The 72,089-nt window shown below is 40.0% G+C and overlaps 2 protein-coding genes across 2 annotated transcripts; one reads left to right on the top strand and one right to left on the bottom strand.

Moving 5' to 3' along the window:
- Nucleotides 1–32,792: 32,792 nt before the first annotated feature.
- On the top strand, nucleotides 32,793–37,385 carry LOC143845665 (putative indole-3-pyruvate monooxygenase YUCCA4). The gene is made up of 4 exons (XM_077354060.1): nucleotides 32,793–33,553; nucleotides 34,598–34,846; nucleotides 35,222–35,344; nucleotides 36,896–37,385. Exons 1-4 carry the CDS (start codon nucleotides 32,921–32,923, stop codon nucleotides 37,127–37,129), a joined length of 1,239 nt encoding a protein of 412 aa, XP_077210175.1. The 5' UTR covers nucleotides 32,793–32,920; the 3' UTR covers nucleotides 37,130–37,385.
- A 1,896-nt stretch (nucleotides 37,386–39,281) lies between these two features.
- On the bottom strand, nucleotides 39,282–55,113 carry LOC143845473 (ribosome biogenesis regulatory protein homolog). The gene is made up of 8 exons (XM_077353834.1): nucleotides 54,954–55,113; nucleotides 48,194–48,344; nucleotides 45,817–45,868; nucleotides 45,551–45,679; nucleotides 40,790–40,907; nucleotides 39,960–40,143; nucleotides 39,735–39,848; nucleotides 39,282–39,629 (listed from the first exon to the last, which is right to left on the bottom strand). The coding sequence occupies exons 1-8, from the start codon at nucleotides 55,037–55,039 to the stop codon at nucleotides 39,498–39,500; spliced, it is 966 nt and encodes a 321-aa protein (XP_077209949.1). The 5' UTR covers nucleotides 55,040–55,113; the 3' UTR covers nucleotides 39,282–39,497.
- Nucleotides 55,114–72,089: the final 16,976 nt, after the last annotated feature.

Genomic DNA, 72,089 nt, shown 5'->3' with positions numbered 1-72,089 from the left:
CCGTGTTTATAACCCCTTGTATATTGAAAACTATTACAAGATTGAATCTAACCATTGGATTATAAACCATCAAATTTGACGGCTTCATCTAAACCCTCAAGAATTAAGATTTAGTTACTCATGGGTAATTCGAAACACACAAAATCAAAGAAATAACATGCCATAAGATCTTGAATATAAAAAAGAAAAAAATAATAACTTTATTAATTAAATTTGGAACTTAATTACACTGAATTGAAAACTAAAACTAAAGAACAAAAGTAAGAAACTTAGTCTTTTAATGGCAGTATCCTCTTCTTCTTCTTCTTACAATCTTCAATTTTCGCTCCTCCCTTCTCACCAGAGAAAAACGATTATTTTCTTCTTCTTTTTTTTTTTTTAGTACCAGAGTGCAAAATGAGAGAGAGAATTCAGAGAAAATCCCAACATCCTCAATTCGATCATCTCTTCCCCTTTTTATATTTTTTTTTTCAAAATTCGATCACTTTTTTTTTCTTTCTTGAATTTTCAGCCACGGATCACTTTTCCCTATAAGATGAATGGCTAAGATCGAGTGATAGGGAAGAGAGAGAACACAAAAGAGAGAAACTGATTCCCTCTTTACTTATCGCACAACTCCTATATTTTCTCATCTTGCTATCTATTCAAGAGTCCCCATCATAATTGAAAATTATCATCTCTCATTCTTGAATGATCCTAACCACTGGATTAGTGATGTAAGGTTGAGATGGAGTGAGAGATTATACCAAATAGTGAGGGAAGATCTCACAAAATAATACCACGCATTTTTATTCCTAATAAATAGGAAAAAACGGCAATAATCAAGGGGGAGGACGTTTTTGGATATGTGGGATTTGGTTTGGGTGGAAAAATACCAAATTCCGTCCCCTTTGCTTCTCGGTTACAAAATATAATAAAAGTTAGGTGTACAAATACCAATTTGTGTCCTCTTTTTCTCTCAACTCCAATTGTTTAAAACGCCCAAAAAATGGAAGAGAGAGAGAGAGAGAGTGGGATCTGGATTTTCTATGGAATGATCCAAACCATCCAATTGTTGGGCAAAAAGGGGGAGAGAGTGTGTGAGACATTTTAGGGGAGAGAGGGAGCTATTTCATTGGTTTTTCTCCTTGTTTTTCTCTTGCTTGTTTTGTGAACCGACCAAGTTACCCCACTTTTTGAATGAATTGCAATTGTGCCATATTATTTCGCAAAGGGCTAATCTACCCCTCCTTTGTATTGTATACAAAGACTTGATAATTCCCTTCTTTTGTCTTCAAGGAGCAATCCAAGCCATCCATTTTATGGTCCACTTGTAATTTAATTGCACCACTAAACCATTTTTGTGGCCTGATCTGAACCATTCAATCGATGGGCTGCAGTGAAAATAGGATTGTGCCCTTCACATTAATTTCGCTTGATGATCTTGACCGTCCATAGGTGTGATCATCCAAATCAGCCCTTTATTTCCCTCGTAGTCCGTAGATTTGCCAAAATTTTACACGAGATGAGAGTGTGTTGATACCGATTTCAATCCAAAGCTTGCACTCTACAAATCCGGTCAATTGGATCGCCCGTTTGATTTTCAGATGAGATCGTATCCTCACTTGATCTCGGCCGTTGGTTGCATTTCACACTTAATCAATTCACCCAAGGACTTTCCAAGCTTGGATTTTCCTTGTAATTTCACCTCCTTAGCACATTTTCCATGGGTTTCCCAAAAATAACCTGAAACATCAGAAACTAGGAAAATACCTAAGTAGTACCGCTCTAAATATAAAAAATATGCATACCTAACTACCTAAGATTCACACATAAATGTGCTCATCAGTGATCGAAGCAGCTTCTTCACAATCTCTTTCTTTGAATAGACTTTACATAATCCTTCCAACTCATTAACAATGTTAGGGAAGCGAGTGTACATTTCCGAAATGGTTTCTTCATTTTTCATTTTAAATGCTTCAAAGTCACTAACAAGAAGATTTACTTTGGTTTTTTTTACTTGAGTGGTTCCCTTGTGAGTAGTTTTGAGGGTTGTCCTAATTTCTTTGGCCGTCTTACAAGTGGAGACGCGATTGAACTCCTCGGGAGATAACGCACAAAAAATTGTATTTACTCCTTTGGCGTTTGAGGTGGCTCTCTTCTTTTGAGCGGCCATCCACTCACTCCTTTGGGTTGTAGGATGAATATATCCATCTTCGATTACTTCTCACATTTCATAATCATGTGATTAAAGAAAAATGTCATTCGGGTTTTCCAATATCCATAGTTAGAACCATTAAAATAGGTTGGTCTAGTCACGGATTGTCCTTCGACATTTCAGGGAGGGGTTGCCATGATCTTTTACTCTTTTAAGATTTTGAGAAACAAAAACTTATATTAGGACTCCTTGCTGTGATACCAAGTGAAATTCAACTAGGCAACCTAAATGGGGGGTGAATTAGGTATCATAAAAATTTTGTTGTTTTGCAAACCTGTTGTTATGGAATCCCCTTGTTCAAACTTTTTCTAATAATTATTCTAAAGCTAGTTACCTAGATATTGTAAGAAATAGAGTTAAAGATATTACCAGGTGTAGACACCCCCATTTTGACCGGACCTTAATTTCCTAAAATTAAATAAATTTTCAAAACCCGAACCTCAAATGCGTAATTTTTGAATAAATTTCTTTTAAATGTGTGTTCTAGAGTCCCAAATTTCATTTTAGCATAGTTTAGAACTCTAATAAAGTGTCCGTAAATTTTCATCAGAAGCCGATGGAAATTGCCCAATAAACAAGCCGGGTTTGTGTTAATGGTGTAATTTCACTATGCAGTAGGGGAGTGTGTCAACATAGCAGGGGTTGTCCATAGAAGAAATGGAGTTAAGGATATCATTTTCCCTTGGGCTTGGTTTTACCCTGGGCTACCCCGTTAAATATAAAAGAGAGTCATAAATACATTATAGGTGGCTGTCCATGGAGAATAGGGGAGGTGCAAATCTACCACTTCCCTCTATAAGACCCCCCATCGAATTAGGGTTTAGAGGAGGCGCCTCATTTCGGCAGAAAGGAGAAGAGCAGCTGCAGAGAGAGGGAGTGGAAGAGAGGCAGTTGCAGCCACCTCCCATCTCCACCTCCAAAGCCCCTATCTCATCTCAGCCACGGTCCCCACTCTTCAACCCCACTTTATTTTCTCCACCCTCCTCACCTAGCCACTAGCTACCAAAACCCTTCTCCCATCAGCCGCCGCTCACCACCACCGCCACCAACAATCAGCACCACCATTTTCTCCGAGCAGCTCAAGCTCCAACCGGCCATCATCTTCAAACCTTCGATCAGATTTTTGGCAAGTGGGAGCTGCAGAGAGGTAGTAAGGAGACAGAGGTAGGGTTTCTTTTTTTTTACATCCTTTAGCCGGAGCTCCGGCGAACTCCATCTCCCTCCGACCACCACTATCTGCTCCACCTCCACCAGCCATCTCCTCTACCCCCACCATCACCCACCTCTGCAAATCCGACTATCCATTATTTTCCCCTGCAAACCCACTCCTTCCATCTCCACCACCACCACTACCACAGCCACTTCCAAAACCATCTCCAAAACCCATTCTCATCTCTGCCATTCCTTCTCCACCGAACCCCCTTTTCTAACACCCACCTTCATCATCTTCTCCGACCGTTCGAGACTCCACCCCCAATCGGAAATCTGAAAGCCCAAAAAAAAAAAAAACCATTTCACCGCCACCATCAAACCCAAAACCCATTTCTGGAAAAACAGAGAGAAAGAGAGCTGAGAGAGAAAGGTAGAGGGGAAGAGGGAGCCGCCGGCCGCTTACTCTTCCTCCACCATCATCTTCTCCATTTAACCCACCAAACCTCCGGTCATTTTCTTCTTTCCTCTGCCTGAGCCACTTCTCCCCCATCTCCGGCAACCTCACCGAAATCCAGCCGTCCCTCCTCCATTAACATCCAAACCCCATTTCATCTTCTCCGGTGGCTCCTACCGGAATCCGACCCATCCCCATCCTCAAACCCATCTCCATCTACATCCTTCTCAGCCACACTCCCAAACCCATCTTCTCTATCCTCTGCCACCATCAACCTCCATTAAAATCTCCACCTTGCTCTGATTCATTTTTCTTATCCAAATCCCCTCAAATCCGATTCCATCATCTTCTCCACCCATTTTCACCGACCCTATCACCATCTTTTTCCTCTCTAAAACCCAATACCCAAACCCCTTTTACCACCATTAAAACCATTTCCCCCCATTTCTGCCCATTTCTCCCATCGCAGATCTATCCCTTTTCACCTTGTTTGGTCGTCATCTCCTTGAATCTTCATCACCAAATCGTTGCTAGAGCAAGAGGAGACTAAGAAGAGAAAAAGAGGACTAAGGTGTTATCAATTCAATTGCATATTTCAGGTAAAATCTTAATCTGCTCCTGTTTTGGTTTGGAATTCGTGTGGTTGTCCTTATTTTAGTCATCTCTATGATTAAATGATGCTGGTATATAGATTCGTAAGATGTTTGATGCTAGGTTATGGTTCTAATCTCATGTTCCCTGTACTTCTTGCTAATTCATAGCCAGAACATGGATTTGGCTGATGTGGTTAATATAGGGTATGCGATAGGCATTGAGTATTAATTAATTGTGGAAATTTCTTTGTAAATTGAATGGGCTCCATTTCATTCTCATGAAGGTTATAATCTCATTTTGATTTCATTAAAGTGTTAGCACTGTTTGTGAAGACAAACTCTTTGAGATATTTTCTTCTACTGTTCAGGTTTTTCCCTTTTATAAGGTTCTTTTGAACAATTTGTTTTAAACTTGAGTGGTAGTATTAGCTTGTAAACATTTTTCACCATCATCACATTCCAGCTTAAGATCAAAATTAATCTGTTGTATGGGTGATTAAGTAGCACTCCCCTCTTTTGTTTAGTAGGCCTACCCAACCTTTTGGATTTCTTTTAACCATTTTTTTTAAAAAAAGAACCCTTCTCTGGGCAATGATAAGGTTACTTGGAGCCTGTCTTTATGTTTTGTGGCTCACCGCTTCGCACTTGGATCTGCACAAGTTGACGTCCCCTGTATGCACTGAAATTTTTACTAATTGGGATTATCATAATCTTTTGATATTTCTAATACTCTTCTTATCTTAAACATTGAGTTAGGTTCTGAAGACAATAATGAATGGACTGTCCAGGTGAGATTATCTTGAAGCTTATCATATTTGTTTAATTTTATTTAAATAAATTGTTTTAGGAAAGAAGGAGATCAGATGACTACTCTATTCGATATTATCGACTTGAGTATTGTCTGATTTCAAGGCGGGATTAGAAATATTATCTTGTGTATTATGATATCAGATGATTACTTTAGCATCATCTGATTTCATCCCCATATTGGGGTGGTGTTTGTGGTTGGGCATAGAAGTGTTTGATATTGTTTTTGCTTTATTAGGCTATCCAGCGGCTGGTCTGACTAATTTATGTTGTTTATCATTTTATGATTGCTATAGGTTGTGTATTTTTTAATTGAAAATTCTTCTTTGCTTAACACTTGATTTATTTTTATAATAATTGAATGAAAATCTGAGTTTACTTGATAACCTTTTTCTTCACTTTGATTAGAGACTAACTCAGTCTTGTTAGAGCTTTGCTTGCTTGGGATCTTGGATCGTTTTCTCTCTTCTTGGGACGCTATCTTTCTTGTTGTGGTTCGTCTCTTTGAGGCGTTAGTTGCTTGTTTGGGGTTTCCCCTTTTTGCTTTAGGGCTTTGCCCTAGTTTATGGTTATGCTTGTTTATTCTCTGTAAGAGTGAATTCATCTAAAGGTCCTGAGCATTGGAAAAGCTTTAAAATTCAAAAACATTAGAAATTTAAAACTCAAAAACATTTGAAAACTTTAAAAATATCAAAAATATTTGAAAACATAAAAAACCTTTAAAAATCTAAAGTGTTGAGTGTTTCTTTTAGAAGCGTATTAGACGAGTTTGACTTTCGAACTACGTTGGCTTGATCCTCTCTCACGAGGTACGTAGTGCAGCTTGGGATTCTTATCCCAGGTCCAGCTAAACCTTTGTAAATAAATCATTCAAACTCTTTAAAAAAGTACAAAAAGATTTCATAAACCTGTTTTCAAAAAATCTTCCTCTAGAGTTAGGACTTTGTCCTAGAAGGAGCGTTTTAGAGTTAGGGGTTTGTCTTTGGTTTTAGTCTTTGATTTGTTGTGTGCTTGTTTGCGTTTGTTTTAGAGTTAAGAGTTTCGTCATCGGTGTGTTGTTTGATTGTTGTGTGTTTTGTTTGTGTTTGTGTTAGAGTTAGGAGTCTGTTTCGCCTCCGTCCGGTCAGTTGGCGATTCACATCACCGACTGATGACTAGGTCTAGGATGCGTTAGCGATCCCATTATTTTCCTTAGGACGAACAGCCTAGTTACACATAGGTTGTAAGAACCACCTGCATTAGCTTAGGGCTAACTTGCATTTAGTTAGGGCATATAGGGTGTCCTAAAATCTACAATTCACTGGAATTTAAATAATCGTTCAAGAAGCTTTAATAACTAGTCCGGTCTTTTAGATCGAGTCTAAGATAGAGGTCTAGGTGTCTTAGGCATCCTAGCTTAGAATAGGCGCGAAGAACTACGTTGCCTTGATTCTCGTGGAGGCGGGGATACGTAGGCTTCTTTGGATGAACATCAGACCATCCGAGGACTCGGGCTAAATCGTTTAGAGTCTTAAGGTTCGTTGTGTTGTTATGTTGTATATTGTGTTGTGTTTTCTTACTTTCTTGTGCAGACCCTATACCTGTAGCTGTAGCATGCATGTGTTTGTCCACCAGAACTTAGACACCAATTAGGTATGTCACTCATAACCTAGCAATAATTAGGTGGCACCTCTTTCATTTATTTTTTGTGTGCTTATTATTTCTATTCTCAGGAAATGCATGCTTAGATAGACAACTCTTGAGGATTGTTCCCATTTCACATGATTTTTGCTCAAAACTCTTCGAGGTTAATAATAAATGGCATAAGAGACCAAGTGTTCGCACTCGGGCGAATTGGGGGCGCTCTTCGGACCTTCCCCATTCGTCATCAGGCACGGGCCTTTTGTATCTCTGGTTATCCATTGCAAACAGAGCATTTGTTTTGGTTCCATGGCGCATCCATGGATGGCGACTCTGAGTTATTTTTCAGATATATCTTGGTTTCGAGCCCTGGCTCCGGATCAGGATGTATCTCTTTCTTGTTATATCGCCACTCATGCTATGTTGTGAGGGTGGCATCCGTTTCGAGAGTTCCTTGGCAGAACTCTCTTCCGTTGTGGAGATCTTAGAGGATTGCAGGAGGGATCTCGTGTCCCTCGGCACCGTCCTCGGATCGGGGTCCACACCAGCAGTAACAAGTAATGAGAGAAGTAGCGAGAGTCACACCACATTGAACACCGAGATTTCTAGTTATTCTGTCTTCTCAAAAGACCTACTCCACTCTTCCAAGTTGGTTGTCCTTGGGTTTCTTCACTATTCCGGACACCACACCACGGCCGGCTCCGAGGCCTCCTTACAATCAACGAGTCTTCAAACTCTCCAAGGGTTACAACCCTTCTTTACAATGGTGGAAGAAAGTATAAGCACTCTTGCCTCTTCTTTAAGCAAATACAAAGATATGAAATTGTAAATGAACTCTTATCTCACTCAATACACAAAGCCCTAATGAATCTCTCTTGAAAGAAATGAAAGTAATGGCACTCAAGAGAAGTTAATGTATATTGTTCTTTCAATCAATGGCAAAGGAAGAGTAGGTGAGAGTTAGGGCTTGATAATGGAGGCTCAAAACTTGCAAGAGTTAAAAGAGTTGGTTTTAGGGATTTCAAAAAGACATATATATATATATATATATATATATATATATATGTATATATATATATATGTATATATATATGTGTGTGTGTGTGTGTGTGTGAAGAAAACCCCTATCTTCACGGGCGTCGCGGACGAAGTCCGGACGTTTGGCAAATAGTACCGTTTGAAATTCCAAAAACGCGCCCAGTTCCGTCATGGACGTCCACCAAATTCCCAGACGCTCAGCATTTGCTCGGATAACTTTTTCTTTCAAAACAATGTTCAAACGGACTTCTGCCGGTTTCCCGAACGTCTGGCAAATGCTAAGGCTTTTTGTTTTAAAAGTCCAACTTTCAGATGGACATCTGCAGATTTTCTGGACGTTCACAATTCCCTCAGTTATCTAAAACTGAATATTCAGGTTTCAGAGGTTTCAGGCGGACGTCCGCCAAAATCTCGGACGTACGTGATTTCCATGAAGATTTAAACTTATATTTCTTGAGGGAATTCTCAATGGACTTTGAGCCTACTTTAGAGAGTGTTCTTTCTAGAGATATCTAAGGTTAATTAGTGACTCCCTAACTGCCAAAACTATTCAAGTCAAACAAGAGAGATTTTACAATCTAGATTACTTTAACTAATCTACTCTTCTTGATTTCTTGAATCTTCAAACTTCATTTGACTCCAAGTGTGTGTGCGTCAAGGTTCCGTGGGTGGCTTGTAGTGTCCGAGACGCCTTGCTTGAGTGCAATGTGTTATACCTGGTAACTTCATAGGCAAGCAGTATTAGGTGTGATCAATCAATGTGGGTTTGGTTCCAATCAAAACTTTGTAATCGATAGTCGTTCGTCTTACATAGTTATCTAGGGAAAAACCAACTCTTGATGTATATAAAAGGAAGTCGACGTGGGAGTCTAGAATAAGAGTGCTCTTACCGATTTTTGCAAAGAATATCCCTTCTTAGGTTTTTTGCAAAATAACTTCTCTCTCTCTCTTCAAATTCAATCTCAACGCTCTCCACGTGGAGATTCAAGGCAATTGGATTTTGTATTCCCAGATTCGCACGTCTAAAGCATGGCAGTGCTAATATTAGTAGCCTAAACAAATAGTGAAATACTATTTCCACCTTGTTTCCCAACTTTTCCAACCCTCTTGTTTGTTTTTTTTCCTTATATTTGAAGTTAAGGCCATGTTTGGATATTAGCTTAATAAGTGTTGGGAGAATTGAGAGGGCATAAGTGAGGACATAATGTGGAGTAGCTCAAAACTAAGGGAAACAAAAACCCTATCTTGAGTAGAGTTTCTTCTTTTCTCTTTTTTTCAGCCACATCTTACCCTCTCTTCACTCGTAGCCTAGGGCATAAGTGAGGACATAGTGTGAAGTAGATCAAAACTAAGGAAAACAAAAACCCTATCTTGAGTTGAGTTTCTTCTTTTCCCTGTTTTTCAGCCACATCTTACCCTCTCTTCAATCGCAGCCTATCAATTCTTTCATTCTCCCACCCTCCTTGTTCATCTCACACCAATTGATAAACTAACATTCCATGGAAAATCATGCCTGTCAAACATGGCTTAAAGGACTAATGCCACTCCACTTTTGATGCAAATGAAAATTACCAAGAACGTACGGCGTGGAACAAGTTTCATATTCGTCAATTTCTATTTTTGTCATCCTTTTTGTATCGTAATTTTTAGGCATCAAGTCGGGTCCGTTTAGCTTGATTTTGGTCTCATTAGAAAGGTTTTTCGATTACTTATCTAACGAGCCTAAGATTACGCAACGTGGATGTGATTTGAGGATGATATGAACATTTTTAAGATGTGGCACATGTTTATTACGGGATTTCTATTTTAGGATTATTTTAGTACGGATTCTATTTTAAGATAGCTTTTAGGGTTTCTTCTATTATAAATAGATATTATGAAAGCATTGTAATTGACTTCTTTGAATTATTGAATGAAAATTAGACTTTAGGCTTTTGAGTTCTTAGGCATTAAGATAGCTTTTAGGGTTTCTTCTATTATAAATACATATTATGAAAGCATTGTAATTGACTTCTTTGAATTATTAAATGAAAATTAGACTTTAGGCTTTTGAGTTCTTTGAGAACTTTTGAGTATTTTCTAGTTTCGCTCTGATAAATTCGACTTCGACGGGATCAAAGTAAATATCATCTCCTTCGACGGTGATCGAAGTATTCTATTCCTTACGACGATGATCTAAGGACCCTTTTTTATTTATTTTATCTACTTTTCCTTTGGTGCCAAAAAACGAGGTAGCTCCGAGTATCGGATTGCATTAGTGGGGCATGATGCAGAACGCGCGGCGTTGTACAAGTCTTTTATTCTTTATTTTCTATTTTGTTATTTTATTTGTAACATATTTTTTGGGCATCAACTATTAATCATTTGGATTGATTTTGTATCTTTAGAAAGGTTTTTCAATGACCTATCTAATGAGCCCAGGAACAAGCAATTTGAACTTGATTTGGTGAAGCTACAGACGTTTTACAGATGTCGTATAGGTCTATTATGGGATTTTTGTTTTAGGATTTAGAGGTTTCTAATTACTTTAAATCAAATATTGAAATTAATTATTTAGGCAAGGTAGAATTTATGGTTGCTATTTTTGGATTTTGGCCATCTATATAATGTAATTTTTTTTTCTTTAATTTTTGAGTCAGAGGAGTTCGAAACAAAGTGTACGTCAATAAAATAATTTATAACATTGGAGATAGTTGGAGACTACCAAAATGCAACTCAATATGATCTCAAGACATGTAGTGCCAATCTGAGATGGCTATGCAAAACTTTAGAAGTGAAACACAAAGATTCTATTTAAACAGTTTTTTTTTTTTTTTTACAAAAGTAAAATAGAACAGGGGAATTTATAAATTTCTCTCTATTAATTAATTAGAACACTTCTAGCAGGGACTCTTTTGCATGAAAAGCCAATCTCTAGCAAATTATCTAAGCTTATTTTACCATTTTTTTTAAAACACAAATAATTATATCAAGTTGTTTTCGTAGGTACACCCCTGTTCAATCGGTATCGATTTGAATCTAGACAATTTAGAGAACAATCAAAGTTCAAATTGGTTAGAACCCAATAATTAGTATTACGAGCTCACTCAAATTCGAGCTCAATTCTAGGTTTTATCTCTTAATGAGATTTTTTTTAACTGGAAATTTATTTAGATAGAACCCGGGGCAGCACATTGGATTTTATTGACATTCCCCCTTACCTCAAAACCCTAAGAAACACTCATTAAAACGGATGCTTGGAGTATCTAAAGCTTCACTTAAAGCATCACTTCTAATAGCACGCCTAATACTAATAGAAATATCCTTCCATTCACTAACTACATGCTTTATTGCCTTTTTTCTTTTGCAGGCATAATTTGCCATGGAGTCAGCAACTTGATCGACCTCTATAGGCATGGGATATCTTGCGTCTTAGCGAGATTGGAACGAAGATTTTCTGCATCCAAATATAGCCCAGTGATAGACTTACTTTCTATATACCATTGTTTTCATTGACAAATGCTTAGAAACTCTATGATTGACTTTGTAATTAACCAAGCAACTTTGAATGTCTTGAATCTCTAGAGAATATTCCAGATTTAACCCATGGATATTGATGGATGTCACGATCATGGATATGATCATGACTGGCACGACGAGAAGGAGATCAAGGTCTACTTTCATACAGCAATGTCCTAGCTTTTGGGAAGGTGGGATAAGATTATAGGGGTGCTTTTAGCTTTTGCTAAAAAATGAATCGGAATAAACTCGAATCCAACCCAATTTTATGGTAAATGCTTAACCCGATTTCCCCAAAACAGACGGAGTTGCACCCTACAAGATTCTAGCACCGACCCTAGGTTTGAGGAAGGTGAGGTGAGATCTCAATCCTGACCATCATGGATTCGTTTTACCATATTGAGCTATTTTCAACTAGCTTTAGGCCAATTGGGAGTTGAAGAGCAAGTGACATACGCCAAATTGCACTGGGGCTAGATAGAAAATGAACTAATCCGTACATTTGACAGAGAAGAGCAATAGCAAAGGAGGATATGAAAGGCACGCCATGGCAACTTGTGCTTCAAAGCTGACTTCCCACTGAAACTATTATTGACCCATAAAGGAAATAATTAAAAGGAAAGGAATAAGTAGTGCATAAAGATGGCAACACAGTAACATGATCCTACGAGATTCTCAATGCAATAAAGGAAAGGAAAAGCAATGCATGGACAAGAAAACAATAATATGATCACCAAAATGGCTAAGCCAGGTAGTACGGGAGAAAAGCCAAGGAGATTCACAATTCCATAACAAGAAAAAGTCATAGACTGTTCTCTTCAAAGTCAATTTCATATTTAACGTAACCCCACCACAAAGAGAGGCAGATGCTCTCTTTTTTAAGTGAGCAAAGAGAGACAGATTACCTACAAAAGTTTATAAAAAATGCATCCCTCTTCTTGAGCAATGGTGTGTGGGATGTTTTCTCCCACTTGTTATTAGAACTGGGATGATATTTTTTGGGAAATGAGACATTCGTCCCTCTTTTACTTGGGACACCCTGCTCCAGAGAAAAAGAGTAGTCATAACTCATAAATACACTAGAGTGGGCTGTCCCTAGTAGAAAAGGGTTGAACATATCACTTTCCTATGTTTCTTAGTTTTTAGATGGGCCCCATTTTCTATTTGTTTTGGTTGGCCCCATTGAAGAAAGAGACAATCAGAACAAATTTTGAGTCCAATCAGACTCAAATTAAATTGATTCTCCAAATCCAAAATGAACAGGGCCTAAGCACTTTACCTATCATTCCCATGTTATGATTTTTGTATGACATTTTCTTGTTTGTTTTAGGGGCGATAATAGAGACGAAGAACCATGGTGCGAGAATAAATCATGAGCCAGTTATATATTTGAACTATGGAGTGGAGATATCATTTCTCTTACATAATTTTGTTTGTATGGATTGTCTAGGCAATTTCCTAAAAGCACTTTTGCACCCCTCTTTTTTAGTAGAGCATATTAGAATTTAATGAATAAGGCATATTTATCTATAGTAAATGGTTTTTGAGCTCAAGCTCATATAGAATTTCTAAGGTAGAATTTTTAAATAGGGTGGCTGCTTAGATATTGATTCTATAGGACCTAACATAGATAGGGTGTGATGGGGTATAAAAACAGCAGCCTATTAGCTGTCGACACGTGGCCCGAGGATGGCCCACCGCAGATCCCGCGTCAGCAGGGGTAGTTTGGTAATTACCGCAGAGTAGGTGAACTCGAACCTATAGCTGGCTGACACCTGTCCTGGGATAATAACTCCCCAGCTACCCCAGGTTTCCCTCTATAAAAGGGCTTCCAAAGCTCATAAAAAAGGGTAATGACTTCTCACCCACCACTCTTAAACTAGCTCTGCACTCCTGCTCATACTGACTTGAGTGTCGAATGGCCTGTCCGGAGAAACACTCCGGGTTGGTCTTCTGACCTCGTTCGCTCCGTGTCCAAGACTCAGCTCCTTCACTTTTGTTCCTCAAGATTCAACTCATCCACTTCGGCTCCTCGGGTCCTCCAGCTCAGCTCTTACGTCACTGTCGCATCTGTTATTGATTTTAGGCCTAACAAATTGGCGTCATCCGTGAGACCACGAACTAAAAGCAATTCAGATCCCCTATAAACAAAATGGCAGGGCAGAAGAGTGCTCGAGTACCAACTGCACGGACAACTCGAGTCGCGCTACCGCGCAGGACTCGTAGTGAGCGAATCGCCTCGCAGGTGGTGGCTACTTCTACTACAGCCGAACAAAGCCCGGCTCGTTCGAACCACCTCAATCCTATGCCCACTCCGGATCAAGTGCAAGCTCTCTTTCAACAGATGACTGCTCTTGTCGGTCAATACCAGCAACTACTCCAAGCGCCTCCCCAACCTCCTCCAGAAGCTCCACGACCTATCCAGGAAAGGTCAAATATCCACAGGGGAGAGTCAGCGCGCCACGGTGAGGACCGAACTCACCACTCCACGAGACAAGTCCAGCACTCCAGAGCCAGGCACGCCCATACAGAACCTCACCACCGCCGGAGATCACGGTCCCGCTCTGCACGAAAGCATCGAGCCCAGGAAGATCGCGCGCCGCAGGAAAAACTTCGGTCTCATCGTAGGAGTCCGGAAAGCCAGTCCGGCTCCGCAACGAGCCAATCGGTGGAGAGAAATAGGTCACCAGACCGTAGAGCTGATCCGATGCTACAGAGGATGGAAGAAATGGACCACCGAATAGAAGAGCTGGCAAAGGATTAGAGCCGGCCCGCTTGGAGGGCGTTCTCAAGCAGAACGCTGTTCACCGACGATGTCATGGGTGCCCCAGCGCCCAGAGGATTTAAAATGCCAGCCGTCCCGCAATACGACGGGACCACTGACCCTGTGGACCACTTGGAGACATTCAGGACAATGATGCTCCTCCACGGCGGGTCAAACGGCTTCCTTTGTAGAGCATTCCCGACCACACTGACTGGTGCGGCCCGGGACTGGTACTCAAGGATCTGTAGACACCCCATTTTGACCGAACCCTAATAGAGTCGTTAGGGTAGAAACCCTATTAAACTAGTGTTTTAATGTCCCAAATTTGTTCCTAGAATAGGTTAGGGTCTCATTTAGGTCCCCGTAAATTCTCGTTCGGATCCGTCGCGGTTTGCCTAGCAAACGGACGGCATTTGTAGAGTAGTGTAGTGTGGGGATAAGGGTAGCGATTCAACCAGAAGCAGGGGTGCGGAGGAACCTAGAAAACCAGTTCAAATTTTCTGTAATGGGCTGTCCAGGGAAATATAGGGGTATGCGGATTAGTGTGTAACATAATTAGGGGGTGTATTATCCTGAACCAGGGCAATTTCGTAATTTGCAAAGATACTTTTCTTCCCCTCCAAGTCACCATTAAGGCCTAAGCTAGGTTAGTGAGAGCTTTAGGACTAGAATTAGCCAGAGGGGAATCCTATGTAGATTAGGCTTCCTTTGATCCCAGCCCTTAAACAAACGCTGATTTGAAGGGCTAGGATCAAGGGGAGGTAGATATTTTCCATAAAATTTTCTCCCTCCGCCATTGCCCGAGACCCCCCCTCCTGTAAGTTAGGAGATGTGCAAAATGCATTGATAGGGGCTGTCCAAAGGAGAGGAAGGGGGCAGAATATATATTTTTTTTTCTAGACCATTTCTTTCCTGGGCACCCTGTCGAGTAAAGAGTAGTCATAAATATCCATAGAGGGGGGTTGTCCTAGGGGAAAAGGGGTCGAATTTACCATTACCCTATATAAGTACCTCACGAATTAGGGTTTGGAGGGATTTTTCTTTTTTCTCTCGTTCGAAACAGAGAACAGAGGAAGGAAAGAGGGAGAAACACAGAGAGAGATTTTCTTTTACAAAAAGCAGAAAGAGAGAGAGGGAAGAGGAGAAGCAGATCCCTAACATCCAAATCCCACCCCATCTCCACCTTCTTCTCCACTTTTCCATTGGCCGGCCACCTCTTCTTCTTCCCCAACCACCATTTTCTCCGGCGGAAACCCACCTCCTCCATCTTCCTTTTCCTTCAACCTCTAAAACCCACCATCACTTAAACTCATTTCATTTTTTTTTATCCAAACCCATTCCATCTCCTTACACCACCATCACATCCCAACCTCTAACCACCACCACCATCTCCGGCAACCTCACTGAAATCCAGCTGTCCCTCCTCCATTAACATCCAAACCCATTTCCTCTTCCAATCTCCATTTCTCTCCAAACCCATCATCAAATCCCGGTCCAAACCCAAATCAAAACCCTCAACAAACTTTCCATTTCACCTCCCAAACCCCTTCTCATTTAAAACCCATTTTCTGAAAAAAAAAAAAAAAAAAAAAAAAGCAGAGAGAAAGAAAAAGAGAGAAGAAAACCAGTGAGGAGAGTAGGGGATTTTCGTAGAAAATTGCAGATAAAAAGAGAGAGAGAGAGAGAGAGAGAGAGATGTTGGGGTTTTCCTTTCTTCGTACGATCTTCTTCTCCGGTGGAGTGGCCGGACCTCCGGTCGGTATATTTTCTGATGGATCCTCCCTATCGTCTCTACATTAACCCTCTCTGATGGTGTGTAGTTAGGGATCTTAGTTTTGCACCTTATCTCTTTCATAAATCCCCTTTTCTTACTTTTGAAATCCTAGCTCCTCCACCACCTGCATCTCCATCTTCCATCTTCCCCATTTCACCTCCATCTTCCCCATTTCACCTCCATCTTCCACCACCGGCCATCTCCATCAAATCCAACCACCTCCTCTCACTTCCACCTCCAACACCATTATTCCTGGCACCCCGAGATCATCCCCGCCACCGCCACATACCTCTCTCAGCCACTAGCCCCTCTCTCATCTCCACCCATTTCTGCAATTCCGGTCGCATTTTCCCTTTCAAATCCGAGTAAATATAACCCAAATTCGAGCATTATCACCCAAACTCCTCCGGCAATTATTACTCTCGCCAAGTTCTGTGCGCCGAATAAGGGAGATCTGAGCAATTAGTATCATTTCAAGCAAATATCTTCGCCTCTGGAAATTGCAAGTAGATTTTGGTTCAATCCTCTAAAAGAAGAAGGGTTACTATTTCTGATTTTGACAACTGTATCAAATCACTTGTTTTGATTGCTGTGTGATTTGCCTGGTCTGGTTTACTTGAGTACCTCATATCATGTATTTGGATTTAGAGCTAAGTTTTGAGTATCAAATGAATGGATCTGTCAGCTTATATTGTGCAACAGGGAGGTAAAGGAAGCAGATAGATTTATAGGTTTCTATTTGCTTATTCCTGCAGCATATTTTGGAATCTGATTTTCCAAAAAGTTAGTCACTGATCTGGGAATCTAAGAATTTGATCTGTATCCAATTCGCAATGCAAGGGTTTCAAATACGAAAAGTCCATCTCTGTATTTTTCTTTTAGCAGTCATGCATTCACATTTTGTCACCTACACTTGCACTACGTTAGACTATCCTTTCTTTCTTCCCCAGCTATTCCAACTCACATTGAGGAGCTAGGAGGCAGAGGTAATCAGGTTCAATGGTAGATTCTTTTCTGACTCCCTCGTTGGAGGCAAGTTATGACTCGATAGAAGAGGCCATCCTTAGGGGACTTGCTCAGTCCGAGTAGAGCTCCCCTCCTTTGTATATAGGAGACTTGCCCAGTCTCATCAGAACCCTTGTTTACGTCATTTGTGTCTCAGAGACAAACCTTGTCTCATATAGAGAGTTTCCCCTTTAGGAGGCTTACCTAGCCTCATGTTAGAGTGGCCTCCTCTTTTAGAGCGAGTCTTTGACTTTGTAGTGTTATTAGAGAGTCTCTGACTCATTTGTACTCCCTCCCTAGTGTTATTAGTTAGGAGTATTTCCATTTGAGACTAACTCAGTCATATAGAGCCTTCCCTGCTTGAGATCTTAGATTGTTTTTTCTGTTCTTGGAGCGCTATCTTTCTTGTTGTGGTCCGTCTCTTTGAGACGCTAATTGCTTGTTGTTTGTTCGGGGTTTCCCCTTTAGATTTAGGGTTTTGCCCTAGTTTGTGGTGCTGCTTGCGTGTTCCCGTTAAGAGTGAAAACATTTTAAGGTCCAAAAGTATTGGAATATTTGAAAACTCAAAAAAAACATTAGAAATTTAAAACGTCAAAAACATTTGAAAGCATAAAAAACCTTTGAAAAATCTAAAGTGTTGAGTGTTTTTAGTAGCGTAGTTGGAAAGTTCGTTTCGAACTACGTTGGCTTGATCCTCTTCCACGAGGTACGTAGTGCAGCTTGGGATTCTTATCCCAGGTCCAGCCAAACTTTGTGAATAAAAATGCTTTAACCCTTTTTCTTTAAAACCGTGTTTTCAAAAGCTCTTCCTCTAGTGTTAGGAGTTTCTCCTAGATAGAGAGTTTTAGAGTTAGGAGTTTCTTTTGATAGGTTGTTTATTTGTTTGTTTGTTATATGCTTGTTTTAGAGTTAGGGTTTGTCCTAGAGTTATAGGAGCGCCTCCATCCGGTCAGTTGGCGATTCACATCGCCGACTGATGACTAGGTCTAAGATGCGTTAGTGATCCCATTGTTCTCCTTAGGACGCACAGCCTAGTTACACGTAGGTTGTAGGAACCACCTGTATTAGCTTAGGGCTAACCTGCATTTAGCTAGGGCATATAGGGTGTCCTAAAATCTACAATTCACTGGAATTTAAATAATCATACAATAAGCTTTAAGAACTAGTCCGGTCTTTTAGATCGAGTCTAAGATAGAGGTCTAGGTGTCTTAGGCATCATAGTTTAGAATAAGTACGAAGAACTACGTTGCCTTGATTCTCGTGGAGGCGGGGATACGTAGGCTTCTTTGGATGAATACCAGACCATCCGAGGACTCGGGCTAATCATTTAGAGTCTTAGGATTTGTCGTGTAATTATTGTATTTCTTTTGATATGTTTTCTTACTTTCTTGTACTGATCCTATACCTTTAGCTATAGCTTGCATGTGTTTGCACATCAAAACTTAGACACCTTTTAGGCATGTCACTCATAACCTAGCTATGCTTAGGCAACACATATTTCATTTTATTATCTTTATCCTCAGGAAATGCATGCTTAGGTAGACGACTCCTGAGGATTGTTCCCATTTCACATGATTTTTGCCCAAAACTCTTCGAGGTTAATAATAAATGGCATAAGAGACCAAGTGTTCGCACTCGGGCGAATTGGGGGCGCTCTTCGGACCTTCTCCATTCGTCATCAGGCACGGACCTTTTGTATCTCTGGTTATCCATTGCAAACAGAGCATTTGTTTTGGTTCCATGGCGCATCCATGGATGGCGACTCTGAGTTATTTTAGTTATATCTTGGTTTCGAGCCCTGGCTCCCATGTATCTCTTTCTTTTTTATATATCGCCACTCATGCTATGCTGTGAGGGTGGCAACAGTTTCGAGAGTTCCTTGGTAGAGCTCTCTTCCATTGTGGAGATTTCTAAGGATTGCAGGAGGGATCTCGCGTCCCTCGGCACCATCCTCGGATCGGGGTCCACAGGATCAAACCGAACTCCATCAGCAACTTTGAGGACTTTGGGGACGATCTGGTCCGCCACTTCATGAGCAGCCGTAGGCCAAGAAAAACAACAGCATCCTTGATGGCCTTGCGGCAGGAGGATAATGAACCTCTGAAGGCATTCGTCAGCCGCTTCAACAGGGAGGCACTCCAAGTGCCAAATCTAGATCCCTCAGCTGCCACAAACCCCTTCTCGCGGGTGCTAGATCTAACGATTTCCGCCAGTCAGTGGCTCGCCGAAACCCGCACTCACTGGCAGATCTGATGGCTGGAGCAGAAGAGTATATATCCGTGGAAGAGATACTAGCGGCCCTGGACTCAAATCGGAGGAGAACCTCTGAAGACAAGAACCCTACCAAGCAGCGTAGGGACGATAAGGCCGCCAGAAGAGAGAAGTCCCCCCAGAGGAGGGAAGAGAACTTCACCCCTCTCAACACCTCCCGGAGACACATACTGGCCGCTATCAGTAGAGAAGAGTTCGTAAGGTGGCTGGCCCGAATGATCTCCAAGGGAAATAGAAGAGACAAGTCGAAGTATTGTCGGTTCCACAGGGACCATGGCCACGACACAGACGAATGCTGGCAGCTCAAGGAAGAAATCGAGCTGCTAATTAGCCGGGGATACTTGAAGAAGTATGTCATAAGCGACAGCCACAGAAGTGAACGCAAGGAGAAAAGTCCCCAGGGCCGGAGCCCTCGGCGGTCACAGTCGACCCTGCCCGGGGTCAATCTCCTCCGCCATCCAGTCCACAACCAGAGGCACACCGATCCCAGCCAAGGGGAGTCATCGGCACAATTATTGGCGGACCGGCCGCTGGTGGCACATCATCTGCTTCTCGAAAAGCATACGCACGCCGAGTCGACGCCGTGCACACCTGCAGCAAGAAGATGAAGACGGACAATGAGATCTCATTTTCAGACGTGGACCTCGACAACCTGATACTGCCACACGACGATGCCCTGGTCTTAACTATGCTTGTCGCAAACTAGGAGTTGAAGAAAATCCTGGTCGACAATGGGAGTTCGGCCGATATTTTGTACTATCACGCTTTCGAGAGATTGATGATAGGTGACGACCGCTTAAGGCCGGCGAACTCAGATCTGTTCGGTTTCTCAGGAGAGGTCGTCAAAGTGGAGGGACAGATTGAACTCCCAGTCCTCGTCGGAGAGCCGCCCTGCCAAGCTTTCGCCATGGTCAACTTCCTGGTAGTGAGGGCCACTTCGGTCTATAACACTATCTTGGGACGGCCTAGCCAGAACCTGATCCGCGCCGTCGCTTCAGCGTATCACCAGAAGATGAAGTTTATTACGCCTAACGGCGTGGGAGAAGTCCGGGGAGACCAACCGCAATCCAGGGAGTGCTATGCAATGGCACTCAAGGGAAAAAATGCGGTGGCATCGCTGCCGATTGAGTTACTCGATCTGAGAGATGAAGCTCAGGGGACTTAGCCCGCTGAAGACCTCATCTCCATCCCTCTGTGCAAAAATAATAGTGAGAAAGTTGTTCAGATCGGCTCCTCTCTAAGCAGCAGCACCCGGCACAACATCACCCAATTTCTTCAGGACAATGCAGACGTCTTTGCGTGGGCTCCCGTTGACATGCCCGGCATAGACCCAGAGGTCAGTACGCACAGACTTGGTGTTGACCCAACCTGCAGGCCGGTGAAACAGAAAAGAAGACATTTCACCCTCGAAAGGCGGCAGGCGATAAAAGAAGAAGTGGAGAGGGTCTTAAAGGCCGACTTCATTCGAGAAATCCAATACCCGGACTGGTTGGCAAACGTGGTCCTGGTAAAGCAGACAAATGGAAAGTGGAGGACCTACGTTGATTTTACTGATCTGAACAAGGCATGTCCCAAGGACAGCTATCCGCTACCAAAAATCGATCAGCTCATTGACGCCACCGCAGGTCATGAACTACTGAGCTTCATGGACGCCTTCTCCGGATACAACCAAATCAGAATGTATGAGTTGGACATACCAAAGTCTTCCTTTGTGACGGATCAGGGTACTTACTGTTATCGTGTCATGCCCTTCGGCCTAAAAAACCCCGGGGCCACGTATCAGAGGCTCGTGAACAAACTCTTCAGGAACCAGATCGGCCGCAACATGGAAGTCTATGTCGACGATATGCTGGTCAAAAGCCGAAATGCACAGGATCATGTGTCCGATCTGAGGGAAACATTCCAAGTCCTTAGAGAGCACAGCATGAAGCTCAACCCCACCAAGTGCACTTTCAGCATCAGCTTGGGAAAATTCTTAGGGTTTATGGTAAGCCGAAGAGGGATAGAGGCCAATCCAGAGAAGATCAAGGCCGTGGTGGAGCTCACTCCACCGAAAACCATCAGAGAAGTGCAATGGCTAACCGAAATGGTGGCCGCACTGGGGCGCTTCATCTCAAAATCTGCAGAGAGGCGCCTGCCCTTCTTCAACGTAGTTAAAGGACTCAAGACTGCGCCCTGAGCAGAGGAGTACCAGGCCGCATTCGAGGACTTGAAGCAGTACTTGTCGTCTCCACCACTGTTGACAAAGCCAGAACCGGGTGAGGAGCTACTCATGTATCTGTCCGTGAGCCCCATGGCTCTAGCAGCTGTCCTAGTTCGTGAAGAGCACAGCCAATAAAAACCGGTCTACTATGTTAGCAAAGTCCTGCATGATGCCGAAATCAGGTACCAGCGGGTCGAGAAACTGGCCTACGCCCTGATCATGGCAGCCAGGAAGTTGAGGCCGTATTTTCAAGCCCACACAATAAAGGTCCTGAATGATCAGCCGCTCAGGCAAGTTCTCCATAAGCCGGACACCTCAGGACGACTCGTGAAATGGGCAGTGGAGCTGAGCGAATTCGATATCCGATACATACCGAGACCGGCAATCAAGGCTCAAGTGCTGGCAGACTTCGTAGCTGAATGTACCATCCCCCAGCAGATCACCGAATCTGAAATTGTCCAAACCCCAGCTGTAGAAAGGGTAATCACAGCTGAGGAGCGGACAGAAGATGGAACTGAAACAGAAATCATCCCCGTACCAGCAAGACAGGATCCATCAACCGTCGAACCGCTCTGGGAAGTGTACGTGGACGGATCTTCGAACAAGGGTGGATGTGGAGCCGTTCTGGTTCCTGACAACTTCACTTTAGATTATGCCATGAGATTCGGATTCCGTGCATCCAACAATGAGGCTGAGTATGAAGCCCTCCTCGCCGGAATGAACCTCGCAGTCCAGACCAGCGCCCAAAAGCTGAAAGCATACTGTGACTCCCAGCTAGTTGCAAACCAGATTCAAGGGATCTATGAGGCCCGCGACGAGCGTATGATCAAATACCTCTCCAAGGTCCGCCAATTATCCAGCAAGTTCAAAAGTTTTGAGGTTGTCAGAATCCCCAGAACCGAAAACACAAAAGCAGATGTGTTGTCTGAGCTAGCCGCATCCGGATACACAACTTTCGGGAATATATGTATGGAATTTCTCCAGAAATCCAGTATCAAAAATAAGGCCGCTGAAGTGATGCAGGTGGATCACGAATCCTGTTGGATGGACGAGATCATCGACTACCTGCGTAGTGGAAAACTGCTCGAAGCCAAGAAAGAAGCCCGCAAAGTGACACGGAGAGCAGCCTGGTTTTCCCTCGATGGTGAGAACCTGTACAAAAGGTCATATACCCTCCCGTACCTAAAGTGCCTCCCGCCCAGCAATGCTGCGTACGCCCTACAAGAGACCCACGAAGGTATTTGTGGGGAGCATCTAGGGGGCAAGGCCCTGGCGATCAAAGTGTTGCTGAGAGGTCTGTACTGGCCCACATTAAGACAAGACGCACTGAACTTGGTCAAGAAGTGCGAGAGATGCCAGAAGTTCTCTCCCACCATTCACCAGCCTGCTGTGTCTATGGACCCGGTCATCAGCCCACTACCCTTCGTAGTTTGGGGGATGGACATCTTGGGCCCCTTTCCACCGGCCTCCGGAAGGCGCGCGTTCGTAGTAGTGGCCATTGATTATTTTACCAAGTGGGTGGAGGCTGAACCTCTAGCCCAGATCACAGAGCAGAACGTGCAGAACCTCTTTTGGAAGTCAGTGGTTTGTAGATTCGAGATCCCACGCGTCTTGATAACAGATAACGGTAAACAGTTCGACTGCCAGAACTTTCGAAAGTTTTGCTCCGACTTGAAGATCGAGCAGAGATTTACTTCAGTGGCGCACCCTCAGACGAATGGGCAGACAGAAGTAACGAACAGAATCCTACTGCAGGGGATAAAGAAGAGGCTGGATGAAAAAGCTGGCCGGTGGGCAGATGAGCTTTATCACGTCTTGTGGGCGTATCGCACCACCCCGCGCACACCAACGGGAGAGTCACCATTCAACTTGTCCTTCGGGACGGAGGCAGTAATACCCGTCGATGTGGGAGCCCCGTCTCCTAGAGTCACCAACTTCAATGAACAGCTCAATGGTGACGGGCTCCGCGCAAATCTCCACTTATTGGAAGAAGCCAGGGAAGAATCCCGAATCAGGGTCGCCGCCTACAAACATAAAGTGTCCAACTATCATGATTCAAAGATACGCCCTAGAGAATTTTGAGCAGGTGATCTAGTCCTAAGGAAAGCTGCTATCTTCCAACCAAAGAAGGTCGAAAAACTCTCCACGACCTGGGAGTGGCCGTACCGAGTAAAAGAGGTGATTCGCCCGGGGAGTTATAAGCTGGAGACGCTGGAGGAGCACCTATTACCCCATGCCTGGAACTCAAAGAACCTTCGCAAATACTATCAGAAGTAGGCTACCCGGAGTGAAAGTGACTTTGTAAACATATAATGAATGTGAATGATAGAAGCTCTTTTGCAAAACTCTTCGTACTCCTCGAAAACCCAGTTCACTAAAACTAGGGTACTCGCTGCTTGGTTCACCACGGCTCGTCTCCGTAAAGACCGAGAGCGCACTCCTGGTCCAGAACAATCCCGGACGCAAAAACCAACATCACTTGGAAACCCAGTTCACTAAAACTAGGGTACTCACTGCTTGGTTCGCCACGGCTCGTCTCCGCAAAGACCGGGAGCGCACTCCTGGTCCAGAACAAGCCCGGACGCAAAAACCAACATCACTTGGAAACCCAGTTCACTAAAAGTAGGGTACTCACTGCTTGGTTCGCCATGGCTCATCTCCGCAAAGACCGGGAGCGTACTCCTGGTCCTGAACAAGCCCGGACGCAAAAACCAACATCACTTGGAAACCCAGTTGCTAAAGCTAGGGTACTCGCTGGATAGTTCACCACGGTTTGCCCCCGCAAGGACCAGGTTCAACCAAAGCTCGAAACGCCTGTCTAGAATATTATCGACACACGGTATAGAATCAAACAGTATTAGCCAGAAACAGACAAGTGGAGAAGGAGTGGGCAACCAAATTTAATTTCCATTCATGAAGTAGAGCCTCGAAGGGCCATTACAAAAATAAGGCCTCAAAAGGCTGTTACAAAAGTTGGGCCTCCAAAGGACCATTACAAAAAAAAATCAAAAGAAAAGAGAGAAGGGGGAGCTCAAGGCACCCCATGGCTGCCAGCCCGTGCTGGATCCGCCTCCGGGACCACGGGTGCAGCGGTGGTGGCCGGCTCGTCATCGTCAGGCGCCGGTGGGTCAGGGAGAACCAGTCCCGTCAAAGTCACGGCCGGGTTGTATTCCTTAACCTGCTCAAGGCAGTCAAAGAATCCAATCTTGTAGGACTCGCTGGACAAACTGAAGAGTTCATCCTCTTTTTTCTGAACAGCCGCTATCTGCCTCTCTCGGGCTCTCTCTCTCTTTGAGTGTTGAGGGCCTCGGCTGCCTTCTCCTTCTGAGCGGCCAACTCCTCTTTGAGCCGCTTGTTCTCCTCGACCGTCTTGCCAATGGTCCTTTGGAGCTCTTCTGCCTCCTTCATCAGCTGCCCGCTCTCCTCCTCGGACTTCGTTATTGCCTCAGAGAACTTCTTGCTCTTCTCTCGAAGATCGTTGTAGTACAATGAAATCTGCACGCGAGCAAGTGTCAACGAAGAAGCAAAACAAAAGACAAGATAAGCAGACGCACGGGCCATCTTACCTGGTAAAGGGAAGAGAATATGGCCTCATCCTCTGCAGCTGGAGGTTCGTTGAGAACCCGGAGCTTGTCTTTGCTGAGGAGAACTTTGGTGAGGAGCTCCTTAGCAACCCGGCTCTCACCAAGGCCGGTGTGATTCTTCTGAACGGTCCAATTGGGCCGAAAAACATTGTCTCCAGACCTTGCCGGAGGTGGACGGGCTCCGGTGGATGTTCCACCCGACTTTGAGGACCCCGTCTCCCGTCCATAGGCGCCGACCAGCTTCACCGTAGTCTTACTTTTGGGAGGCGGCGTCTCCTGGGTCGGAGCCGGACTCGATAGCTTAGCGGCTTTTCTTTTCTGGCCCTGCTGGGCCCTCCCGAATGCCCCCTGCCTCACTCTCTCTATCTTGGACTGCTGCTGCATCTCTGAAAGTCAACATAGACGAACAAAACCAGTCAGAAGCAAGAAAAAGAAGAAAATGAGCTTTAAAACAAGACTAGCCACATACGTGCCGGGGTCGCCGTACTAAGGCTAAGCCCAACCAGAACCTCTTCCCCAAAGAATTCTGAGCAATGAATGATGCCCCCTCGTTCCAACTCCTCACAGATTAGGGCGAACGTTCTCGCATCTTCGCCCTCAAGGAACGGCTTGCGGCTCATCGCATGTGTATCTGGGGTGTCCCATTTTAGAGGAACCGACCAAGGCTCGGTGGACTCCATGTCCTCGACGTAGAAGAACCTGTTCTTCCATAAGTGAATGGAAGAAGGAATGTCAGTGATCATTTTCACCTCCGGGCGCTGGCTAATGTAAATCCAGCCCCCGTCCTTATGCCTCTTCAAGTGCGCACAAGCGCGGAATAACGACACAGACACATTTCTTTCGAGCCGGCCATGGACGAGGTACATGAACCCAGTCAGCATCCTCCATGAGTTCGGCGCAACCTGAGCCGGAGCCAACCCATAATATCGAAGGACCGCGGTGAAGAATGGGTGCAGAGGGAACCTGAGTCCGGCCCTTAACGACTCGTCGTATATGCAGACATCAGAGCTTTCATTGCAAGCCCTATCTCCCTCTGTCGCTGCCCTCAGCCCGAACCTTGAGGGAATACAGTACCTATCCCTAATGTCACCCGTCATGGACTCATCAAGGTAATTCTCCTCGTCAAGAGCCCGTACGTTGTATTTACGATTGGCGTCCATCTGGGCCCTAGCTACCACCTCAACGGCCCGGCCAGGGAGAAATGTTGTGGACGCCTCGGCGGCGTCACTACCAACACTCGCCTCTGCTCAGAGATAACTATCCGTTGGGAGCGGGGTGGTATTCAGATCCAAAATCACCTCGTACTCACTATCTACGATTTCCACGATGACATCAGGACTTGCCATTTTTGGCCTTGGAGTCCTGATCGGCTTATTTTGGGTCCTACTTGACGAACTAGACCCTGAGCTTCTGGAAGACGACTCCCCTGAACCGGACTCAGAACTAGAGCTACTACTTGACATGAAAGCAGGAAAAGAAACGAATAAAAGGCGCGCTCAAGAAGATTACCGGTCTGAACAGAGAAGTTCCTAATCCTCAGACGATCACAACGACAACCTACGCGAGCCGAACAGGCACAGCAAAAGGCAATGAGGAGGGAGCAAAAATAAAAGTGAAATGTAAAAAAATGAAGGGAGAAAAACCTCTTCTTATAGGCACAAGTGAGGCGGTTCGCATTTAATGAAGGGCACGCACTTCGAGGGCCCTTGAATGGTGCCACGTGTCTTTCATTAATGACGGGCACATACTTCAAGGCAAGGGCGTGAGCAGACACGCGCTTATCTCCAAGAGGCTAAGGGCTTCCGTGAAGTGCTCGTGTGAGGGATAGCTTTGGGCGTGATTGTGCCCGTCAAGAATTTCAGTCCGGGATATGGCGCAACTCGCTACGCGATAAAATTCAGTCCGGCTATAACGCAGCTCGCTACGCAACAAATTTCAGTCCGGCCCCAAGCCGGACAGGATATAACGCATCTCGCTACGCGACAAAATTTCAGTCCGGCCCCAAGTCGGACAGGATATGGCGCAACTCGCTACGCGACAAAATTCAGTCCGGCCCAAGCCGGGCTGGATATGGCGCAACTTGCTACGCGACAAAAATCAGTCCGGCCCAAGCCGGACATGATATAACGCAGCTCGCTACTTGACAAAATTCAGTCCGGCCCAAGCCGGACAGGATATAACGCGACAAAATTCAGTTCGGCCCAAGCCGGGCTGGATATGGCGCAACTCGCTACACGACAAAATTCAGTCCGGCCCAAGCCAGATAGATTTTCCGGACTGATTTCCAGGCCGGACAGACAGATTTTCCGGACAGATTTCCAGGCCGGACGTACAGATTTTCAAGACTGATTTCCAGGCCGGACTGACTTATTTTTCGGACTGATTTCCAGGCCTGACGGACAGAATTTCCGGACTGATTCCGTAGGCCAGATAAACGGTTTCGCCGGAGAGACTCCCCCCCGACCAGGAATGTAACTCAGCACACTTCCCCAAATCACTACAATGACTTGGAGAACTGGGGGGCAACTGATGGGGTATAAAAACAGCAGCCTATTAGCTGTCAACACGTGGCCCGAGGATGGCTCACCGCAGATCCCGTGTCAACAGGGGTAGTTTGGTAATTACCGCAAAGTAGGCGAACTCGAACCTATAGCTGGCCGACACCTGTCCTGGGATAATAACTCCCCAGCTACCCCAGGTTTCCCTCTATAAAAGGGCTTCCAAAGCTCATAAAAAAGGGTAATAACTTCTCACCCACCACTCTTAAACTAGCTCTGCACTCCTGCTTATACTGACTTGAGTGTCGAAGGACCTGTCCGGAGAAACACTCCGGGTTGGTCTTCTGACCTCGTTCGCTCCCTGTGCAGGACTCAGCTCCTTCACTTTTGTTCCTCAAGATTCAACTCATCCACTTCGGCTCCTCGGGTCCTCCAGCTCGGCTCTTACGTCACTGTAACATCTGTTACCGATTTTAGGCCTAACAGGGTGTACGTAAGAAATCATCTTCATAGGATCATGGTAAGCGTTGATTTGTGGAGGTTTAAAATGGACGTCTACAAAATGGTCCATCTTGTTCCTCTATAGATCGAACGGTTAGGAAGATCCTATGGAGATGGTTTCTTAGGAACAACATATCTATGTCAGCTTCTATGGAATGAATGGCTTGGATGAGTCAAACAACATGGGAGATGCGCTATATAAAAACTCTGCCTCAGATAGAATTTCTGAGCTTGAGCTCAGATACCACGCCCCCATTTATCTATGAGGGGGCTCTTCTTTCTTGAAAAAGGTGGTCAGCCAAACCACATTATGCAAAATTGTTTAGAGATTCTCCTGTATATAAATAAGGGATTTGATAGCGTCCATCCCAAAAGGCAGTCCATGGATGGGCTGTTGCATGTGAGAGTAGCCACACACGCTAACTTTTTAGCAAGTTTTTTCTTCATTCTCAAGGTGGCTGCTCTCACATGACTTTTGTGGATGGACACTAGCAAATCCCTATAAATAATAAGGTAAATGAGCTAGAGTTTTTAAATAGCGTGTGTGCCTATGGTGTTTGGGTTATGTTAGATGTTGATTCTATAGGACCTAACACAGATAGGGTGTTCCTAAGAAATCATCTCCATAGGATCATGGTAAGCGTTGATTTGTGGAGGTTTAAAATGGACGTCTAGAAAATGGTCCATTTTGTGCCTATATAGATCGAACAGTTAGGATGATCCTATGGAGACGGTTTCTTATAAACAACCTATCTATGTCAGGTTCTATGGAATGAATGGGTTGGATGAGTCAAACAACATGGGAGAAGCACTATTTAAAAACTCTACCTCAGAAATTCTATCTGAGCTTGAGCTCAGATACCACGCCCCCTAAATAATATACTAAACGAAAGTTATCATTTGTTTTTTTTTCTTCCTTGAAAGTTTTTTATTAGAAAATTTTCCCATATCAAATAAAAGGGTAACCAAATTAGCTCTACCATGTTTTGATAATAAGACAAACTGACCTTGTCTTTTCTTTTTTCAATTGCCTGTGCTTTTTGGGAATTTTAATAGCCTTTGACACCTGGTTATTTTATAATAGAGGAAAAATTGCCGATGGGTGATACAAAAAAAGCCAGAATTGCTAACTAGGGACACAATTTTGAAAAAATTGTTAAAGAGGGTTGATAACACCCTTTTGAGAGTTTGATAACTCAATTTAGAGGGTTGATAACTCCCTTTTAGAGACTTGATAACCCCATTTCGTCCCTCTCTAACAATTTTTCAAAATTGTGTCCCCCTTTGGCAATTCTCGTATTTTGGTGTCCCCCATTAGCAATTTTTCCTATTATAAAAGATAAAAAGGTAAATGATATTTCCTCGCCCCCAAACTGCATCTCTTCTCTTAGGCAGAATCGAACCTATGAACGCTTGAATGAGATCTTCCCAAGCAATTGTGTGAGTTTCCTCTAAAGATTTTCCCCAAAAATTTCCCAAATTACCCCTCCAAAGTCCAAACAACTGTTCATCTCTTACATGAAGTCCTACGCAGAAATTTTCTCTATCGAGCCCAAGTCCGACAATCAGTACAGAGCGCTGACTTCGACTTTGTTATTGGGCTTTGGAGGGTCCGAACCCAAGACTCTGAATTTTAGCTGAACTTCTCAATAGCTAAAATTTCAGGAATTACAGGCTCCACATTCTCCCCAGTCGCGATAATGAGCCATCCCCATCCGGACATGTATTCGGAGTCTTGGGTTCAGACTCTCCAAAGCCCAATAACCAAGACGAAGGCAGCACTCTGTACTGATTGTCCGAACCTGGGCACGATAGAGAAAGTTTCTGCGTAGGACTTCATGTAAGAGATGAACAATTGTTTGGAGGTGTATTTTGGGAAGTTTTTGGGGAAACCGATTAGAGGAAACTCACACTACTGCTTGGGAAGATGGAGATTCAAGCGTTCATAGGTTCGATTCTGCCAAAGAGAAGCGATATAGTTTGGGGGTTGGGGGGATCCGGGGATATCATTTCCATTTTTGCAACCTTGGCACATTTTCATTGTTCTTTTCTCCCGTTTGGCTTACTTTGGTTACCATATCATTTCTAAAAAATTTCCCTATTTTTATGAAAAGTTCAAGCCTACTAAACATTCGATATTTTTTAGGGAAAATTATTAAAAAAATGCAAAGTTTTAGTTTTATTGTGAATCAAGGGTAGACATTTTAAATTCATAAAGTAGGGGCTGTCAGGTACGAAAATTTTTGTTTTTGGACAACTATACCCCCTTGCTTTTCCCACCCTTTTTAGAGGCTCTAATCCCTATGTTTCTTAGCTACCCATATCACCTTTTTGTTTTCTTCTTCCCTAAGCCTTCCACAAGCCTTCTAATGTGAAACTCCATTGGCAACGTTTCCAAGCTCCATTGCCATTGTAGTTTTGAAAAAAAACTCCACTGCCAACGTTTCCAAGCTTCAATGTCGTTGTAGTGTTGAAAAAAAAACTCCATTTGCAACGTGATAAAGCTCCATTGCCATTCTAGTTTTGAAAAAAAAACTCCATTGCCAACGTGATAAAGCTCTATTTCTACTGGTTTTCGTCGGATTTCCGACATTTGTTTCAGACTTCTGACTCAGAAGTCCAAACCAACCTTCAGATTTCCGACGGAAACCAGTAGATTTGTCATTTCTACTGGCTTCCATTCAAAAGTTCGACCATTGGTTCGGACTTCCAACTCGGAGTTTAGGGCAGGGTTCCCTAGTGGTTCCGGGGTATAAAATGTGGTTCCCTAGTGGTTCCGGGGTGGAAAATGTGGTTCCCTAGTGGTTCTGAGGTAAAAAATGTGATTCCTTAGTGGTCCGGGGTAGAAAATGTGGTTCCCTAGTGGTCCATGGTATAAAATGTGGTTCCCTAGTGGTTCCGTCGTATAAGATGTGGTTCCCTAATGGTTCCGGGGTATAAAATATGGTTCCCTAATGGTTCCGAGGTATAAAATGTGGTTCCCTGGTGGTTCCGGGGTATAAAATGTGGTTCCCTAGTAATTCGGTGGTATAAGATGTGGTTCCCTAGTGGTTCTGGGGTATAAAATGTGGTTCCTTAGTGGTTTCGAGGTATAAAATGTGGTTCCCTAGGGTTCCGGGGTATAAAATGTGGTTCCCTAGTGGTTCCGAGGTATAAAATGTGGTTCCCTAATGGTTCCGGGGTAGAAAATGTGATTCCCTAGTAGTTTCAGGGTAGAAAATGTGGTTCCCTAGTGGTTCTGTGGTATAAGATGTGGTTCCCTAGTGGTTCTGTGGTATAAGATGTGGTTCCCTAGTGGTTCTGGGGTATAAGCTGTGGTTCCCTAGTGGTTCCGGGTTATAAAATGTGGTTCCCTAGTGGTTCCGGGATATAAAATGTGGTTTCCTAATGGTTCCGGGGTATAAAATGTAGTTCCCTAGTGGTTACGGCGTAGAAAATGTGGTTCATTAGCGGTTTTGTGGTATAAAATGTTGTTCCCTAGTGGTTCTGTGGTATAAGATGTGGTTTCCTAGTAGTTCTGGGGTATAAAATGTGGTTCCCTAGTGGTTCCAGGGTAGAAAATGTGCTTCCCTAATGGTTCCAGGGTAGAAAATGTGCTTCCCTAGTGATTCTGTGGTATAAGATGTGGTTCCTTAGTGGTTCCATGGTATAAGATGTGGCTCCCTGGTAGTTCCGGGGTCTAAGATGTGGTTCCCTAATGGTTCCGGGGTATAAAATGTGGTTCTCTAGTGGTTCCGTGGTATAAGATGTGGTTCCCTAGTGGTGTTGTGGTATAAGATGTGGTTCCCTAGTGGTTCCGAGGTATAAAATGTGGTTCCCTAGTGGTTCCGGGGTATAAAATATGGTTCCCTAGTAGTTCTGAGGTATAAAATGTGGTTCCCTAGTGGTTCTGGGATATAAGATGTGGTTCCCTAGTGGTTCCGGGGTAGAAATGTGGTTCCCTACTGGTTCTGTGGTATAAGATGTGGTTCCCTAGTGGTTCTGAGGTATATGATGTGATCTTTTGGAACAAACTTAGATGAACCACTTGTTTGATCAAGGGTCTCGGATAATCTAATTAAACTTATGGATCCCATATTTCTTAGGTGGGACACAGGTGGGGCCCAGTGAACATAAGCCATTTATTTGTTTCGGCCCTGGTGTAGATAGATAGGACTTGCTTCCAAATTGGTCTCCATATGATGATCTGAACCATTAGGATTATAAAGGGTTAAAATGAATGGAACCCATAAAAACAGCCTTAACAAATCATAGGGTTATGATCATCATGTAGAAAAGATTTTATGGCATTACATGAAAGGGCCCAGCAAGTAAATGGTTTAGATCACTGAAATAAGCAGGACCCACTATATTTTTTTCCCTCAGATCCTCCACCGTCTGTCTAACTATAATATGGGATTTGGCAATGGAGCTTTTTCACTATGGCAATAGAGTTTTCATGTTGGACCACCTAAACCCATGCATAGCTTGGGCCCCACCATTTTGCATGATGGTTGGATCCCACTATCTCAACTCAAATCCATGGAGAAGGTGGGGCCTAGCATTTTACACCCATGTATCCTGTGTTTGCAAAAAATCTTGCTAACACTATGAAGTGTTAGCTAAAGCAACTCAGAGGAAATGATTATTTTTGCCTCCGCAAGAGGTAGCATTGGGCTGTCTCCCTCCATGCATGAAACCATAGTTCAGATGACGTGGCACTCTGACTAGAGATGACTTGGAATTTACAAGAAGATCCAGTTTGGAACAAGGGGCAATTTTGTCTCTAAATTCTATCACGTAAATGTATTTATAACAGCTCTTCGGCAAAAGTTTACATCTCCACTCCACAACCTGAAAGCAGAGCCTTGAGAAAGAGAAACCTCAACACAAGTTGGAGAGAGTAGAACAGAAAAAAAGGGTAAAACCAGAGGAGGAGAAGTAACATTTTTTTTTTCTCTCTGTTTGCTCAAATTTCCTTTATGGGTTCTTGCAAACAAGATGAAAACAAACTAAACTGCCCACGGGTGCCCGGACCAATTATAGTTGGCGCCGGACCTTCGGGTCTTGCCACCGCTGCTTGCCTCACCAAGAATGGGGTTCCATCCATCGTTCTCGAAAAAACAAACTGCATCGCTTCTCTTTGGCAGAATCGAACCTACGAACGCTTGAATCTCCATCTTCCCAAACAGTTATGCGAGCTTCCTTTAATGGGTTTCCCCAAAAACTTCCCAAAATACCCTTCCAAACAACTGTTCATCTCTTACATGAAGTCCTACGCAGAAACTTTCTCTATCGAGCCCAGGTTCGGACAATCAGTGCAGAGCGCTGACTTCGACTTGGTTATTGGGCTTTGGAGGGTCCGAACCCAAGACTCCGAATACATGTCCCGTTGGCTCATTATCGCGACTGGGGAGAATGCGGAGCCTGTAATTCCTGAAATTTTAGCTATTGAGAAGTTTAGTGGCACTGTTATTCATACTAGCGCCTATAAGTCCGGAGCTTACTTCCGGCAACAGAAGGTTTTGGTCATCGGCTGTGGAAATTCAGGCATGGAAGTTAGCCTGGACCTCTGCAATCACGATGCAACCCCTTATATGGTGGCTAGGAATACTGTAAGTTTGTCTAATTCTTGCTTTTTTTGACATGTTAAAGTATAAATGATTAAATAACACCAACTCTAACAACTAAAGCTTTTGGAGTTGTGAAACAGCCCATTACTCCAGAAGTTTAAGCCCTTAAAGTTGGTGTTATTTAATCATTTATACCTCAACACTCCCACTTAGGTGTGGCCCCTCATTTCTGGGTTGGCGGTACACGCGGACTATTAATATCAAGGAGTTGTGAGTTTTGAACCGATACCATGTTATTTGTGTGAGTGTGTGTGAAAGAGAAAAGGAGAAAGGGAGAAGTATGGTTGAGAAAGGGAGATTCTTCATTAGGGTTTTACAAAGAGGTTAGCATATAAATACATATGCTAAAAAGGAGAAGTATGGTTGAGAAAGGGAGATTCTTCATTAGGGTTTTACAAAGAAGTTAGCATATAAATACATATGCTAAAAGGGAGAAGTATGGATGAGAAAGAGAGATTCTTCATTAGGGTTTTAGAAAGAGGTTAGCATATAAATACATATGCTAACCTAATATGTGGAAAGACAAAAATATCCCCATGTGCAATGTTTTCTCTTTAACTAGCGTAATTGGTTCAAAACCCAATACCTCCTTGACATTAAAAATCCAAGTGTACGGCCAACCCATATGCTCTGTTTGGATGCTAGGTTTTTTTTGTTCCCAGGATTTATGTGGGTAAAGTTTTAGTGGTCACATCAGCTTTTTCTTGCTGACATCAGCAAAATCTTCTCTTGAAAATGGTGTTCTCTCTTTCTCTCTCTACCCTCTCTCTCCACTCATCATAATATCTTTCTCTAATTAATGTTTGTCCCCTCTATTGTCTCCTACCTTTACCCACATAAATCCCAGGAAAAAAAAAAACCCGGCATCCAAACAGAGCATAAAAGAGGGGTCGCTTAAGGGGAAGTGTTAAGTGTAAATGATTAAATAACACCAACTCTATCTAAAGAGCTTAAGCTTTGGAAGTAATGGGTTGAGAGAGGGGGAGTCTCTTTTGTGATGTTTTTCTCTATTGTTTTGGGATGCAGGTGCATGTTCTGCCGAGAGAGATGTTTGGATTTTCGACCTTCGGAATAGCAATGGCTCTTCTGAAATGGATTCCTTTAAGACTCGTGGACAAGTTGCTTTTGCTCGTGGCTCATTTCTTCTTAGGAAACACTGACCGGTTGGGTCTCCCACGGCCTAAAACTGGTCCAATCGAGCTTAAAAACTCGACCGGAAAGACCCCAGTTTTGGACGTTGGAGCATTATCAGCGATCAAATCCGGAAAGATAAAGGTAGGTTATCTCTTTTTTGGTTGGGTAAAAGTACACTGCAACTCAGTGTATAAGCCACGCTCAGGTCTATTCAGCCTGCATGCTGGTCGGCTAAAATTACGTGCAACGGTCCAGAACTTATAATAGTCCATCGAATGGTACAAATAGGATATGTAACCATCGATGGGACACTACAGATGGTTCATATAGAAACACTCGGTGTATGCTAGTTACAAATTGTGCATAGGATATAGATCCAATGGACATGATTCAAATCCAAAATGGTCAATGATATATTCACTCCAATTTTTTACCTGGACAGCGCCCTCCAGTAGAAAAGAGTAGTTATAAATACACTATATGGGCCTTTTGGTAGCTAATATTGTTGTGTTTTAGGTGACGAGAGGGGTGAGAGAGATCACAAGGGAAGGAGCAAAATTCGTGGATGGGAAAGAAAAGGAATTCGATTCTATAATATTTGCAACTGGGTACAAGAGCAACGTTCCATCATGGCTCAAGGTTAGCGTGCCCTGCTTCTTTTATTACGTTATTGGTATAGGCACAATCATATTTTGAAAATTGCACAAACACCCCCACATGATGTTTCTATTCGGAAACCATGAAATATTTTCAATGGAAGGGAGACTTCGAGAAAAAAGGCTAAAAACAGAGCTTTATGATATCTTTCCTCATCCTCTCTCCACACTTAAGCCCTCTTAGGTCTCTCCCTTTCTCTCCCTACTCCACCGTCGAGTAAACTAATATTAAATGGGAACAAAAATTTCATGGTTGCCAAACAAGGCCTTGTTGTTTGTTGGGGTTTTCTCAGAGACTCGACATACTTGCTAAAGGTGGGTTAATTTCTTATTGAATGGTTTAACATGTTGTTTTTCCTTTCCTCTTTCTAACTCTTTTTTTATAGCTGGAAAGACTAATCTAATTATATTTTTCTATGAAAAAGTTGAGTTAGATATTTTAATATGAAGAGGGTGGAATTATATGGCATTCGCCCCCGTTCATGTACGTACTTGGGTATGGCGAAGGTGCCGATGTTTGATCCAATGACATGTCATGGATCAAATATCAAGGGTGATGTTGGAATAATATAGCAATAGAACTGAACTTTGACTTACTCGAACCCAATTTGGTACAACTTTTTGTAAAATGTTGTATATTTGGGTTGGAAGAATAGTTATGTTTTTATAGACAGAACATGACCCTTGAAGAGGAAGAGACACCCATTCAATAGAGAAAAACATCCTTTTCCAACACTCACTTTCTTGTAGCTGTTTTTGGAGAAGATGAAACAGTTCAAAACAGTAACAAAATTAAAAACGCAATTAAAAACCATTTAGGAATTAAACCCTCAAGTTTTTCTATTAAAAATAGTAACTGCTAATTAAAGAGAAACCAAAACCGTACTTGCGCACGTGTGTTATATGAACTTTGGTTCATATAAAATTGGCTCAACCAACAAATTTCAATGACCCGAAGGTCCAAGCCTTTGCTCCACATTACTTCTTATAAGGAGGTAAAAGTCTCATCAACATTTTAATGTAGGACTAAAAATCTAGCATTGGAGTTAAAACCCACTCACACACCGCATTAGGTGTTATGTTCAAGTCTCAAAGCGCTACAAAAAGACGAGCTTTAGAAAACAAAAGGCACCACAAAAGACGAGCTTTTGAAAACAAAGGAGGATTCTTTATTTTGAATCTTCCCTCCAAAATTCATATAAAATCTCATGTAAAGGTTGTAGTTTAACTAAAACTTTTGTCTGATAAAGAAATTTACTTTTTGAAATTAAAAAAAACAGTACTTTTCCGATGACAACTAGTGTTTTCTTTCACCAAAAAAAAAGGTTGGGTTTCTACTGATTAGGTTTTCTCATTTCTTTATATTTTTTCCTGTCCAAATGTGTCTAATCAATGTAAAATGTGGTGCGTTGCCTTCCATAGATGTATTTCTTAATAAGATTTGAATGCTTTTTCAAAAGAAAAAGGTTAAATATCTCTAACATGGACCTTATTGGATTTCTAAATTGAATGTTACTCTTGGAAATTTTTGCAGGGAAGCGATTTTTTCACAGAGGAAGGCGTGCCGAGAACCCCATTCCCCCACAGTTGGAAGGGTGAAAATGGGCTCTATGCAGTGGGCTTTACAAGGAGAGGCCTCTTAGGCTCCTCCTCAGACGCAATTCAAATCGCCAGAGACATCGCCCACCAATGGAAGACAACAAAGGACACCAACAATACTAACAATACCCATTTCATCCTATGTAACAGTAACCACTCTCTCCCATAGAAGCTAATCAGAACATAATAGAAATGCCTTGGAAATGCCTTTGCTAAGTGATTTATCACGCTTTTTTTCCTTGGGAAAGCCATTTCTATGATTACTCTTTTACCCTCGAGAGGGCTGTCCAAAGTAAAAATAAAGGGCAAATATATCATCTTCCGCGAGCTAGCAGTTACCGCCATGGAGACCGAAATCCGAAATTTCTAGTTTCGATGAAGACCGAAAGAGAAATCCCTCACATCGTACTTTATTTCGACAGAAATTTCGGAACATCACCAAAAAATCTGGATTTTATTCCTTATTTAATATTTGTCCGAAATTTTGTATGAGATAAAATATTACTTTATTTGATTTCATTGGATTTCGTCCGAAATTTCAGTTTTGGTGAGGACCAAAACACATTCCGAACTTCAAATTTGAAACTAAGGCTACAGGTATTATTAAAAAAAGTAATCTCACCGATCTCGGTCAACCGTGGTTCTCGGTCGACCGTCAATAGCGTACTGGATTTTTTTTAAATTTTCAACCCAGTGTAGTTGCGGTAGACCACGGTTCTTGGTCAACCGAGAAACGCTCGATCTACTGTCAGACATTGTTTTTTTGCCTCTTTTGGGATTTCCATTTTTCCTGTACTCTGGGTGCCTCATAGTTTCTCATTTCAAAACTCAGAACTGATATGATCTATTCATGTGTCGTTCTTGCCATAAATTTCTAAAACAAATGGCTGATGTTATAGAAAATAAGCAGCAGTGAATCAAAATCTTACCAAACTTGTAAGTAATTCGTGTGTTGAAGCAAAAATCCGACGAAAGTGAACAACTAGCAGGAGCAAGATCCACGCCCAACCAGTCATGAAATGTTGCTTGCCTTTCTTGAAGAGTTCAAATGCAAATTGATATGGCTGAGCGAGGAGACGCCCAACACTTCGTGTTCAAACATTTATTCCTTGCCAAACAAGGACAAACGTTGAGGAACGTGAAGATAAAAGCTGTGAAAAACAGCTTGCAAATCCTTCTTCCAACGACAAAGAAACAAGCCCTAATTCATCATGTTCATTAAAAACCAAGTAAAAGAGAGAACAAGGGGCTTTATATCTTAGCCGTAATACAAAATTTACTCCCTAAACAACCCCTAATGATGAAAATGATATGGGAGGACAACTAAAACACAAGAGTAAACCTACGTGCACCAAGAAGTCATCAATGACTGATGTGTTGGAAAGATATGTTCATGCGTCACGAGCCCCATTCCTATGCTGATAATTAATACTCTCTAATTTCTAATAATATAAAATTCCAGTAATATAACACAATAGAGCACCTTGCTATGAAACATTGTTTAAAGTATTTACATGTGAACATTAATGTTGTTCAAAGTACATACTACAAAACGTTGAAACATTCTTTAGCGGTCATGACTATAGTGTGATAGTAGGAGTGGCACCAATGGGAAGTGCAAGCAATGAGAGTCCCACCCTATCACTCTATCAGTGGCACTAGATTACCGGGTTTTCTTTTACTAGATAAGCAGGTATAAAATCATATGCACCAAACAGGAAAAAAGGGGCAAAGAGTCGGACGAAGGAAGCGCCATAGAGAGATTAGGACGGGATGATGGCCAATACCTAAATTATAATTAATACTCTAATAATTTATATAAATTGCGACCACCGGCCATATTAATTATTAGCGCCTCTTACTTCAATAGGAAGCGACCTCATATTAATAAAATGTGATACCCTCAATATAGCTTAGTGGACCCAATATTTAATTGATCGGAATTTTTTAGATAGCCCCTGCTTTGACCCAAAATCATGCTGATGCAAATAGATGGTTGCAGAAGAAAATAAATGGCTTGAACTATGATAAACACTATTCATGTGAAAACACACGTTTGTATGTCTAAATATTTACGAGGCAAAAATAGAGCACGAGATAAAAAAAAATAAAAATAAAAATAAAAATGGTATTTTATAGCTATGAAGAAAGCTAAATCTACAAGGTATAAAAGAACTATAGAGAAATTTAATTTAGGACATATTTACATTTACACGGGGGGGGGGGGGGGGGGGGGGGGGGGGGGGGTGGGGGGTGTATAAACAACCCAGGGGTTTCCATTTATTTGATTTCCTTTGATATTAAAGATTCTGGACCCACGATATAAATGGCAGCTATGCACCAAAAATCTTCCTTGTTAGACAAATCCTTACATTGAAGTGGAGTCTTCTTCCTTACCATAAGGGTACAAACATCATATTTAAAGAAGAAAAAAACAAGAAGTTACATGCCCTATCTCTATTTCCAGCAACTTGAATTGCTGAAATAACGCATAAGATCTATAATGTATAAGCTCACCTTACATCTAATCTCATTTACTAATGACCCTTTTTCTTTGAAGACTTTTTCAGAGATTTTGTTTTTGGCTTTAACTTACTTGAGGTCGAAGAACCAGACTCCTTCGCCTTTCTTCGCTGCTTCTCACTCTTTACATTGAACATGGTAACAGCCTGTTTTGCAACAAAAAAAAAAAACAATAATAATACAAATTATGGAATAGTGAAATATTAAAACCAACCAGAGACAAGAAGAAAATTAAATAAATTTAAGATTGCCTTGTCGACATCAAGTATCTCGTGGGAGTTCTTGGAAATTAGCTTGTTCAAGATCTTTTCAGTTTGATGCTGCTCCTGTGTACCCATTCCTTTTCCTTCCACAACGGGGAGGAACTAAGCAGAGATAAAAGAAGGAAAAAATTAATAACCCAACTACTTACTTTGTGATGGAGATATATGTTAAAAGTATGTCGAATAATATTAGTATGGTATCGACGAGCCAACCTTACGGTACTTGCCGGGATGCTTAGCAGGTTTTTCTCCTGGAAGTTTCTTGTCAAATTTCCCACCACTTGCGGTTGCAGTTGCCGCCATCCCAGCTACATTCTCTAGTTCATCTTTACTCGCTTTCTTTGGCACAGTTTGGGTTCCTGTTATGGGCAATGCTGTTGCTACAAGTTGGACATGACTGCGAGAAAATATTGCCTAATCAATATTAATCTTGAAGTCTCTTAAATCCATGTAAGAAAATATTGGACATGTATGCGGTGTGATGCAATAATATTTAATATGATGATACAAAGTTAGATCGCACAAGTGCGAGATACGGAAAATTTTACTTGGATAAATAGGAGGACATTATAACCATGCTCACATGGATCAGCAAGTCATTTTTTTTAAAGGGAAATGACATGAAGGGACACTAGTGTCAGGTTGTCGCAAACAGCATTCCTAATATTGTCATGTGCACCTAAAAGGTGTATATCTGTCATTTTATCAAAGGTATAGATGCATTTTTTTTTCATTAAAAAGGTCATTAATGTATAGTTGGGTAAGTGGCATAATAGGAAGATCTGTTAGGAAGCTTCCTGATGCGGGCATGTTTTCCTAGAACCCATCTTTTTTGAAATACGGAGTCCCCACTGTATAAACCAGCTGAGGTCAATATGGAAAAAGAAATAATGCGGCAAAAAACAATATGGAAATAAAAAATACTTTAGATAATCACAAGATAATAATGAGAGAATTAGCCTGAATGGTTAGAAATATTTCATAGGCTGGATAAATAAGAGATAAAATTATTCTGGAAAATAAAAAGAAGGTAAAAAGACAACCTCGGCAAAGCATCAACTTTTGCAGCTTGCTTCAGATTCTGCAACCGATTCTTTTCTTGCTTTTCAACTCGTTTCATCTTTTCATTTTTTCTCTTGCTAAAAGGATCTTCTCCAGGCTCTGCAAGTGCCAATTGTAGAGGAAACTAAATGACAATATTAAAAAACGATGTGCAACAACAGAGCATATTGTTAGCTAATCCATAGATTTGAAGCATGTAAATTAATCAAGGGTGGCATTTGTTTGAAGCATATTAGTTAATCCAACAAAGAAAGTATCAATGAATTATCCAATTCCAGTATCGGTACAACATATGTCGAAAAAGAAACCATAGGCCCATGCAAGTATCTGCATCTGGGTATCAGAGGCTGTACTAACTCAACTCAACTCAACTCAACTAAGTCTTTGTCTCAAACTAGTTGAGGTCGGCTAATGAATCCTTTAGAAAATTTTCACGAAGAAAGTGAAAGAATCTACCCAACTCAAATTGACTAAGTCTAATCCTGACACTAGTTAGATTCGTCTACATGGATCATTTTCTTCCATTCTCTCCTATCCAATGTCATGTTCTCTGTTATGTTCCTAGCCCTCAAGTCTTTCTTCACTGTTTCTACCCAAGATTTTTTCGGTCTGCCCCTACCTCTTTTTACTCCATCAACTTGGCACGAGTCACTTCTTCTCACTGGAGCATCCAAAGGCCTACGTTGGATATGCCCAAACCATCTTAAGCGGTGCTCTCTCATCTTCTCCTCAATTGGTGTCACCCCCACCTTTTTACAGATGTCTTCATTTTTAATTCTATCTAACCTTGTGTGGCCGCACATCCATCTAAGCATTCGCATCACCGCTACACTCGATCTTATGCACATGCTGCTTCTTGGTGGCCTAACATTTTGAGCCGTATAGCATGGCTGGCTTCACAGCTGTCCTATAAAACTTTCCCTTCAACTTCATAGGTACTTTACGGTCGCATAGAACTCATAAAGCATGGTTCCACTTCAACCAACCTGCTCTTATTATGTGGTTAACATCCTCTTCAATCTCTCCTTCCTTATGTAGGATTGAACCAAGATAGCGAAAGATATCCCTCTTAGGTACCTCCTGTCCAATCATATTTACTACATCCTCGCCCTGCCTCTTTTCATTACTAAAGTTGCACTCCCTATACTCCGTCTTCGTCCTACTCAGTCTAAAACCTTTGGATTCCAACGTAGTTCTCCATAACTCTAACTTAGCATTAACTCCTACTTTGGTTTCGTCAATTAATAATGTGCCATCTGCAAATAACATACAACATGGCACCTCATCCTGGATACCCTTTGTAAGTTCAACTATAACTAGCGTAAAAAGATAAGGGCTTAGAGTTGATCCTTGGTGCAATCCTACACTAAATGTGCCATCCGTAGTTCTGAAACTGGTTGCTTCCATTGTCGATCGTCCGGGCATGAAGCCAAACTGATTCTCTGACCCCTTAGTCTCTTTTCTTAGTCTATGCTACTTGACAAAATTGGCCAAGTAAAACTCGGGAAAAAATCCTGAAATATAGGAAAAAGTAAAACCTATGGCGTTTGAATTAAATGTTTAGATGGGTAATAGGATGTCTCCCAAGTGAAACAGCCATCAACATATCACAAACGAAAAACAAATAGAGACAAGAAAATCAGTCCGTCCCATGTTTATTAAACCCCAAAACTGAAGCCGACTTGCTGCTTCCTTTATCAATCAGTCTGTACGATCTTTGTATCCTCCCTATCCGCTCCATCTATTGAATTAAATGTTTCATTATAAGAACTGTCTCATTGAACCATTTCTTGAACTTCACTAGACTGACTTCTGTATTATTGATTTATATGCCTATTTAAATGATGTTATTTCTAAGTGAAATTCTGAACTTTTGATCATCGTTTAGCTACTGAGTGGTAAGTTCACCCTCATTATGATGAATTTTTCAGAGTGACCGTCGAGCTAGAACATGTTGATCTTTTGAAGGAGAACATGGTTGTAGAAGTTTGTGTCCTTTTTGAGTTACTACTGAAAACAGGGTATGTAAACTTTTACCACTGGTTATATATACATCGATTTGGCTCTGATTGTATGTATGTATGTATGGTTTTTTCTAGATAATGAATTTTTTTATTAACAACCATATGTATGACCTACGATAGTCACACCTTGAAATTTGAACACAACTGGGTTTTGAGGTGTAACATGGAGTAATGTAGTCTTTTTGTTATAAAGTCACAGAATTTAAATGAGTAACTCATAAAAGTGGGGCCCATCAAGTATTACCAAAATTTTAAGTTCTTTCTTATTAGAGTCCTACTGTGATATGAATCCAGATAAGCTTGAGGTTCTCTTGGGACCTGTAGCTGACATCTTATAATAAAATCTCAGCCCAACCTGATGTACGGATCTGGATCTACAATTGGATCAGTTCCTAGGTCAAATAAAAACCTACAAAATTTATGGAGTGCCCCGATTTGATCTTCACATGATCAAGGTTTCAAATTTCGGTTTCGGAATGCGTTTCGGTCCTCACCCAAACTGAAATTTCAGCCGAAATTTCGAAATTTCGGTTTCTTAATCAAACGACGGTTGAAATCGAACGAAATCAAGCAACGGCTATTTTATCTCCTACAAAATTTCGACCGAAATTTCGGGATAATATTAAATAATTATCATAAATCGAGATTTTTGGTGAAATCTCTTGAATTTCGGACGAAATTTCGGTTAAATTTCAAAATTTCGGCCGAAATAAACTACTATTTTGGGTTTTATCAATTTCGAAGAAACCCGAAATTTCGGATTTCTGTCAAAATTTAAAACCTTGCACATGATCCCACTGATTCCAGATTTTGATACTGTGATTCAATAAAGGTTCTCTACCACATATCCAAACTTTGAAGAGATACAGCCGTCGATCTTCTCTGATACTTCATGCCAGTTTCAAAAAATAGGCACTTCTCTCAACTCAACTAAGCCTTTGTCCCAAACTGGTTGGGGCCAGCTAGTGAATCTTTTAGAAAATTTTCATGAAGAAGGTGAAAGGATTTATCCGGCTCAAATTGACTAAGTCTAATCCTGACACTAGTTGGGTTCGTCTACGTGGATCATTTTCTTCCATTCTATCATATCCAAGGTCATGTTCTCTATTATGTTCCTAGCCCTCGAGTCTTTCCTCACTATTTCTACCCAAGTTGTTTCGGTCTGCCCTACCTCTATTTACTCCATCAACTTGGCACGAGTCACTTCTTCTCACTGGAGCATCTAAAGGCCTACGTTGGATATGCCCAAACAATCTTAAGCGGTGCTCTCTCATCTTCTCCTCAATTGGTGCCACCCCAACTTTTTACGGATTTCTTCATTTTTAATTCGATCTAACCTTGTGCGGCACTTTTCTAAATACGAAAAAATTTCCAACATAATTTCCTGAAAATTCATTGGCACTTTTCTAAATACGAAAAATTTCCAACATAATTTTCGGAAAATTCCTAGATTGGATCCCATCTAGTCACACTTGAGAATCAATTCCTCTCTTTTCCAACGCTCCATTCCATCCCTTCCATGAATCTTTCCTACATCAGCTTGGTATCAGATCCACGATATCTTGTTTTCATCCATATTAAGCCCTACACAAAAAACAAGTAGCAGATAATTAATATATCAAATCACACTTAACAATTCAACATTTCCACCCCACTGTTAATGTGGATTAGTCTTCTGTAGGATAGGGAAAGCATCCGGGACTATTAGCTGGTTCCTGCCCCATTCAATACTCTTCGAATCTCTCTAGGTTAAGCAACTAGGTTGAACAATCAATCTTGAATCTACAGGCACAGGAGATTCATTCGGGGTCTCAACTAGCTGCCATGTACAGATAATTAAAATATCAAATCAGCAGACTTCACCTCTACTCAAAAACTTGGACTCAGACGAGAACTCAACCAAGATTAAAATGGAGCCGACTTGGACGAATCAATAGTTGAAGCAGTCAAATTCTCATCAACTTAATTGAGACAAAAGGAGATTTTGATTGGCTTGATAGAGCAAAACTCGGACTGGGACAAGAACTCAGCCAAGGTAAAAGGGAGTCAACGTGGATGAGTTGATGACAAACAGTGCCCTTCACCTAACTATTTACCACTAGTTATGATTAAGCAATTGCTGCTAACACAACTGGCTACCTAGATTCTAGGTGACTGGATTAGCCTGTGAGCTTAGGCAATCGCCTAAGGCTAGAAAGCCTTGGCGATAGACCTTGGGTTGGTGCCTAGGTGACTTGCTATTATCAATTCGGGTTAGGTGAAGTCTTATTTTTGGCATTTTGGATACACAGGGTTGATCTCTGAACAAACAATGAGAACGATTTATATATAAAAAAGAGAGGGAGCTCTAGTTACCAACTTTTTAAATATTGAGCATGTGAGCTTAACACTTTCCACATTGCTTTTGTATTGGCACAGTGGCACTAATAAGATTCTATACAAATTACACTAGAAGGGAAAAAGAATATTATACAACAGAGAGCATGGAAATACTAGAAGGCAATATCAACACGTTAAGATCATCAACTAACAAAACATATTGGTTTCACCTGTTTATTCTTTTTCTTTTGACTTGAACAAGAAAAGAGCATTTATTTTCTTCCATTTTTCTCCCATATACACCATTTCTAAAAGTAAGCACAGATGTGCAATTACAATTTTTGTGCGAAATGCAATTATAACATGACAGAAAAGAAAATCCATGGTTAAAACCATTACCATCAGACATTTTAGCTTCAATGATTGGCACATCTTTATCATCATTCACACGATCATATCCGTGACGACGCTTCCAAGCACCAGTTTGTTCATCATATACAATCTTATCTTTTTTTTGCTTCTTTATTCCTGCAAGGAGTTTCCATAAAAACCCAGTATGTAAAATATAAAGGATCAACAAAATACTCACAAATAAATAACCCATTGCATAATTCAATATTCTATTGGGCTCTACTGCATGACAAGAATAGTTTGGGATAATTAACCTTTCTTTTTAGCAAATTCTTCCCATTTTGTAGGAGGTTTAGGCCTTGGAATCTGAAAAGATAAAATGTTAAAAATGGCAATCGTGATTTTACACATAACAAAAGGAGTTGGGAACTAAAATTTTGACTACAAGTTTAAGCGGTATATGTACAAGTAAAACTCTATAAAAAAAAGATGTTCATAAACCCACAAATCACTTTAAGAGCTCAACCAACTCAACTTTATATTGCCAAACCCAGCTCCGGTAAACAAACGCAGATTTGCTTAAAATTTGGCGTTAGGTTTCTAATTACCCAGAAATCAAGACATAAGGTTTTTGAGCCGAGACCGAGTTTTTTAATATTTGTTCTAAGTTCAAGTTTATGAAGAGCATTGATCGAGATAAAGCATTCAACAATATACCGCATGCCACTCATTCTTAAAAGCATTCAACTGAAATCAAGATTACGAAGTCACACATTTAAAATCAAGATAAAGCATTCAACTGTACATCACACAAAAATAAAATCGTGCCACTCTTCTTTTTTCTTGAATGATAAAATTGTGCCAATCATTCTGCCAATGAATAACATAAGTTTCAACATAAGCTATGTTGAACAAAGGACTTGTGAAACAATGATCGGGAATGAAGAAAAGCAGACACCAATTCCATTTCTTTTAGTTCCATTTATGTTCTCAAGTGTAGTACACTTACAAAAGCAATGGTGTAGAGTAAATTTTGAAATGGGAGCAGTTTTTTTTTTTTGAATGGTAGCCAATTTTATTGCAAACGAAGAAGACCGAGAGGTCGATGACATGGGAGCAGTTGATTGGCCAGAGTTTGTCACAAAGGTTATTTTAAGTCCTCGAAATAAAACAGTTATCTGATATCATAATATGGTAAGCAAAAACAGACGTAGTAATATTTTTTTGAAATAATTAATTGCATTTCAGCAAAGGAAAAACATAATGGAATAGAACGAGCTGTCCTTACACAACCAGCAGTACACCATCAGAAACACACACAAAAAATTACACAATAGGGAATACATCACTAATTACTAGGCCGCTTCCACCAAGTCATTGCTTGGCTAGGGTGTCTGCCTTCGAGATAGCTGACTTCCATTGGTGTTTTAGCTGTGGCTTGATTACTTTACACAGGTCCAAAATTTCCAATATTATGTAGGCCAACTTCGACAGCCCACCGATGCCCCCTTTAGCCCATGAGATCACCACTTTCGAGTCTCCTTTAAAAATGAAATCACCGCCAAAGCAAACTCCTTCAAATGCAGGATTCTTACATGCTTTTCAAGACCATGAGGAAAACAGAGGTAAAAGACCAACAAATAAAAGTTGTCGGAAAGCAGAATCACGTGTTTAATTAACATTCTAGAACTTTTGGTGTCGAAGTGATAGAGAACCTGGGGATAGAAGCAGTAAAAATGATTCCAAGAATTAAATGCAAGTGAATCAGAGTATCAGATTCAATGTGAAACATGAACTTCCCACAGTTTCATCTTTGGGAGGCCTTCAGACCCTAATCTTTAGGAATTTTTCTTGTTAGCAAAACCAATAACAAGAGGATAAATGGAAGCAAGTGAACTTGTAATATTAAGTCCAATGAGATTGTGGTGTCGCTGAGCTTTTATTGGTAAAGGCTTTTGTTCAAAGTATGGATTGAATCTCACATTGACCAGCACGTTATAACCAACTCTTTGAACTCCTTTTGTTGAATCATATCTCCTAAAAGCAAGGTTTTAAATTTCAGTATCGGCCTTCATGGAAATCAAAATATTTTGGTTTTTCGGCCAAAATCTTGTGAAATTCGATGGAAATATTTTGATTCCTCTTAAATTTCGGTGGAAATCTTGCAAAAAGGTTGTACCCCTACCATTCAAAAAAAAAAAGGATGTAACCCTAGTGAAAACAAAATTCCCATTGAAATTTCGGCTAAATTTCAGATTGAATGTGAATTTCATTTCGGCTTCAACCGAAACAGACACATTTCGACCGAAATTTTAAACCATGACTAAAAGCACTATACAGCGGCATCGAAAACTTGTGTTTCCTGCGGATATAAAACTCCCACTATTTATCTAAGCTTGTGTTTCCTGGATATATAAAACTCCTAATATTATATTTTTCTTCCATATATAATTTGTATGGATGGTAGGTTTGATGGTTGCTATCTATGAGCAGGGAAGGGACTTCTATCCTGACAGCTAGAAAATATTAAAAGACTTGCATAGAAATAAATGCGAAACTAATCTCAATTACGAAAAGAAAAAGGGAGGGCAAGTGAAAAACAAAATGAACCAAAGAATGACAACCTTCATAATGATAATGTACCATGAGAAACTATAAAGTTGTAGAACAACATAAAAAGAAAAGGCTTACATGTTTCTCCCTGGGCAACCTTCTGGTTGGCTGAGGCAATTGAACAAGAGGGCCGTCAGGGTCGGCAGTTGATGGCAAGTTGAAAAGAGCATCGGCAATTGCCTGAACAAGCTCAGTACCCTTTTCTACGCATTCCTTCACCAGCTCATCCCTAAATAAATCCAAAAAGACCACAATAAGCTCCCTTCTAACTTTCAGAAGAATTTCTAAATAAACCAAACCCCAAACAATATCAACACAATTTTGTTTCACGGTTTTACCATTTGGCGTAAGACCTAACGTTATGGTGACCATGGTTTTAAATTTCGGATTTCAGTGAGGACAGAAACCGAAACGTACCGAAACCGAAATTCTCGAAATTTACCAAATTTCGTTTGAAATTTCGGAAATTTCATTTCGTCGAAATTTGTGTTAAAATAATAATTTTTTATTCCGTTACAGAATTTCAAACGAAATTACCGAAATTTCGCAATTTTAATTTCGGTCGAAATTTCACCCTAAAAAATAGCAGTTTCGAGATCGAATACCAAATTTCACCCGAAATTTCGGGATTTCGGCTAAATTTCAGTTTCAGATAAGTCCGCAATTTTAGCTGAAACTGAAATTTAAAACCATGATGGTGACAACTGTGGGAGTATCTGCTACTGTACTTAATCCAAGAATTTCTCTGTTACAATGTAGTAGTTAAAATTGTTTTGCTATAGGTAGCTTTCATGATAACTTGTTTTGCGGGTTGCTTTTAGGATTAACTGTAGCTTGTTAGGAATCACTATTCTTGAGGTGCTTTGAGTTTATAAAAATGGTAGATGATGGCAGAGAAAGCACAAAGAAATTATAGTTTCTTTTCGGTTGTGAATGGATCTTCTTTGATCAGTAAGTGATGCTTATGAAATATAACAGAAAAAAAGTATATGTTCCCATAAAGACACATAGAAAATCATGGTGACACAATTTTTGTGTTTCCATGGGGTTCTAGAGGAGCCCTTCATAAATTTTAGTTTCCTATTCACTTGAAATTCAAAGGGTTCGTTTTTCTTTTTGATAGATAAATGATTAGCTTCTAGTTCTAAGTGTACTAAAAAGACAAGACTTATACATAGATCTGTTGTCAAAGCTCCCTCTTAGGTCTTTGATCGAATTTCCTTTGGGAAAACAGAAATGAGGAAAAGGCAAGTTCAAGGCACAGTGACCTAATTTTCAGGAACAAGAAAAAAAAGACAGAACAATCTCAATGAACTCAAGTTTTATCTAGCCTGCAACCACTAATTGTTTTTTTCTATTTTACGAATCATAACAAAATGCTTCATTAGAACAGAAGCAGCCAAAAAACTACAAAGGGGGCACATTTCCCCACAGATATAATCATATAAGATTTTATTAGCAATAATGATCCCCATTAACAGTAATAACCCTGCTACTTCATTAACCTCTCTACTCGTCCACGGCCAAAGGTGATATCTTTCCCTCTACATAAATCAAGAATCTAAAAAATATATATACTACATAGAAATCCCAAGACAAGTGATGTATGAAACAATTCAAGGCTGCTTTGAACATAGCATTATGTTGCATATCATAAGCGGTTTAGCGCCTCAGTAAGTGGTCATATCTTTCCCTATACATATTATATATGTGTGATTAACTGTGATCTGTAAGCATGTTATATATGTGCGATTCCAAGTAGTTGCACACTGAGAAATAGGCCTATATATGCATCTAGATTGAAAGGATTGAATAAAGCTGCCCCTACATTGAAAAGGATTGAAGAGAGAAGCCCCTAAAAGAGTCACACAGCCATTCTATTTGAAAGGGATGAGGAAAGGATCAATGGCAGTTCATTGCAAAAGATATTATGTACCTGAAGCAAAAATGAGAACCAAGATTCTACAATTCTTCCTAGTTCATTCCACAAGGACCAATATGTTTCTGGCCTTATCAAAATGTTTACCAAATTTTAAGGGAAGTTCATTGTAGTTAATGCTGCTGGTTGAATATTGAATGCTTACTTTTGTGACTTAATTGATCCATTTACAGCAATAATTACAGCAAAATTCTTTAGTAAGAATGCTCTTAAATTCCATAGGCAATATTAAAGATGTTTCCACAAGCTAATGTTAGGAAGAAGAGATCTCTTAAACTTCATAGGTAATATTAAAGATGTTTCCACAAACCGATTTTTTTTTTTAATGGTTTTCCACAAGACAAAGTTAGGAAGAAAACATTCATTTGAAGGAATGACACCAAACAGAAATACTATGTATCATTACTAAACAGATGGATGGATAAAAGCATTGTCTAAAAATTCACTGTGTCAATCCTCGACTCGCCCAGGTCGAATCCCTTTAACTCTGGTGGAGTTCCCATCCGAATCTGAGTTTTTTCCTACAAAGTCAATCAAAAGTCCTTTGACTCACACAAGTTAAAGAAAAATTGACTGCATCAATCATTGACTTGTCCGAGTCGACCCCCATTTACCTTGGACGAGTTCTCATCCAAGACCGAATTTGGAAACAATGGATAAAAGTGATTAGTGCTTACGAAAGTGTAATGGTTTATGCCTTTACCTCTAGCAAGCCAAAAATATTGATATAGTTGTTACCATTGGCAAAATGGGAGTACAATGATACCTATTGCTCCACTCTAATAACACTATGAACTGTCCAAAGTCAACCTCCAACTATCATGTCATGTATCCCCAATTTTATAGCTATTGGCAAGTTCGAATTAGAGCTAAAAGTAAAAGCTAGAGATGATATCTTGGATATGATGGAAGATAACTTCAATGCAATCCAGTATTGAATGATGCAACAAGAAATCAAGGCCAAGTTGATTAGAAACTATGATTTGTGGACACGGACACGGATGTCTCGTGTCGACACGGACACGAAGTGCCGAACATGGCAAACCCCCAGAATTTATAAACGGGGACATGGCTAAACTACAAAGTATATATAATCATGATTTGTAGATATAGATTTGTGTGTGGAGTTTCGACACGGATACGAGTTTTCTGACATGGGAAACATCTAAAAATCTAAAAATGGTGATACATACGTACATATAAAACTACTTATTACTATCATAATTTGTAACAATATAAATATGGTATTTATTCAACAAACTAAACTCAACTCAACTCAACTACGCCTTTGTCCCAAACTAGTTGGGGTCGGCTAATAAATCCTTTAGAAAATTTTCATGAAGAAGGTGAGAGGATCTACCCGGTTCAAAAATGACTAAGTCTAATCCTGACACTATTTGGGTCCGTGTACATGGATCATTTTCTTCCATTCTCTCCTACGCAAGGTCATGTTCTCTGTTATTTTCCTAGCCATCAAGTCTTTCCTCACTGTCTCTACCCAAGTTGTTTTCGGTCTGCCCCTACCTCTTTTTACTCCATCAACTTGGCACGAGTCACTTCTTCTCACTTGAGCATCCAAAAACCTACGTTAGATATTCCCAAACCATCTTAAGTGGTGCCCTCTCATCTTCTCCTCAATTGGTGCCATCCCCACCTTTTTACGGACGGATGTCTTCATTTATCTAAGCATTCGCATCTCCGCTACACTCATCTCATTGACATGTTGCTTCTTGGTGGCCCAACATTCTGAGCCGTACAGCATGGATGGCCTCACAGTTGTCTTATAAAACTTTTCCTTCAACTTGGTAGGTATTTTACGGTCGCACAGAACTCCTGAAGCATGCTTCCACTTCAACCAACCTGCTCTTATTATGTGGTTAACTGTTCTTCAATCCCACCTTCTTTATTATCTAACAAACTAATAAATCTAAAAATTAATCAACTATAATCTAAAATAAATATGAGATAATCAAATAATAACACATTCATCAATTTAATCTAGTACTCTTCCATCTCCAATATACAACGAGAAAGGGAGACCAATATGATACAATGAATATATTATTGGAATTAGAGTTTGTTTATAACAGCAAATTAGTAATGGCACCTGTAAGTCAATCATAGTGTTGCATCACATAGTAGATCTTGTTTTATCCTACTTTAGAACTATGACATAGCCTTGTACCTTAGTGATATCCAAGTAAGGTACAACTGGCCTTATCGGAACATATTGATGGTTTTTCTGTTCTAGATTGGCCATTATGCATATCTTTTGAAAGGGATATTGCCGAAAGAATTCATATTTTATTTTTCCCCTACATTATGCCATAGCCTTGTACCTTCGTGATATCCAAGGGGTAAAAATCTGAGAAAGTATAAGCATGAGATCGCCGATGCTGTTGGGTATTAAGGGTGCAACTCGGGTCGGGGTGGGTTGGGTTGAGGCCAACCCGAACCAACCCAAGGAACCCTTTTTTCCAACCCGAACCCAACCCGACGAGGTTCAACCCGACCTAAGGGACCCTTTTTTCCAACCCGAACCCTACCCGAGTTCAACCCGACCCAACCTGACCCGAGTTCGACCCGACCCGACCCGACCCGAATTTTTAAGCTTGGAAAAAAAGTTGATAAAAAATGTTGGGTTGAACTGGGGTCGGGTTGCCCAAACCCTCAATCCGAACCCGACCCGAACTCAACCCAGGTTGGGAAAACTCAACCCAAACCTGAACCTCACCCGAACTCTACCCGACTCTTTTTCGGGTTGAACCTGACCCGAGTTGCACCCCTATTGGGTATTGAAAAGTTTTGGGTGCCTGTCTTTTTAACTCACTGAAGGTGCACGGCCCTGAAATCACTTATATATCTGAAAAGATGAAAGTACCAGATGGATTTTCAATATCATCTCTATGGCTGAAATATTTTAATACTATCCACTATCCACAAATATCCAACAAATGATGTGAATAGTCACCCTTAATAACAAACAAGGTGGCGAAAAATAGAATACAGGTGCAAACTCATCACACCCTGTAGCCCTGCTTAAGGGCTTCGAAGTCTACAGTCCATAAGTAGAAACTCCCATTAGATGTGTGTAAGCCAGAAGACCCTTAAAATGCCTCTTAATGGAATGTGTCACCTACGCCATGGCTCCTAATGTGGCCATGGCCTTGACGAAATCTCGTAGGAGACATTTGTGCCCTATACTTGTTTCTGCAGATATTCTTGTACAATGTTGAAGAAAAATATATAGACACAAATCATGTGTCAACATTTCCAAATACATTGATTTATGCATTTAGAACTGCTCCATCCTACACACTATGAGATCATAAAACTACAAACTTCTAAATTAAAAAAAAACACATTATTTAATAAAAAAAAATATAGCATCACGAAGAGAGAGAAGATTTGAAACCACTGTTCAAAAATCCAATTACCCAGGATTCATATAAATCTTACTCTCAAAGATTATGAATCATCCTCAATGCACCGAGATAAAACCCATTACAACAAACCTTATAAGTGATAGATTGTATTGCATTCCCCAAGATAATACTCGAGAAAAAAATACCATTAACCAACCAGGTTCAAAACCCCCAAGAGAACAAGTCTCTACATCAGGCCAGGTTACTTTTTCAAAATAGAGAAAGTGCCCTGCAAAAAATATTAAAACCACCCTTCTCCATAAAATTAGTTCCCTTCCATAACTCAAATTCCCAGTTAGATAACCACCTTCCTCACTATATAGAACTATTAGGGGCTGTTTGGATACGCGGATTTTAGAATCCAGGTTTTTAGTTTGAAAACAGTGTAAAAGAGGGTTAGAGACAAGAGAAGAAGAGGACCAGCCGTCGTTTTTGACTCATTTTTTACTTCTCCCCCTTCTTTCCATCAGCAAGAGAGTAGCAGATCCTCCCATATTTCCAGGTTTTAGAAATCATAGGATGTAGGAGAGATTTTTAAAACCTAATTTTCTTGCTTAAAATCCAAGAAACCCTGCCAGGACAGCATCCAGCAGCTTGATTCATACCCTCTTTTACACTGTTTTTAAACTAAAAACCTGGATTCTAAAATCCGCGTATCCAAACGGCCTCTTAGAGTTACCTGTAGATCTAATGTTTTCAATAGAGCAGTTACTTTCAATTGGAATCCCAAACACCTAACATGCCTAAACAGTAAACACCTAATTTGCAAGATGTAGTTTTCTAAAAGGTGGCATCACTACCCCACATAACTATGACTCACATACATGTAACTGAAAAAAAATCCCTATTAAAGTAGCTAGAGGTCCAACAATATGTGTGGTAACAAACAACACTATGATCCACTTTTCATAAGAGTGTACAAAGCTCAACTTCTTGCGCAAGTTCATTCGGTTTCCATCATGGGGGGTCTCTTAGCATTGTAAGTGATAATTTGTAGCCATAATTATAATCATTAAACTTTGCTTAAAATTATAAGGGGTCTCTTAGCATTGTAGGCGGTAATTTGTAACCATAATTATAATAATTAAACTTTGCTTAAAATTGTACCGTCGACTAAAATAACTCAAAATCGTAATCATCTCAAAAGATTCATTACGAGACACAAACACACACACACACACAGAGAACAGAACATTAACCCAAATTTAAACCAAAATCCCCACATTAGAAGGAAAAAAATAGATTCCTTGTAACCCATCATAAAAAAAACAAAAACCCAAAAACCAAGCATCAAAAACCATTGATAAACACTTAACAACAAATCAAACGAATTCAGAAAACCCAAAAACTGTGACGAACGATTTCCAGAGCAGTAAAAGTACATAAAAACTTCGAAATAAGAGGGGAAAAAACAGACAAAGGTTTCACAGAAAGAAAGGGAATGGAAGACAAAGGGCGGTGAAGAAAACCGAACCTGGTTGAGGGTATTGATGGAAAATGGTGATTTGGGTCGAATGCCATGAGATTGCCGAGGTCGATCTCATATTTCCCAGCCTCCATCTCTTTAACTCTCTCTCGAAAGAAAGGGAAAGGGAAAATAGAAGCGATGCGAGGGAAAGACTAAGCAAGCTAGGGCTCTTTGGTCGCGTGCTCTCTCCCTCTCTCCGTTACGGTCCTGAGTGGGGCCCACTAGGTAGGGCACTGGATGGGACCTAGGCACCCAGCCTGGTACGGGGACAAATTTACTTCCATTAGCTCTAGTGCTTTTGATGTATTGGTAACGTACCTAACATTTGGTATTAAAGCAGCCACTACATCCCATGTTTGAGTTGTGGAAGAGGCAATTTGTGGTACCTGGAAAGGCCTACCTGGTAAAAAGCAAGAGTGAAAGGTGTAAGAGTGAAGTTGACATAGAGTGGGCCACAGTTGTCACAGAATGGGCCGCTGCGGTGTATTGGTAATGGAAAAATTGATTTGTCCCCTAAAATTCTATATTTTTTAGGGAAAATTCTAAAAAAAAAAATGTGATTTTTATCTGAAAATCTCAAAAAAGGGTTGAGTTAAAATCTCAAAAAGGGGTGAAACGCATCCCAATGAGTGTTTTAAGACCAAAATGCCCTTGTGTTGGTTTTCCCTCCAAGAAAGTAAGCAACGGATCCCAATGCATTTCACCTAACATTTTTACCTTTTTACCTTCTTCTTCCCCACACCAAAATGCAACTCCATTGTCTGTTGTAAAATTCTATTGAAATTCCATTGCAGAGAGGTGAAACTCCCCTCCTAAAATCTAAATTTTATTGGATCGCTTTACTTTTCTTTGGCTATGAAACCTAAGCTTCTCTGGTAGGTTCATTGTGATACTTTTGCATAGGTTTAACATGTTCCTTACAATGCTATGGTGTATTTGTCATCACCTTGTTTATTTGTTAGGAATTTGTTATGGTTTTGTTAGGCATTTGTTATTATCATCATCATCTCTACAATGCTATGGTGTATTGTCAAGATCTCTGTATCTCTCTATTGCCCACTATGTTTCTATTTAGAGTAAACCCAGACGAAACTCATGTCTATACAATTAAAACCAGTATTTAACTGTGTAGAAGCAATATTTTGTTCTCGGAACCACTATTGATAACTGGGAACCAGTATTTAAACACTCAGAAGCACCAATTATACCTATGAACCATTATTTACCACTATGAAGTGGCTTCGAGGTATAAATAGTGGTTCCAAGGTATAAATAGTGGTTCCAGAGTAGAAATTTTGCGTCACACAATCTAATAGTACTTCATTGAGTGTCAAAGTTGCACTGAATTTATGAACAATGGGTTAAATAGTTGTCTAAACAGTCAGATCTTATGGTGGTTCATAGTTTAGATGGCCTAATACTTGTTCCGAGAGTTTAAATTGCAAGATTGAAAAAGTTATGCTGTCAAAACCACTATAAAAAGTGAGAATCACTGTATTTATAGGGTTTTAAACACTCATAACCACTCATTATACCTAGGAACCATTATTTACAACCATGTAGTGGTTCCGAGGTATAAATAGTGGTTCCAAGGTATAAATAGTGATTCCAGAGTAGAAATATTGTTTTATACAATCTAATAGTACTTCATTGGGTGTCAAAGTTGCAATGAATTTATGAACAATGGGTTAATTAAATAGTTGTCTAAACGGTCAAATCTTATGGTGGTTCATAGTTTAGATGGCCTAATACTTATTCCGAGAGTTTAAATTGTCAGATTGAAAAAGTTGTGTAGTCAAAACCACTATAAAAAGTGAGAATCACTGTATTTATAGGGTTTTAAACACTCAGAACCACTAATTATACCTAGGAACCACTAATTATACCTAGGAACCACTATTTAGAAGTATGTAGTGGTTCCAAAGTATAAATAGCAGATCCAAGATATAAATAGTGGTTCCAGAGTAGAATTATACCTAGGAACCACTAATTATACCTAGGAACCACTTTTGGTACCTATTTGTTAATATGATAAAAAGGTCGACCTCCATCAAAGCTTTTCGAACCTGTTTGACCAGATGGTGAAAAGGTCGACCTATGAAGGTTTTTTGGTACCTGTGTTCTCCGGAAGGTGAAAAGGTTGACTTGCAGGTCGACTGGTATTCGTATTTAGTACCTGTTTGAGCAGATGGTAAAAAGGTCGACCTGCAGGTCGACCGAATACATTTATTTTTGGAAGTAGATGCTGACATGATCCAATTGGGGGGGGGGGATATCCAATTGAGAGGGCCATGGTTATGACCATTACACTATCCAAGCATGCATACACAGGTGCAAGCCAATTACATGAACCTGTACAATGACAAGATCTGTCATGCATGAACCAATACAATATAAGAACCAACAACACAAGTAAAAGCCATCCAACATCTGTCATCTAATACAAATCAACATTTGCCATGCATCAACCATCCACAATATGCCATCCAATTAGAATATTCCAATACAAATTAATTACAAGCATCCACAACAATTTTACAAATCCATTTACATCCTACACGGTAACTCTCCCATATACCCCCTGCAACATTTTGGATAACAGAGACACTCTCATAGCCATAATATCTGGCTGGCTGAAATCAAAAGTCGCGTCACGGGCGAGGTACTCCATTTCCTTCAAAACGAACAACCTACATTCGTTTCTGCAAAATAGGAAGAGTATTCAAAAGTAAGAAACACAATGTCGACCTACCAATAACAGTTAATTCCATGCTACATCACCTGTGCTACAAAACAGCAAGATCACATGCTTCATAGTGGACCTAATCGATTCTTCCTCATTTGAGAACATTTCATCATTTATTACCTCTAAAATATGTTCAACGGTGGCTGTTGGAGTCCCGAACCTCCATCCATCAACAATGGCCGTGCTATCCCAAACTACTTTCGACCTCTCGCCTCTCATACTTAAACCTAAAATTTTCGCTACATCACTAGCTAGAAACGGAACCAAAATGCCACCTATTTTGAATGCTTTCCATTTGGTTCCCATGATTTCACCAATGACGTCAAAATCTTCTTGTGCAACTCAACACCTCCAAGGCGTAGTAGTAAATCTCGAAACAAGGTTTTACTTATCAAATTTCTATGTGTCTCCCCTAAGTGAAACACCTCAACGCCCTCGTGAAAGCGGGAAGGACAACATCTAGATGTAACATAGTTTGCCTGCAAATGGATCATGAAAACATTAACAGTTGAAGTGGTACCTTTAAGAGATTCAAATGGAAAAAGAAAAAGTTCATCACCATGAGAGGAGCTGCAGATGGAATACCAACTTCCAGCCCTTATCTGCAGAATAAAGGGAAAACCAGAATTAGTGCCTTCAACCACATTATATATCCACTACTAAATGGAAGATTGCCTTCAACCAAATTTACTGCTTTCATCTTTAAAAAACTCTTATATATGTAACAAATATTACTTTGAGATACTTGGAAACACAGTTACAACCCTTGGAACAAATATTCAACTAATTACTGGTTCCAACAGTCTTAAACTCTTTCAATCTTAGAAATAGTTATTCTAAGATTACTGGGAAACACAATTACTGGTTTCAATGGTTCTAAACTCTTAAACATCTCAAACTTATTGGTTTGAGGGCCTTGGAACCAGAGTTAGAACCCTTGAAATAAACAAGAGGGGGGGTGAATTGATTTTAACACTAAATTAGCCCTTTTGAAAATTAATTATGAACCCTAATTTGAATTTTCTTCTCTAGATTAAATTTTTGGTTAGTTCAAATGAGATTAGAAACAAATGAAATTCCAAACCAAGAACAATAATGAAAGTGCTAGAAAAGAAAAGAGCACACCGATATATAGTGGTTCGGGCAAAGCCCTACTCCACTCTTCTTAAGATTGTCCTTAAGGTTTTCCACTAAGCGAGACCTCCACGATGCCCGGCTCCGAGGCGGTTACACTTCCAAGGGGTATTAAATAAGGATGCCCTTACACCTTTACAACGACTCTCCTTCTTCGCCGAGTTCTAAGCGATTGTTCTCTAGGGAATTAAGATAAGATGCCCTTACACCTTTTACAAGAATAAGAAGAGAGATAGCTTGGCTTCTTCTTGAAAGTTTGATGCTCTTTGTAGTCCCTTGATTGCTCTTCATTGATGGTTGCAAGTGAAAGCTCTAAACCCAAACTCAATAGATTTGCAAGTACAAGGCAAGTTTGGAAAAATCAAAATCTTAAGCTTGAAAGGGTTGCAAGTTTGCTTGAATGCTTAAGGAAGTTTTTCAAAAATCAAGAGAGAGGAAATAATCCTCTAGATGTTGTATAAATAGTCTCTCCTCAAAATATGACCGTTTAGGGGTGGGAATAACAAAAAACACAAATTAATTCAAATCCCAACGGCTATATTTTGGTCTGTCGCGAGGTTCTCGGAGTTTCGAGAACCATTCTCGGAGCTCCGAGAGAACGGCCAGAAGAAGAAAATATTCTACTGGACCATTTCTCGGAGTTCCGAGAAAATTTCTTGAAGTTCCGAGAAAATGGCCAGAAGCTACTGGACCATTTCTCGGAGCTCCGAGGGAACTCTCGGAGTTCTGAGAAAAATCTCGGAGTTCCGAGAAGCCTAAAAATCAGCATATTTTGAGTTTTTATTGCTTGTTTGATTTTTGGCTGTTGGAACTCAACTCCTATGATAATTTTGGAATGTTTATGAGGGTCCCAACATGTTGGTCCAGCACATAACCATTCACTAAACCTTTAAAGTTCTTTAAGTGTTTTTGAAAGCTATTTTTAAAACACTTTGCCTTGACTTGAAAATCTAAAGAGAATGGATGTACAATGATACCTATGCAACATTCAATTTCTCTTTAGTCTTGGTCTTCAATTGATCTTCCATTTTGTGTATGCTTGCTTGAGAGATAATGTAAGCTTCACTTAGCTCCTTTGACTCTTGTTGGGTACATCTTCAAGCATGACCATGTAGTGTGTTGGTTTCATCAATGTTCAATCCTATCTTAAACACAACACTTCAGAGCAAATTGATTAGTATTCAATAACACAATCAATTATGTTTAGAATCATCAAAATAAGATAGGAGAGTAGACCCTTGGGCTTACAATCTCCCCTTTTTTATGATGACAAACAAAATTGATTATGAGGTGTGTGTGGAGTGACATAGTAGGCAAGTGAATGCTAGAACTCCCCCTCAATATATGCACATAGATAAATTATAACAGTTAAAAGCATATGGTGCATATAGTCAATTGAATAGATAATCAATTTCAAACTTCTCCCCCTTTTGTTATCGACAGAAAGGGTGAACTAAAATGTATAGCAATTTTGGAGTAAATGAGAATTGAGTTAGGTACTCCCCCTAAATCAATGCTTATGGTATAAAAAATATTTAGCTAAATAATGCACATATACCTGTTCATGAACGAGATGTTGACATAAGTCAAATTGTTAAGTATTTTAATTAAAGTGAAGGTACCTCTCCAACTTAGAAAACTAAGAAGGCTAAGAGTACCAATTGAGTGATTTTTAAGATTAATATTTGACATCTCATTCATGCAGATACTACCAAACAAGGATGATATATATAGAAATACTATATAGATAAGCTGGTGAAAGACACAAAGTATTTATTTGGCAATTTCTTTGACTTGATCAGCACTCGAAATGTTTAAGGCACTTCGGATATAACAAATTCTATCATCACTAAGGGGTTTTGTAAAGATATCCGCCAATTGATCCTCAGTGTTGATATATTTTAAGCAAATATCCCCTTTTTGTGAGTGATCTCTAATGAAGTGGTGCCTAATCTCAATATGTTTTGTTCTTGAGTGTTGTATGGGGTTCTTTGTTAAGCTTATAGCACTAGTATTGTTACATTGGATGAGAATATTTTCCATTTTAATTGCATAGTCCATCAATGTGGTTTTCATCCATAGGACTTGTGCACAACAAGCTCCAGCTGCCACATATTCTGCTTCTGTTGTGGACAAGGCTACTGAGTTTTGTTTCTTGCTAAACCATGAAACAAGTGATTTTCCCAAGAATTCACAAGTCCCACTAGTGCTTTTCCTATCCACTCTACATCCAGCAAATTCTGCATCTGAATATCTAATGAGAGTGAAGGCAGATGATCTTTCATACCATAGTCCTAGACTTTGGGTTCCTCTTAAGTACTTGAAGATCTTCTTGACCGCCGATAGGTGAGACTCTTTTGGATCCGATTGAAATCGAGCACAGAGACAGACAGTAAACATAATGTCTGGTCTGCTGGCTGTCAAATAGAGTAAGCTACCTATCATACCCCTATACATCTTTTGGTCCACAGATTTGCCAAATTCATCCATTTCTAGCTTAGCAGTTGTACTAATGGGAATTCTTGATGTCTTACTGTTATCCATGCCATACTTCTTTAATAACTCTTTTGTATATTTTTCTTGATTTAAAAATATCCCATTTTGATATTGTTTAATTTGGAGTCCTAAGAAGTAGGTTAACTCACCCATCATGCTCATTTCACATTCATTTTTCATTAGAGTTGCAAATTCATCACACATTTTTTGATTAGTTGAGCCACAGATGGTGTCATCCACATAAATTTGTACAAGGAGGATATCTTGATTTTCTCTTTTGATAAATAAAGTTTTATCCACCTTTCCCATCTCAAATCCTTTTTTTCACTAGGAAAGTGCAAAGCCTCTCATACCAAGCTCTATGAGCTTGCTTTAATCCATATAAAGCTTTATCAAGCCTGAAGACATGATTTGGATGTTTGTAGTCCTCAAAACCTGGAGGTTGCTCAACATACACTTCCTCTTGGATATAGCCATTTAGGAAGGCACTTTTGACATCTATTTGATAGAGTTTAAATCCTTTGTGAGATGCATATGCCAAGAGTATCTTAATGGCTTCCATACGGGCAACAGGAGCAAATGTCTCATCATAGTCTATTCCCTCCTCCTGATTGTACCCTTGGGCTACAAGCCTAGCTTTGTTTCTAGTGATAATTCCATTTTCATCCAACTTGTTTCTATACACCCATCTCGTGCCAATGACTGGATGATCACTAGGTCTAGGCACTAGCCTCCACACCTTGTTCCTTTCGAATTGACTCAACTCTTCTTGCATAGCCATCAACCAATATTCATTCTTTTCGGCTTCCTTGATGGTTTTAGGTTCTAATTCGGATAGGAACGCCAAATTGTTACTCACACTATGATAGTATGATCTAGTTCTTACTGGTGATGTGGCATCACCTAAAATTTGGGATTCATGATGATCTACCAATATTCTCCTATCCCTAGGTAATGAGTCATCATCTTCATTTTCTACTTCCTCACTAGGTAATGTATGACTTGTAGATGCATGAGGAGGAGCACTTAACTTAGGTAAGAGATGTTCATTAGGTTCATCCTCATCATGTGTCATTTCTTGAGGTGTTGGCTCTCTCTCATCAAATGTCACATGCATGGATTCTTCTCCAACTAAGGTTCTTCTATTAAATACTCTATATGCTTTGCTATGTGAAGAATACCCTAAGAATATGCCATCATCCGATTTCTTATCAAATTTGTGTAGGCTATCTTTAATGTTCAAGATATAGCATTTACAACCAAACACTCTAAAATAACTTATATTTAGTTTCAAGTTTTTCCAAAGCTCATAAGGTGTTTTCTTAGAAATTGGCCTTAAATATACCCTGTTTATGATATAGCATGCGGTGTTAACCGCTTCCGCCCAAAAATATCTAGGGAGATCATTTTCATGCAACATAGTTCTAGCCATTTCTTGGAGGGTTCGGTTCTTTCTTTCTACAACCCCATTTTGTTGAGGTGTTCTAGGTGCGGAAAAATTATGTTTGATGCCATGTTCATTACAGTAAGTGTCAAAATGTACATTTTCAAATTCCGTTCCATGGTCACTTCTAATGTAAGATATGGCAATACCCTTTTCATTTTGTATTTGATTACAGAATTTAAGGAAATTTTCATATGTTTCATCTTTATGTGCTAAAAATATGACCCATGTAAATCGTGAGTAGTCATCCACGATGATAAACACGTACCTTTTTCCACCTAAGCTACTTGTCTTCATTGGTCCAAAAAGGTCAATATGAAGTAGTTGCAAGGGGTAGGTGGTTGAAATCATATTTTTAGGGGCAAATGAGCTTTTTAATTGTTTTCCTAATTGACAAGTTCTACAAATGTGATCTTTGGTGTATTTGAACTTAGGCAATCCTTTAACAATTTCTTTTGAGGAGAGGGTCGAAATGAGATCCATTCCGGCATGACCCAACCTCCTATGCCACAACCAAGAGTCTTCACTAATGGCATTAAGACAAGTCACATTTTGGAATCTAAGATCATCTAGTCCAATAGTGTAAATGTTATTGTCTCTAGAACCTATGAATTTTACTTTTTCATCTATCTTATTTTTAACAATGCATTTGTCGGGGTTGAAGACTACTTCAAACCCATTATCACATAATTGACTAATGTTAATAAGATTATGGGATAAGCCATCAACATAAAGCACATCATGTATGGGAGAGGTAGAGTTACCTATAGTGCCTTCTCCTTTGACTTTTCCTTTCTTGTCATCTCCAAAGGTAACATCTCCACCATCCTTGAGTGATAGGGATGCAAATTGAGTGAGGTCTCCGGTCATATGTCTAGAGCATCCACTATCAAGGTACCATGTGTTCTTCTTGTTATGGCTTTTAAGGCATACCTACATATGAATAGGCAAGTGAGATCCTTTAGGTACCCAAATCTTCCTAATCTTGCTATGTTAATTTATTTTCACTTTAGAGTTCAATTTGATTTTATCTTGTTTAGCATGCATGCAAGCAACTTTATAATGACCTTCTAAACCACAATAAAAGCAAGTTTTGGTATTACTAGAAGATGCCTTTACAAGTTTGTTTTTACAGTTGGATATTGTAGTATTCCATTTGTGTCCAAGTCCACTTTTATCATGTGGCATTCTTTGAATGTTAACAAGTCTATCCAATTTCAATAAACTATGTTCAAATTTTTCAAATAGTTTCTTTAGTTCATCATATTCAAAAGATAGTTTACTATTTTCATGATTTAGCTTGTTGTTTTCAATAGAAAGTTCTTGACGATTTTCATTTAAGATTTTGATAGAAGCATTTAAATCATGAATTTCAATTTTGTATTTTTCATTTTCATCCTCTAAAAATTCATGATCTTTCTTTAACCAACCAAATTCTTTTGTCATGTTAGAGAGAGAATTTTCAAGTGATGCATTTTTATCAAATTCAATCTCAAGTTCATCATGTGCATTTTGCAAGGAATCTAGAACTTCTTTTAAAACAATGACATTATTTAAAGTGTTTACCTCTTGATTGTCGTTTGTTGAGGCCATGAAGCAAACGTTTCTTGCAATCAAGCAATCTTCGCCATCATTTTGTTCCCCTTCACTTTCAATCTCCTCATCCCATGTGGCGGTCATTCCTTTCTTGCCTTCTCTTCTCTTGAAACGGTTGTTTGAAGAAGGTTCATTGTTGAGTGGACAATCCAAGCGAATGTGTCCAAGCTTCTTGCATCTATAGCATCGGGGTTGAGACGATCCATCACCGAGCTCTTCTTTCTTCTTGAATGGAGGATTGGTCCTTTTATTTTTCATGCCTCCCATGTTCCTTTGCAAGAATTTGATCCTTCTTGTTAGGAGGGCAACTTCATCTTCCATGTCTTCCTTTGCATCTTCATTGTCACCTACATTACAAGCAAAAGCAACTCATTTTCCTTTTTCAATTTTAGTTTCAATTTCGGGTGCTTTTGTTTTGAAAATCATTTCATGGGTTATCAAGGACCCTATTAGTTCATCTAGGTTCAATGTATTCATGTCCTTGGCTTCGGTGATTGCGGAGGTTTTGGATTCCCATGACAAAGTTAGGGATCTAAGGATTTTGGTCACTAAATCTCTATTTAAAAATTGCTTTCCAAGTCCCCTTAATCCATTTACAAGGTTCGTGAATCTAGTGTACATGTCGGCAATAGTTTCATCGGGTGTCATTTGAAAGAGTTCATATTGCCTAAATAAGTGATTCATTTTAGATTCTTTGACTTGGTTGGTTCCCTCATGGGTGACTTCTAAGGTATCCCAAATTTTCTTAGCCGAATTCAAATTTGACACTCTATTGAATTCTCCGGGAGACAAAGCACAAATTAGGGAATTCATGGCTTTGGCGTTGTAGTTTGAGGCTTGTTGTTCGGCTTCGGTCCAATCATTTAGATTTCTAGTGGGTAATATATATTCATTATTAATTGCTCTCCACATTTGGTAATCTTGGGTTAAAAAGATTTTCATTTTGGTTTTCCAAAATCCATAGTTTGTTCCATCAAAGTAGGGTGGCCTAGTGTTTGAGTAACCTTCATGGTGTTGAGGATGATTTGTCATTTTTAGAATCTTTACTCTAGACCGGTTAGGGTTTTAAAAATTAGAGACGAGGCTCTGATACCAATTGAAATAAATAAGAGGGGGGGCGAATTGATTTTAACACTAAATTAGCCATTTTGAAAATTAATTATGAACCCTAATTTGAATTTTCTTCTCTAGATTAAATTTTTGGTTAGTTCAAATGAGATTAGAAACAAATGAAATTCCAAACCAAGAACAATAATGAAAGTGCTAGAAAAGGAAAGAACACACCGATATATAGTGGTTCTGGCAAAGCCCTACTCCACTCTTCTTAAGATCGTCCTTAAGGTTTTCCACTAAGCGAGACCTCCACGATGCCCAGCTCCGAGGCGGTTACACTTCTAAGGGGTATTAAATAAAGATGCCCTTACACCTTTACAACGACTCTCCTTCTTCGCCGAGTTCTAAACGATTGCTCTCTAGGGAATTAAGATAGGATGCCCTTACACCTTTTACAAGAATTAGAAGAGAGATAGCTTGGCTTCTTCTTGAAAGCTTGATGCTCTTTGTAGTCCCTTGATTGCTCTTCAATGATGGTTGCAAGTGAAAGCTCTAAACCCAAACTCAATAGATTTGCAAGTGCAAGGCAAGTTTGGAAAAATCAAAATCTTAAGCTTGAAAGGGTTGCAAGTTTGCTTGAATGCTTAAGAAAGTTTTTCAAAAATCAAGAGAGAGGAAATAATCCTCTAGATGTTGTATAAATAGTCTCTCCTCAAAATATGACCGTTTGGGGGTGGGAATAACAAAAACCACAAATTAATTCAAATCCCAACGGCTATATTTTGGTCTGTCGCGAGGTTCTCGGAGTTCTGAGAGAACGGCCAGAAGAAGAAAATATTCTACTGGACCATTTCTCGGAGTTCCGAGAAAATGGCCAGAAGCTACTGGACCATTTCTCGGAGTTCCGAGCTCGGAGCTCCGAGAAAAATCTCGGAGTTCCGAGAAGCCTAAAAATCAGCATATTTTGAGTTTTTATTGCTTGTTTGATTTTTGGCTTTTGGAACTCAACTCCTATGATAATTTTGGAATGTTTATGAGGGTCCCAACATGTTGGTCCACCACATAACCATTCACTAGACCTTTAAAGTTCTTTAAGTGTTTTTGAAAGCTATTTTTAAAACACTTTGCCTTGACTTGAAAATCTAAAGAGAAGGGATGTACAGTGATACCTATGCAACCTTCAATTTCTCTTTAGTCTTGGTCTTCAATTGATCTTCCATTTTGTGTATGCTTGCTTGAGAGATAATGTGAGCTTCACTTAGCTCCTTTGACTCTTGTTGGGTACATCTTCAAGCATGACCATGTAGTGTGTTGGTTTCATCAATGTTCAATCCTATCTTAAACACAACACTTCAGAGCAAATTGATTAGTATTCAATAACATAATCAATTATGTTTAGAATCATCAAAACAAGATAGGAGAGTAGACCCTTGGGCTTACAACCCTTGTAACCACTGTTTAAAACCTTGCATCAATCTAGTGGTTCCAAGGGTCCTAAACTCTCCCAACTCTCGAAAACAGTTGTATGACCTCCTTCTAAAAAATATTACTGGGTTGAAGGGTCCATGGAACCACATTTACATTAAAGGAACAACAATTAAATGCTAACAATTACCTGGAACCACAGTGGTTTAAAGGGAACACGTAAACAATTACAATAACAGAAACCGCTAATAAACTAATTACTACTATTAGTAGTTCCAGGAGTTCTAGACTGTTCAAAATGTAAGAATTATGGGTTCAAAGGCCTTTGAACCACAGTTACAAGCCTTGAAACCACTGTTATAACCCTACAAAACACTTAGTGGTTTCAAGGATCTTACACTCTCCAAAATGTCAGTAACAATTGTCTAAACATGCAAGGAACACTAATAACATCCATGGAACCACTAATTATCACTGCTTCTTACCTCTTACAAATCTCAAAAAATTCTTCAAAATATACGAAACCACAGTTACAAGAGTGAAACCACTAGTAAACTAATCACTGCTATTAGTAGTTTTAGGAGTTCTAGACTCTTCAAAATGTAAGAATTATAGGTTCAACGGCCTTTGAACCACAGTTACAAGCCTTGAAACCACTATTACAACCCTACAAAGCACTTAGTGGTTGCAAGGATCCTACACTCTCCAAAATGTCAATAACAATTGTCTAAACATGCAAGGACCAATAATAACATCCATGGAACCACTAATTATCACTGCTTCTCACCTCTTACAAATCTCAAAAAATTCTTCAAAATATATGGAACCACAGTTGCAAGGCTGGAAATTAATGGATTTACAAGCAACTTAGTGCTGGATTGAAAGGGTTACAAACCCTCAAACAATTTTAAACGATTGTGAAAATGAGCAAACCAAATCAAAGCATAAAAACCCTATCTGAAACCCTTGGGTTTCTTATTCGAACATTTTGATAAAAAAAACCATAAAGAAGGAAAACCATAAACCAAATCAAACCATAAAGCAACCCAAATCAAATCATAAAAATATTTTCATGAAGAAACCGTAAACAAGGAAACCCTAATCTCAAATTTGAACACATACCGTAGAGAAGGAGATTTCTAGCAAAAGGAAGATGATTTGTAGCGAGAGGAAGGAGATTTTCGGCGAAAATCTCGTCTTTTCTGCCAACAGCTCCTAATTTTAGGCGAGGAGGGAGATTTCAGTTTAAAAAAAAAAGTAAAAAACAAGAGAGGAAGGGAGAAGGTAAGAACGATGGTAGGGGAAAAGCAACACAAGGGCATTTTTGTTCTAAAACATGCCTTGGGATGCGTTTCAACCCTTTTTGAGAATTTACCCAACTTAACCTTTTTTTGAGATTTTCAGATAAAAATCACATTTTTTGAGAATTTTCCCTATTTTTATAGTTTTGCTTTCAAAGCCCTAAAATCACTCCCATCTAAGTTGCTTTTAGAGATGGGGTTCCTGAGTTTAGGATTCAACTATTTGGAGAATGAAATGGATGATATTTGGAGAAAGAAAGGGACGAGATTAGGGTTTCAACATTTTGGAGGAGAAAATGAAGGAGAAAATGGGATTCCAGAGATTAGGGTTTCAATTATTTGGAGAAGGGTGATTAGGGTTTTAAAGATTTTTTTTCTTTTTATGTGCATGTGATACCGAAGAATTATGACGCTTACCCAAACATCACATTTGGAATATAGATTCCCTTTGACACGGTAATTGGAATTGAAAGGAATGTAATGACATTTCCCATCCCGTAATCCGAACGTACTTGAGTTTGCTTGGTATGGGGCCCACACATGGTACACCCGTAAATAGTGTGGGACCCACACATGGTGGACAGTGTGAATGCCATGGGACTCAATAATTATTGAAATACTAAATACCTATATCTAGAAAAGCCAAAATATATCTTTATACCACTACAACATAACTGGGCTTTCCCTACGGACAAATCCGTAGGGAAAGCCCTTTCCCTACGGATTTAAAAGTTCTGTAGGGACAGGCCACCTTCCCCTACAGAATAATCCGTAGAGACAAACCTGAACTTTAGCTACGGAAGTTAATAAATACAGTAGGGAAAAGTATCATTTTCCTACGGAATTTCAAAACAATCAGTAGGGAAAAGTTGTGCTTTTCCTTGCGAAATTACCAAAAATCTGTAGAGAAAAGGTGATTTTCCCTACCGAATTTAAAATAATCAGTAGGTAAAAGGTTCTTTTACGTACATAATTTCAAAACAATGCGTACAGGAAAAGTATTTTTTCCTACAGAATTTCCAAAAAAGCCGTAGGGAAAAGATGATTTTCCCTACTGAATTTTAAAATCAAATCCGTCGAGATAGCCTTTTCAATTATTTTTTCTATTGAGTAAGAATGTTCTGTGACCTATTGTACCTGTACATTCCACAAACAATCTATATATAACATCAAAATTTCTGCAATTACAACATCCATTTTCCACAAAAATCATACAAATATAGAAAAAGTTACTATTTTAATTGAATATCTTTAAAGTCACAATTCAACAAATAACAAATGCCTTGAAATTGTTCCTTCAACTAAACTTCACAAAATACTACATTTAATGATTTTACATAACATCATCTTCATCATTTCCTCTTCATCATCTCCTTGTTCCCCATCATCATTTGTGATTTAACAATTTAACCTACAAACAAAAAGCATGTATAAATTAATGATAAATCAACACGTGCATATAAAGTAAATTCATTTCAAGAATTTAACTTGCGATTTAAAACTAATTGTACGCTTACAAATGCACGAGTCCAACCAACATTACTCCCTAAGGCATCCGTGATGCCTTATTGGGGAAACTTGTTCTCTCTTAGGAACAGTCCATCCCTTTAGATTCTATACAAAAAAATCATTTAAAATAAAAATATTGTAGAAGAATTAATGGAAATAACTTCCAGTAAATAGGCTACCGAAAAAACAAAAGGCAAACATGTTATGCTCATCGAAAGGTGGGGTAGTAACTGATCATGAAAGAAGGAAATTGCATGAATTTTTTCTTATAACAACCACTAGAAATAAAATGAAAAAAAACAAGGCATGGAGGTATTAGGGGAAGAAATGAAGTTTCTAGACTCACTTAAAAACATATCAGAATTGATTTTTTTTCTCTTTCTTTCCTAGATTCGAGTCAAGAGATATACTCAAGATAAAGGGAGCAGCAGACATGCATGCCTCCATGGCAGGTTCTCAAGGCTGGTATGTTCCTCCAATCCACATAGCCAACCCATATCTCTGACCCGATCCCCTCTTCCTACAAAAGAATCACAAAAACACTTAGTGCCATATCCACCATATAAACAAAAGGAAATGCTACAATAAATGAACCCAAAAAAAAATTAAAATTATATACCAAATTTCCATAATCAGTCTTTGAAAACAAACAAAAGTTTTGCTCAACGGTATAAAAAATCAGGAGATTTTATTAAAAGTGACCTTGTGACAAAATTCTTGCCTACCAAGAAAATTATTTTGGAAGATAATTTCAAAAGAAAAAAAAGGGTAGAATTTTTATACCAACTACAGACACCACAAAATGGACAATGTACCCATATAAGTATGTTTAGAGAAACATAAATAGTTTTACAAATCTCATTGATCTCATCTTTGATAAGAAAAATCCTCAACATTCACAAATTGTGACAGGAGGCAAACTTTTTTTTGGTAGGAAAGCTGGGATCGAACCTCCGACCTCTAGGTTAAAAAGCAAAGCCTTTACCATCGAGCTAGAGGCTCAATCCCAACAAGAGGCAAACTTGATAGCATCAATGGAATCCCGTTAGCTAAAAGACTTCCCCAAAGAAAATTGCATCAAGGGAAGAGATTGCCTACACAAAGAAGGAGAAGAGACGCATGCTTTAGCTAAGCTATCATTGCATTTCCTATGATCTTAACAAAACTATGCATCAATTTTACTACTGCTACTGTTCAAGGAAGAAATTACAAAAAGAAAAAGAGAAAAATTCTAAGAAGATTGCAACTAGCATTAAGTTTGAGCATGGTTTCATTAATATAATGTGCATCTTCCACACATGGCAGCTAGAATTAAGAAATTGTTAAGGCTATTAATGGAATTCATTTACACCAAGTAGAGTTAACCGATCACTTTGGACCTTTAGCAGTTAATCAATACAAAACTCTATTAAGGTATAAGTCTGAGCATGGTTTTATTAATGACTCAATATAGGACTTGAAGTACTTTCATTTCCATTTAGGGCCCATTTGCATACCTGATATTTTGTATTTGGATTTGGAATTGAGCTTTGAATAGAAAATGAATAGATCTGCCAGCTCATGTTGAGGGAGACAGAGAGGGAAGGGGGTACTTCCTACTGTAGGGGAGAGGTTGAGGAGCAAAGAGGGTGAAGGAAACTGCTAGATCTGTGGATTTCCAATTGCTTATTTCCACAGCATATTTGGAAATCTGATTTTTTTCACTGTCAGTCGCTGATTTGGAAATCAAAGGATCTGATACGCATCCAAATCACAACACAAAAGGGGCTGCAAATGTGAGAAATCCAAATCAAAATCTTTTCGGCATCCAAATGGGCCCTTAAGTTGTTACGCTCTCATGCATTCCATATTAAAATCCAAGTCAGTTAGCGGTTTAGATTTTCCATCAAAATAAGGCAGATAGTTACATTTATTCCCAAATTAAGAACGTCCAAAACAAACCTCGGTACAAAGTATTAAATCCCATATCGGAAGAGGACTTCTTTAAAGCATTTTTACGAGTACCTATCAATGCAAACAAAATAACAAACACATGAGGAGGATTTTCTTTGGACAACATGCAAGCTATACCTGATTGATAAGCTGAACTTTCTCAAAGGCAGCATTGATTACCAAAACAAGCAGTCCGGGTCTTTCATAGGTTTTCTAATTTTATCAAACCTTTAAACATGCAGAATCTATCTCTAAATTAGAGTGTAAAAATGGCTTTCCTTCCAACTAAGCTTAACTAATTTTCCACAAAGCCATGACCTACTAATTTAAAAGAAATGTTGCAACATCCATAAATTCCAACAAAATTAAATTAGCCACCAAGCTTTTCATTCCTCAATTCAAATCGTCTATTGTCACTTACTGGTGTTCGCATAACCAGTTGAGGTAAAGATTGCTTCAGAATTTAGAGGATCTTGTTCTGCTCTAGTTGGCTTTATAGATAGAAC

Source organism: Tasmannia lanceolata, unplaced genomic scaffold, assembly GCF_043159265.1.
Source record: "Tasmannia lanceolata isolate RefF3 unplaced genomic scaffold, GAP_Taslan_0.1 ptg000015l, whole genome shotgun sequence".
In the NCBI taxonomy this organism is placed as follows: Eukaryota; Viridiplantae; Streptophyta; class Magnoliopsida; order Canellales; family Winteraceae; genus Tasmannia; species Tasmannia lanceolata.
The sequence above is the reverse complement of the archived record's forward strand: the minus strand, read 5'-3'. Positions and strand labels throughout refer to the sequence as shown.

What these genes read in the sequence shown, in the direction of transcription:
- LOC143845665 (XM_077354060.1), top strand. Translation starts at nt 32,921, where the DNA reads ATGGGTTCTTGCAAACAAGATGAAAACAAACTAAACTGCCCACGGGTG. An exon ending in ATATGGTGGCTAGGAATACT is followed by an intron (nt 33,554 to 34,597) that starts GTAAGTTTGTCT and finishes TTTGGGATGCAG; the next exon opens with GTGCATGTTCTGCCGAGAGA. An exon ending in ACGTTCCATCATGGCTCAAG is followed by an intron (nt 35,345 to 36,895) that starts GTTAGCGTGCCC and finishes AAATTTTTGCAG; the next exon opens with GGAAGCGATTTTTTCACAGA.
- LOC143845473 (XM_077353834.1), bottom strand. Translation starts at nt 55,039, where the DNA reads ATGGAGGCTGGGAAATATGAGATCGACCTCGGCAATCTCATGGCATTC. An exon ending in CCATCAATACCCTCAACCAG is followed by an intron (nt 48,345 to 54,953) that starts GTTCGGTTTTCT and finishes GGATTTATTTAG; the next exon opens with GGATGAGCTGGTGAAGGAAT. An exon ending in AGATACTTGATGTCGACAAG is followed by an intron (nt 39,630 to 39,734) that starts GCAATCTTAAAT and finishes GTTGCAAAACAG; the next exon opens with GCTGTTACCATGTTCAATGT.